Genomic DNA, 68,671 nt, shown 5'->3' with positions numbered 1-68,671 from the left:
TCTCTTGTGGGAACAGCAGACTGGGGCTCAGGAAGGTCAGTGCATGGCCTCCTCTGGGAGGTCGCCATCAACAAAGTGTCCCAGTTTGAGGTCGCCATCCTGCTCGGCTGGATTTGGAGACATGAGGGAGCCCTGAGCACGTGGTGCTGTGACCTCCATCCCAAGACCTTTTCCTGGATGAGTTCAGTTTGTGGTAGGCAGAAGAGAAGTAGGCAGGGCTCCTCTCCCCATTTCTCCTGTCTTCAGACACCCACAGCTCTAGACCCATTGGAAGGGTAACAAGGAGCCCTGGGTGAGGAGGCTTAGTGGAACATGTGCCTGAAAGTAGGTGGTTGTGAGTTCAAGTTTCTGTGTTCCTTGTGAGTGTGACACATGGCATCTGTAGAAATCCCCCTTAACTAAACCCATAGTTCCCTGGTTCTTCACCTTCTAATCTGCTCAGACTGGCTCAAATTTATGCCCCCCCCATCCTTACCTGAACCAACCTGAGAAAACAGAGGTAGAGAGAATCCAGGTACATTCTTGAGGTCCCACAGCCTAATCAGGGGTGCTTCTCTGTCAGTCATGCCATATTGGTTCAGTTCCCTGAATACCCCATGTTTCTTCTTGCCAGAATACCTTGGCACATGCTGTTTCATAGACCAGTCTTTCCCCCACACTGCACCTGACCTCATGTACAACTTCCTGATGGTCCTTAATAACTGTCACATACATTAGGACCCAGTTGGACTCATTTCTAATCAGATGGCACTTGGAGGCAGATGGTGATGCCTGGTAGGTAGAGATGTACTCAGTTTAGTGCCTCTTTCCTGACCTCCTACTTGGAGGCTGATTCATCACTCTTCTTTCTCAACATGGCTCATTCCCTCATAGTGCCCATCACAGCTTTTCATTCTAGATGAGCTCCTTCATGGGTTGTTTAAAGTCTTCCTCCCTCTGAATAAATATTTAAGATCTTCCAGGATAGGGGCCATGGTGTACTCACAACTAGACCACCGTGCCCTGTGTCAGGTGTATTATGGGTTCATGATGGACATTTTTGGGGGTGGAAGGAGATTCAGGGTTGAACAAGGCAATGAGAAGTAATGAGTAGAGGGAAAGGAGAAAAGCGGAGGCACTTGGTGATAGAGGCAATGAATGAGGCACTTGGATTGCCTGTGAGCTGTGTGTCTTGGCCATTCTATGACCACAGGTTCCTAAGGTGCTGCTGGGGCCACTGAGGGGGTCTTGGATGGCCTCCCTACAGTGAGAAGCCTCCCTGCTATGTGCAGCTGTCATGGGGCTGGAGCCCAGCCAGAGTTTTCTTGTGTGGAAGATGGCAGCTCTGACTTCAAAGCTATGACCTTTGGCACAATTTTCCCCGTCCCTGCCCTCTCACCAAACAGCGGGGAGAAAGCATGGGCAACTCCCTTGCATGGGCTCTGGCTGTCTGGAGGGAGGTTTGCTCTTGATTCAGAGATGGGAGAATGGGAAAGGAGGGCCAGAGGCAGCTGGAAACCTGCCCCCACCGAAACTGGACCATGGCATCTTGGCAAACTGTGTGGCAGCTTGTGAGACTCTCTCTCCTCAGACTCTGGCTCTGGGTGGGCCCTGCCATTGAAGGGTGCCTGCTTGGCCTTTGGAAACATTGGATTGGGAACATTTCTAACCTACCAGTCATCACTGTGTGCCTCCCATGTGCCATCCAATTAAACATGAGTACAACTGGATCCTGGGGTAGCTGACGGTTATTAAGGGCTCCCTGTGCCTCAGTGTTGCCATCTGTGAAATGGAGATAATTACAGAGACTCCCCAGGACCAGCATGAGGACTGGAGTCAATAGATATAAAGTTCCTAAATGCAGAGCAGCAGACCATCAAGAAACACTCACCACTGCCACCATCAAGGTGATTGTAATGCCACGAGCTTGCCTTACCTTGCATCACCTCTTTTATCCTCATGGACTGGCATGACCACTTCTTAGCAAAGGAAACTGAGGCTAGGAAGCTATCAGATGATGGAACCACAGTCACATGGTTAATGCATGTTAGAATACAGCGTACAGATCCCGGTCTATCTTGTTCCATCTTGGGGCTTTTTCTATGTCTCTTTCTTTTTTCTGCCTTGGCCACCACCTTGAGAGATGGAAATAGGACATAGTTTATGTTGTTGGCAGCTATAGGAGGTTATGATGCTCACTGTCACCAACCACCAGCCTGGTGAGGACTTGCCAGTTGACGGTACTTTCACCCCCATGGTTGTGTTTGTTCTTCAGTCCTATTTTTGGAGATGAAAATATCGAGAAAGTATTGAGACAGTGACTCTATGGTGCTACTTCCCTCTGAGGTGAGGTCACATTTGCCCAAGTTGGGGAGCAAGTCACTCACTCCTGGGACATGCCCTTGTGTAGACTTTCTTAATCTCAATTCTTCCATTTATGAGCTTTGTGACATTGGTCAGTCTGTATCCATTTCTTGATCTATGAAATGTGGATAATTATAACAATGTGAGGTGATATTCAACAACTGCTTATCACAGCGTCCAGCACATATAAGAGCCTGTAAATTGTATATGAGCATCATTATCAGATTGAAAAAAGTAAAACCATGTTCTGTTGTTAGCATTATATTTTTTTTTTCAGTAAAAATTTGGGAAATAAAAATGTTATGTTAGAGATACCAAGAAATCTATGGATGCTGGAGGGACTGGGCAGAATCCCACTGTCAGATGATGTGCCATTTTTCATTCAGGTTGAAGGACAGTGCTCAACCTGTGCCCCTGTCCCCTCACTGGGGCCTACAGAGAGAGTGAGAAGCCCTCCACCTCAGGGCGTCCTGGTCTGCACGTGCACCACACATCTCCTGACCTCTGCATCTGCACTCTCCACACATCCCACCAAAAATGCTTCTCCTATCTCTTATCATAAAACATCTCCAACATGGCAAGATGACAGGGAATAAACTAGTTCCCTTTGCACCTACCACTCAGATGGAACAGATGTTGACATTGGCCACAACCGCTTCTGGCCAATGTCAGCATCTGTTATTTATTTTATTTGTTTATTTATTTTTATTATAAAGATGTGGAGTATAATTCAGGGTTAGGTATACAAACGTTGGTTATGCATGTACCCTTGTTGATGAGGTATGCCCTCCCTCCCCTAGCAGTTTCCCTAAACTGCCAAACCCACACCCCTCCCTGACAGTTTCCCACTACTGCCAATCCCTTTCTTATAGTATTACAATTGTTCAAGGTCCACTTATAGGTGAGAACATATGGTACTCCGTTCTTTTTTTCTGTGATAGATCACTGAGTATGACTGACTCCAAATCCATCCAAGCTGCTGCAAAGTCCATATGCTTGTCTTTCTTTATGGCTGTATAATATTCCATTGTGTATATGTATCACATTTTTTAATCCAGTCCAGCTTCGATGAGCAACATGGTCAGTTCCATGGCTTTTCTATTGTGAACAAAGCTGTAACAAACATACGTGTGCAGGTATATTTTTTGTAGAATGATTTGAGTTCCTCTGGCTATATGTTCCCATTAGGAGAATTGCTGGCTCATATGGAAGATCAATTTCAAGTTTTTTCAGAAATCTCCACAGTTTCCCAGAGAGCTTGTACTAGTTTTCATTCCCACCAGTGTAGATGCATTCTTTTTCTCTGCATCCTCGCCAGCGTCTGTTGTTGTTTGTTTTATTAATGATGGCCACTCTTACTGGGGTTAGGTGGTATTTCAATGTGGTTTTGATTTGCATTTCTCTGATAATGAGATGGAGCACTTTTTCATGTGTCTTTTGACTGCCCTATGTTTTACTTTTTTGAGTTGGAGTCTCACTCTGTCACCCAGGCTGAAGTGCAGTGGCATGATCACAGTTCAATGCAGCCTCGACCTCCAGAACTCAGGCAATGTTCCCGCCTCAGCCTCCTGAGTACCTGGGACAACAGGTGCTCACCACAACATCTGGCTTTTTGCTTTTTAAAAAAATGAAACCTGGCAGAGGCCATTGTAACTCCCCTTGTGCCCACCCTCCATCAATATCTGCTCTTCTCCCTGGGTTACCATGGCCCTTCACTGTCCTCCTTCCTCCTCTCCAGTCCCCTTCCACACATTCAAGACCTTCATGTTGCTAAGAGTCAGGTCAGGGCCCCTGTCCTCTAGCCTGTGATGTCCTTTCTTGCTTAGCACAGTTGCACTTGGTGTTGGAAGGCTCACCTTGAGTTGTTCATCATCTTAATCACTCATCCAGCCTGGGCTGGGCAGTCCCTGCTTTGAGAAAACACTTGCTGGAGCTGTGGACTGAGTCCCATGTGGTGGCTGCCTCCACAAGTTGGTGTGGAGTGGAGGACAATGTCCTGGAGGGAAATGCCCTTTGGGAACCAGCTGTCTGCAGGACTCAGCCACAGCCTTCCTGAGGCATTCAGTCATGGACAAACACTTGGAGCCTTGTGATCTGAAGACTAAAAACAGGGTGAGTGTGGGAAGCAAGGTAGGTATGTCTGTAACACGTCAGACTTTGTATGAGACCCTTCTTAATTAATTTATTTATTTTAGTGAGAAAGCAGGATTTATTGAGAGGACAGAAAAGCTCCCACAGTGAGAGGGGTCTTGAAGGGGTTGCCTGTATGAGATCCTTTAGATGTATCATCATTTCATGTTCCACAAAGTAACAAGACAGATGCCACTGCCTGTCTTTAGCAGATGTGAAGTCAAGGCTTGGAAAACGCCAGCCTGGTCAGCACAGTTCAACTTTGATTTGAGATTTTCTAATATTGATGTCTATATTTATCTGCTTCTTTCTTTACCCTATGAACAACCTGAGAAAGAAATGGAGCCTGATTCTTCTCTGTGTCTCAGGCCCAGCCCTGTGCCCTGATGTTTGATGCCTGCATGCTGGATGGGCCCTGACCTCAGAAGCTGATCTTGGGTGGTGGGCAGATTTGGCAGTGACTGTAGGAAAGTGGTGCAGAGATGCCTTGATGGCATGAGAGCACCTTTCTGGATTGGGAATGGAGGCTTGCTCTCTCTGCTGGCCTCATCCCTTAGTCCCATCAGGCCAGACCCACAGGGTCTCTTCTCAGTCCCTGGCTCCTCAATTTGCCTCGTAACTCTGTCTCCCTTCAGATTTGAGACCCCAACCCATCCCATGGGCCCTCAGCTCACTCCTTCCCTCTGGTGCCACTTGCTGTCTGGATGAGAGTCTACTGCTGTGATCTCAGAGCCCCTGCCAGCTGCACCAAGCTCCATGTTACCACCTCAGCATTCAGAAGATGTGGCCTTGTTCCCAGGTGATACGGACCTCCAGGTGGACAGGCAAAGCCTGTGACCCATTCTCAGAGCAATTATTGCTATAGGCTTGAAATAAAACATGGGATTTCAAAGCAAATGAGTATTTGGAGAAACAGGTATGGAGCACTCTACACACATGTGCTTGTATACACACATGTACACATATACTTACACATGTGCATGCATATACACACATACACACATGCATACCCACACATATGTCTATACACACAAGTACACATACATATAGCTATATACATACATTTATGCACATATATACATACATGTACATATATGCAAACATAAACACACATACATATATATACATCTAAGCACATAATATACACAAACACAAATACACACATGTACATATATACATGTATCACTACATACATGTACAAACACACATGCATATACACATATACGCTGACCTATGCCCACACATATATATGCACACATGCACACATGCATGCACATACACTATACACACATATACACATACATATATGTATATGTGCACACATACACATACATACATGAAAGCATGAATATACATATATTCACATAAACACACTCATACATTTTATACATATATACACAAAAACATGTACACATATGCATATACACATGTATAACTACATGAATATACGAACACTCACATATACATATATATACATACAAATATTTTCTGGCCTTTGCCCACGCATACATATATATGCACACATGCACACATATGCACATACAATTATACACATATATACATACACACACACACAAACATACATATACACACATATATCCACATGCATATATATCTATATACATTCATTTATATACATATATACATACATATACATATATACGCACATATATGCATAAACAATGCATATACATATATCCATACATACATGTATAATTACATGCGTATACATACACATATACATCCATATACATATATATTCATATGTATATATACACATGCATATATACATGTACATATACACATAAATACACAAGAAACACATGCATATGCATATACACATTTGCATATACACCCGTGCACACACATACATGCATATGCGCATACACACACACACACCTATATTAGTCATCCATTGCGGAGCAGCTTCTTTAGCACAACAGGGTAACAGACATTTGCCATCTCCCAGGAGTGTGTGCGTGACTGAGCTGAGTCTCTGCTCCAGGCCTCATTGAGGTGGAATGACAGTCAGAGCTATGGTTGCCTAAGTCTGAATGGGCCGGGCCTGCTTCTGAGCTTGCCCACAGGTTGTTGGTAGGTTGGTTTGCTCGAAAGGTTGGACCAAGGGACTCAGTCTCGCTGGCTGTTTCCTGAAGCTGCCTTAGCTCCTTGCCACTGGGCCTCCCATGAGATGGCTTGTGATGCAGAGACTAGCCTTGTCATGTGAGTGGGAGAGAGGGATGTGGATGTGAGGGGAGCAGAGATCACACTTGCCTGCAAACTCACTTCACACGATACCCCTCACTGTCATCCTGTTGCATTCATGAGATGCAAATCACGAGGTTCAGCTCACGCTGAAATGAGAGCCCCACACGGGTGGTAAATGCCAGGTGGGGGTCAAGTGCTGTGCTACTTCAGAAGGTGTCAGAGAGAACCTGGCCATGGCCCAACAACTGGTGGAACTTTGGCCTAGACACAAGCATATGCAATGTTCCATGGTCCCCCAATAGCTGACAGGTGACCAGAAATCACCTGGGATGAGACACTGTCAGGTACTGCTGAGACATTCACAAGTGATAGAAATACCACTTTCCAGGTAGGGGTAGAAAGGAGCACCAAGAAAGCTGTGTTTTTTCCTTATCCAAATTCACAAATCCCCAGAAGTTCATCTGCTGACCTCTGCCCATGGGTCATGGACTCAAGTTAAGAAGCCCTTTTCAGGGGATGGAAGGGGGATAGAGATGGCTTATGGGCTGATCACAGATGATGTGAACTTGCACTCTAAGGCATCCAGCTTGCTAGGAACCAAGAGGTGTCCCAAGAGGGCTCACAGCATGATCACAAGTTCATGGAGTCCCTGCAGTCCTGGTTCTGGTTCTCATTATTTCATGTTTGTAAAATCTATTTTTCCTTCTCTACCTTCGGGTAATCAGACTCTAAGAGCAAACTCACATTAACTAGATTCATAAGAGGTGAATGTATAGTGCTTATTTTATTCACTCAGTTGCAAACCCATTCACACATTCATGAAGTCTTTCATTCTTCCAGAACACATTGTGAAGCACATATTAGTTGACCATCACTGTGTCACTGTGTGCCTGGCACAGAGACATGTGCCAGGACCAGTGGCTGAAAACATGTTCCTGATTTCCATGACTTCACAGTTGTTCACAGTGGCCCTTGACTTCCCTTTCCACCAATGATACATGAGTGACTATGCCATTCACCTTGGGAGAACCAGTCATCCTCTAGTCATTCCTGCACCAGCACACACCATCTAGAAATTCCTATGGTCTCAGAGGACTCAGAAGGAGACTTTCACCCTGGCTAGCTCTTCCACATGAGAGAACCCCTTTGAGTCGCAGGTGTGCTCTCAGCCCTTATCTGGGCCATAAGATCAGCCCCTAGAATGTCTTGTTTTGAGTCAGGGTAATGGGTGGGTGATGGAGAGAAGGGAGGGAAGGGAGGAGGGAGGCTGTGGCAGGTGAGGACATTCCACCATAAGAGATGACACCCATTGTGGACTCACGTATAAGCCATGTCCTCTGATCCATGTTCACCTGCACAGGGCAAATAGCTCACCCCTACCTAAGCTGCAGGTCTGAGGTCCACTGGAGGGGAGAGGGTGTGATGATCAACAAAAATTTTCCATCTCATGATCACTTCCAGGCTGACACACAATCCTCATGCCCTAGCCACCGCTTCAGGCTTTTTTTTTTGTCCCATGTAAGAATGACATTATTAAGACCACAATTCACTTCAATGGTTCTTAATCCAATAAATATGTATGAGTGTCTGTGACCTGGGAACAGAGGGTTGAATGCTGGAGACAGAGGCAAGATTAGGGTGAGGTAGAGTCCTGACTCTCGTGACACTGACATCTTGGAGGAGACAGACATGCAACACACGTGTAAGCTGAGGCAGGAATGAGATCCTGAAAAGATGTTTAGAAAATACAGACCATGCTGGGGATGGAGGCTCAAGTTTGTAATCCCAGCACTTTAGGAGGCAGAGGTGGGAGGATTGCCTGAGCCCAGGGGTTGGGGACTACCCTGGGCAACTTGGGGAGATTTCATCTCTACAATAAACCAAAACATTAGCCAGATGTGTTGGTGCGCACCTGTAGTTCCAGCTGCTTGGAAGGCTGACACAGAAGGACTGCCTGAGCCCAGCAGATCTAGACTAAAGTGGCCATAAGTGTGCCATTGCACTCCAACCTGGGTTACAGAGTGAGATACCGAATCAAAAAAGTAAAATAAAATAAAAAATAAGAAGACAGACTGCAGGCTGGTGAGAGGGTCACCTGGTGACACTCATGTCTGACATTGTGGTCAGGAAGGGCTTCTCGGAGAAGAAGACCTTTGACCTTAGACCTGTGAGACAAGAAGAATAAGGTTGGTGAAGGTTGAGCATGGGATGTTTCAGACAGAGAACAAGGCTTGAGCCCCAGGACTTGGCCTGTCTGGAGAAAGAAAAGTCTGGATATTTTTACTTAATTGAGCTTAAAGAACATGACACATGCTGACCGAAGTTTGGTGTGCAAGTGGTATGAATGTGCACTTGACTACTGGGAGCGTTTTTCTTCCTGGGTCTAAATCTGAACCATCTCCTGTTACCCTTTGGGAAAACCAACCATGTTCAGGTCCCCAGCAGGGAACTCGGTCATTCTAGAACCTTGAGTGACTCCCAGCCTCAGTGTCTGTCTCTCCAGAACAGAACTGGGTAACTCCTGTCCTGTCTTCCTTGTGTCCCGGAGTCCGTGATGCCTTTATGCTGGCATGCCTCATCTCCAGTTCGACGGATGTTCAGCTTTCAAGCAATCCATTCACATACAGCCTTTATGCAGCCTCATCCAGGAAGGCTTCTGAAGTCTGTACAGCACTGGACCCCCTTCCTGTCTCAAACGCCTGGTCTTCCACCTCGGCCTCCCAATGGTGAGTGTCTCTGGCCCCTGAAGACCTCTGCCTTGTTCTCCATCTTCACCATTTATGACAAACTTTCTCCTCCAACCACTTCCAGGTTCCCAGTCAGGGTGCCAGCTGGGCCTAGCACTTCCTCCTTGGCCACCCTTCCTCCCTTGCCCTTAGTTCAGTCACACTCAGTCCTTTTGCCCTCTTTAAGTCGCCTTTGGCCTCAAGGAGTGATGAAGAACCCAGAAAAAGGACCCAAGAAGGTGGCTTCCCAGTGGGCACCATGAGACACCATTCAGATAGGCCTCAATGGACCCTCCTCACCATCTGAGTCACCATAGTACAGGAACAGGTGGTCATGCAGACAGATAATGTGGCACTCCCTGTCCCCAGCCTGACTGGAGACATCAAAATCACCAGTGGCTTCTACATCCCAGCCTGCTGCAGGGGAAATTAAAGCCAACCACGGGGCTCATAAACTCTCCTTTCTAGGTGGTGGCATTGATGTTTAAATATTGTGACAGAGATGTCTGAGACAGCCCTGCTGGCTTGGTTGGTGACCACCTAAGCAGGGTCTCGTGGGCTTGGCCACCCACCCCACACTCACACATGTTTCCATCGATCTGACAATGCCCTCATCGTGAAGGTATCATTTTGTGCCACAATGAGCAGGGTGGGACAGGTGAGCACTGCTTTCCACAGGTAAGAACAGCAGCAGCTTCTGAGAGTTGGGTGCTGGCAGTTCCTGGCACTCATTGAATGGGTTGGTGCCCCCTTTGGACTAATCATTGGGTACAGGCAACCCATGTGGGATGCAGACAGGAAGCCCAGGCTTAGGGTGCCACAGTCATTATCCCACATTCTCATGGGTGTGAAGGGTAAAACTGACTGTAGAATAATTGGACCGTGTAATTTATCATCAGAACAGGTGACTTCTGATTGATTATTTCACCAGGCAATGGGTGTCATGACAAAAATGCCTATGAACCAGAAGGTATGGATGCCCTAGTTTTGACCCACAGTCTCTTTGGCTCCAAAGCCCACATTTTCTCTATCTACCCAGCTAGCTCCAGGAAGGTCATGGGCAGAACTTGAATCTAGCCCCAGTTCTCTTGTGACATCTCTTTTTTTTTTTTTTTGAGTTGGGATCTCACTCTGTGGCCCAGGCTGAAGTGTAGTGGCATGATCATGGCAACTCATCTTTGATCTGAGTTTAGGCAATCCTCCAACCTCAGTCCACCACAGACCTGGGACTACAGGCATGTGCCACCCTGCCCAGATAATTTTTAAAATATTTTGTAGATACCAGGTCCCACCATGTTGCTCAAGCCTGTCTTGAACTCCTGGTCTCCCACCTCAGCCTCTCAATGTACTGGGATTACAGGGCAGGAGCCACACGCACCTGACTAATTTTTTTATATTTTGTAGGACAAGATCCTGCTTTGTTGCCCAGGCTGGTCTCCAACTCTGAGCTCAGGTAGTCCTCCCACCTCGGCCCCCCACTGTGCTGGGATTACAGGCAGAAACCACTGTGCCTAGCCCTTTATAACACCTTTGCTTGCCATCCTGGGACATTGGGGTGAAGCTCAGGCCTCTATCAAAAAGCCCCATTGGCAACTCTGAGATGCGGCCAGCTGTGGGCACTCCTGACAGTAGGATCTTTGAAAAAAGGCAGTCATTCTTGTTCACAGTTGTATATTAGTAATTGACACAGGGCATACAGTAGGTGCCTAATAAATGTTCATTCAATGAATGAGTGATTCATTGAAAGAGTGCAATTATGGACAAAGGCAAGCAGGGGCGAGTCTCCCATGTGTTTGTGAAATGGTAGTGTGCTTACGATTTCTGGCAGAGAAGGAGATATGAGAAAGAGGGAACAGAGACACATCTGTCCAACTGAGCTTCAGGCTCACCACGGGAACAGAGCTGCCACCATCTCCAACCAGGAAGGTGCCATGGTCCTATTTGCATTCTTGTGGCTGTGTTCTGGGATAATAAGCCTGCAAGACACTGGACACTGAAGTAATTTAAAACACGTTTCCCAAAGGGCTACAGAGTGCCCAGCATCATATAACATTTTACATATTTGAAGAGTATCCAAGCTGGGGTGGGTGCCCGGGAGATGTCCTATCACAGTAACCGCCCCTCATGGGACACCTATGAGCCCCTCCTTCAGGGGACTTTCCACCCTGTTTGTTTCCTGGCTTCTCTCCCTCATCTCAGCAGTTCTGCCATGTGAGTGGTTGCATGGGCTGGAGTGATGCCTGGATTGGGAGAGTGAGAGTGGTCGCCATGATCACAGCATGTCACCCACTGGGACTTCTGGTACCTTTCCACGACTACCGCTGCCCTTCAGCTGGGACATGGTATGGGAGGAGTCTCAGATGTGGGTATCCCCAGGTGACTGTAGTGACAATTGCCACAGCAGATAGCCCGGGGAGCCTGCTGTTTACGGCCCTGTGTCTTGGGATGTCCCACAAAGCTGTGCCCTGTCTGGTGAGGATGTCACAGGATGGTGTGAGATGAAAGATCCTGCTCACATTGATGGCAGCCAGAGTCCTTCTCATGCAAACCAGGTGACATGGAGAGACCAATTCATGCATATGCCACAGTCCAATGATGAATGGTGGGTTCCTTGTGTGAAAGCTTTAATTTGCTCCACTTGGCAGGTAGGCAGCTTCTGAGATGATCTTGAAGCAGCATAAGGCCTGCCCAGACCCTGTCCTCTCTTCCAGTGCCACCCACCTCCCTAAAACCTTCTTATACCACATGGTCCTTCTCTCTAATCTCTTACTGAATTCTGACTCCTTCCCAGTCTCTATGTTTTTGTTTACTTATTTGTTTGTAGGGATGAGGTCTTGCTATGTTGCCCAGGCTGGAGTGCAGTGGTACAATCATAGTTTACTGTAGCCTCAAACTCCTGGGCCCAAGTGATCATCCTGCCTTAGCCTCCTGAGTATCTATGACTACAGGCATATACCACCATGCCTGGCTATTTCTTTTTTATTTTTATTATTTGTAGAGATAGAGTCTTGCTATGTTGTCCAGGCTGGACTGTAGTAGCAAGATCATAACTCATTGCAGCCTCAAACTCCTAGGCTCAGGCTATCCTCTGGCCTCAGTTTTCTGAATAGCTGAAGCTATAGGTGTGTACCACCATGCCTGGTTAATTATTATTAAATTTTGTACTTTTTGTAGAGATGGGGTCTTATGATGTTACCTAGGCTGGTCTGGAATTCCTGGGCTCAAGATATCCTCCTGCCTTGGCTGCCCAAAGTGCTGAGATTACAGTATTCCACCAGGTCAAGTCTCTACCTTATTGTGTATTTCAGAAGACTCTGTGCACTTTTGGCTGGCCTTTCCCTGAGTCTCTATGGATGTTATCACTTCAGTTTAGACCCTTGCCAGCACTTACCAGCAGACTTCTGCTTCTGTCTTGGACTGGAATGAGTCACAGCACGGCCCCTGCTACAGAGAAGGTGGGGAACTCCCATGCTTGGCTTGCCAGTTTCTGTTTGGACAGTGGCAACAGGGAAGGGAGTTGGGAGAGGGCTTTAGCAGCCAATTAACAGCTCCACAGCTGCCATTGCCATCCGTATTTCACAAGCTGGGAAACTGAGTCACGTTGAAGATCAATGGTTCACTCAGCCCCACGTGGCCAAGACAGTTCACAAGTCTTCACTGGTCACAACTCACCTTCCTTTGGTGGTTCTTGTGGTAAGAGGAAGACACAGGTGGGCTCCTGCCAGATCCAGAGGGAGGAGGTGGCCTGTCGCGAGCCAGAGGGAGGCCATGCCCAGGATTCTGAGATGTGACCCATAAGAGTGTGACTTGGGAATGTAAACAGTGGCATCAAATTCTAAAAAAGTGAAAAAAAGTGGGAATTAAATGACCACAAAGATGGAAATGATAGATACCAGGGACACCAGTAAGCGGGGAGGAAGGCTCAGAAGTTGCCTGCGGGGCACAGTGTTCACTAACATGCATGCATGTGCACCTCCTGAATCTAAAATAAAAGTGGAAAAAGAAAATGCCAAGCCTTACAACTGTTCCTGCCATGGCAGGCTGGGCAGACAGTCAACGTGTTGTCACAAAGAAAGTGAGGAAGTTGGAAGCTTTCCAGAGACGGGATGTATTCAGAGTCACAAAGATGGTATACACAGGTGACAGGTGGGCCTCCCTGGCTCTGAGTGGCTTCCAAAGTTGGTGACAGCACGGCTGTTCCATATCGCCTTCTGCAGGGCAAGGTGAACAGCGGCCATCGGGAGCCTGAAAATCATGTGTTGTTAGGATTTCTGTACCTCCATGACCTGGCTTTCTAAACAGAGGCTCTGGGAGACAAGGTACATGTGGGCCAGTGTAGACAAGCAGTTGATGGGGAGGGAGTTGTGTGTACCTATGGTGGACAGTCCCCAAGGATGCCACCATCTGCATGGCCAGCCACCTCAGGTCTGGCAGTCTGCAGATGGCCACAGTGTGTCTCGCCACAGCCTGGGTGGTCTGATGGGGGTCATGGGGGACGGGCCCAGAGGGGCTGGATGGCCCAGACAGAGCTGCCTTCTCGTCCTTCGAGGCTCACCTTTGAAAGGGGAGAGGGAAGATGAGAAAAATGTCACCATGACCTGGAACTAGAACAGCTTACTTTAAAATAGACACCATTTATGCACTTGTTCAAGAAGCACTGGCTGAGCCTCTATGGTGCCACAGGCCTGTCCTCACTCATGGGGACACAGCAGGAAGAAACATGGGTGCCTGCCTACAGGATGCTTACAGCTTATGGGATGGAGACAATCCATAATGAGACATACAACTGTATACAATTGCTCCACAGGATCAAGGTGAAAGGTCAGGGAGGACTGTCAAAGTGACTTTTTTTTTAAATTGGGGTCTCTGTCATCCAGACTGGAGTGCAGCGGCACAGTCACAGCTCACCACAGCCTCAACCTCCTGAGTTCAGGTGATCCTTCTATCTCAGTCTCCTGAGTAGTTGGGATTACAGACATGTGTTACCATATCTGACCAATTTTTGTAGAGATGAGGTCTTGCTATGTTGCACAGGCTGGTCTTGAAATCCTGGGCTCAAGCAATCCTTCCATCTCAGTGTCTCAAAGTACTGGAAATATGTGTGAGCCACATCACCTGACCCTAAGTGACATTTGAGCAGAGATCTTGACAAAAGAGCAAGTCGGGCAGATATCTGGGGCTGGGGCAGTCTCTGGCAAAAAGAACAGCATGTTCAGGCCCTGAGTGAGCCTTGGTGTTGTCCGCTTTCTTCTGGTGCACAGAGAGCTTGATGCTTGGGATGACCCAGGAGCCTTAACCCAGAGACAAGTGAGAGAGGTGAAGTGTTTAGAGCAGAAGAGGAAAGACTTACAGGGAGCAGCACAGCTCCCCCCATCAAGGGCTGAAATATAGAGGAAAGAACAGACTTTCTCTTGGTGATACCAGAAATTGGAACCAAGAATGAGCTGATGAAAGTTGTTGGAGGCTGTTGAAGGATGTTGGATAATGTTCAAAGCCTCGGTTCTGAAGGGAAGGATGCATATTATGTAACTCATTTAAATCTTTATTGACAGCCTATTTAATGTGCTCAACAAATACATGTGTGTGTTTTTTTGTGTGATGCATTATTTAAATGAAATGTATACATTTTAAATTGTTTGATGTCTCTCTTGGGTTTTTCCTTTAAAAAAAATAAAGTTGGAATCTCACTCTGTCACTTAGGCTGGAGTAGAGTGATACAATCACAGCTCACTGCAGCCTCAACCCTATGGACTCAGGTGATTCTCCCACCTCAGCCTCCTGGGTAGCTGAGAATACTGTGCACAGCATTGCTAATTTTTAATTTTTTTTTATATACATGAGGTCTCACTAGGTTACCCAGGCTGGACTTGAACACCTTGGCTCAAGCAATCCTCCCACCTTGGCTTCCCAAAGTGCTGGGATTTCAGACGTGAGCCACTGCACCTTTCCTCTTCATCATGGCTTCCCTTCCCTGACCCCATATTAATTTTCTAGGGCTGCCATAATAAAGACTACAGACTGGTGGCTTAAATGACAGAAATATATTTTCTCACAATTCTGGAGGCTGGAAGTCTGAGATCAAGGTATTGGCAGGGTTACTTTTTCTAGGGCCTCTCTCCTTCCTTGTGGGCTACCATCTTCTCCTTCTGTCTTGACATAGTCCTTCCTCTCTGCATACCAGTGCCCTAATCTCCTCATTTTATAAGGACACCAGTCACAGAACATTAAGGCCACCCCATGAACGTAGTTTTTACTTGGTTACCTCTGTCTCCAAAGATAGTCACATTCTGAGGTGCCAGGGGTTAGGGCTTCAACATATGAATTTGGGAGGACACAGTTTAGCATATGATAACTCTTTTACTCACAATTCTTTTATTGATGAAACTGAGCTGTTTGTACTGCATGGAGTGGTCCATCCTGTCCGGATTTCTCAGATTGACTTTCAGTGATTGATTCCTTTCCTGAAAATGGTACTTAGATGCTTGATTGAATTTAGGCTTGATTTCTAGGCACAAGACTTGCATTGGGTGGTGCTGTATTCTTGCACCAGGAAACAAATGATTTCTCTCTCTCTCTCTCTGTGATGTACAAAACTTTTTGTTGGCAGAGTCTCACTCTGTTGCCCAGGCTAGAGTGCAGTGACTCAGATGAACCTTCTGCCTCAGCCTCCCGAGTTGCTGGGGCTATAAGCATGCACCACCATGCCCAGCTGATTTTTTTATAGATTAGAGCTTTCGTTACATTATCTAGGCTAATCTCAAGCTCCTCAGCTCAAGTAATCCTCCCACCTCAGTCTCCCAAAATGCTGGGATTGCAGACATGAGCTACCACATCTGGTCACAAAAAGAATTTGCAACCAGAATATTAGATAAGTGAGGACTGCAATGTACCTCGTTGATTCTGGCATCTCTTGCTTGCATGGATGACCTTGGGACACTAGAAGACCTTGATGTTCCTTCTGAACAAAACCAAGATTCGATGAGATCTAGCATCATTTCAGCAACCACTCTTTGAGGAAGCCTGTATTTCACAACAATCATTAAGTTTGTGCATAGGATGAGACTGGGATCTCGACCAGACTCCCACACTGATGTGCCTGCCTTGCAGAGGGTCAGAAATGTGATGAATTGGCCTCTTGGGAGGGGGAAGTGTATATTCCAAGGCACTCAGATCTGGGTTTGGGTCCCACACCTGGCCTGCGCCTACTAGAATGTGCTCCAGCCAAGTGACTTAAAACTCTGAGTCCGCTCCCTTATTGGTGACATGTGCATTCAAGTTTCTTTTTCAGGCTGGTGTCAGTTGTCACCTCCTTCAGGGAACCCATCCCCCCTTGCCCTCTCTGCTTTGATCTGCAACTCTTTTCTGAGGGGTCCCCTTCACCTGATGCTCAATGTAACCTCCAACGTGCATGTAACTGACTTTCTCCTGTTTGTGTGTGTGTCCTTCAAATCTGGTGCTTTACTAATCACTGTTGTCAGGATGCTTACTTGGTTATAGTAGCTGCCCAGCAAACACTTCCATGGCTCCCTTTTAGTATTCCAAATCTGGACCACACACCCAAAATACCAGAGAGCTTTTAACCGTTGCTACTATACTGGTGCTCCACACGGGAGTTCTCTGGGTAATGCTGATACCTGGCCTGAGTCAGAATCATCATTCTAGTGTAGTCCTCAGATCAGCAAACACTGGCATCTACCCAGGAATCTGTCAGAAAGGCAAATTATTGAGTCCTATACAGATCTATGCAATAGGAAATGTGGGCTCATGTCTGTCCTCCAGGTGATTTTCGTGCAGGCTAAAGATTTAGAAACCTAGGGTGGGGGTACACTCTTTTTCTGTAGAAGACCAGAGAATAAATATTTTAGACTTTGAAATCACATGGTCCTTGTTATAACTGCTCAGTGCTGCTGTGGAAGCATAAAAGCTGTCATAGACAATATGTAAATGTGTGGGTGTTGCTGTGTTCCAGTAAAACTACCATTTACTCCCCCCTCTCTCTTTCTCTCTCTCTCTTCCTCTCTTTTGCTGATGGAGTCTTCCTTTGTTGCTCAGGCTGGACTGCAGTGACATGATCATAGCTCACTACAACCGTAAACTCCTGGGCTCAAGCAATTCTCCTAACCCACCCTACTGAGTGACTGGAACTACAGGCACAGGCCACCACGCCTGGCTATTGTGTTTTTGTTGTTATTGATGTTGTTGTTCAATTGTTTTTGAAGAAGCAGAGTCTTGCTATGTTGTCCAGACTGGTCTTGAACTTCTGAACTCAAGTGATCCTCTTGCCTTGGCCTCCCAAAGCTCTTATATTATTAGTATAAACCACCATGCCCAGCCTCAATAAAACTTTCCAAAAACAGGATGTAGCTTAGGCCTTAGTATGCCAGTCTCTGTTCTCAGGGGTATGAATCAGTCCTTTTTGAGTAACAAATCACTCCATGAATGGCTTCCAATCATGACTGCAGTCTTACTCATCCGTGGCTGACTAATGGAGAGAGGGATGAGAAAACACACCTCATCTCTTGAGACAAAGCCAGTCACATGGCAGAGGCAGGAAGAAAGGTGAAGAGAGGGAAGAATCAGAGGCAACATTTCAGTCTACAAGAGGGTCTGAGGGAAATGACATATACAAAATGCTCTGGCACACCTGGTGTGGACTGGTGCCTGGTGAGTGCCAGCCATTATGTGAACTGGTACCTAGTGAGTGCTGGTCATTTTGATGACTGTGATCATCTATCAAGATCCTTTACTCTGTGAAAATTAAGGCTGGACATTGATGCAGTGGTCCATTCTTTGGGGAAGTCTGTTGCAGCCATCCTCAGGGGTTTGTGTCACTTTCCCTTAGCTCTTGTGACAGCAGGTGTCGGGCCATCATGTGAGCAGCCTGCAAGGTGAGAGAACACTTTGTTCTAGGTGCTGCGGGTTGTTTCTTCAGAGTAGACCTCAGGACAGGCCTCTTATGTCATGATTGGTCACTGCTGAAAAGCAGATCAGGGTTCCAGAGCCCATGCTCAGTGGGGATGGGGACTTAAATCTGGTTTCAAAGAAGAAATGTCTTGTTCGATTGGAGCTCAAATAACTGGACTTTCTGAATTTATGAGAGCATGTTTTTGGTACTTTTTGCATTTGTTTTTAGAGAAAAGTTTATATTCTGTCACCCAGACTTGAGTGCAGTGGTATGAACATAGCTCACTGTAGCCTTGAACTCCTGGGTTTAAGTGATCTTTCTGCCTCAACCTTCTGAGTAGCTGGGACTGCAGGTGCACATTACCTTACCTACTGATTTTTTTTGTCGTAGAGACAGGATCTAACTCTGCTACCCAGGTTGGTCTCAAATTTCTGACCTCAAGCGATCCTCCAAATTCAGCCTCCCAAAGTGTTGGAATTACAGGCATGAACCCCATGCCTGGTTTGTTTGTGGTACATCATAAGGGACAGAGATAAATAAAGAGGAAACCAGCTGGTTTTAGAGATATATTTTTAAAAGTAATGGCCACCTTGCAATGTATGTCCTGGACTCATAACAGCTATACCAACCCTTCGCTAGTGGTTCCCATGAGTTCTCTGTGGACTGCTGACATCAGAGTCACCTGGACAATTCACAGCACAAATATATTTCTGGGTTTTGATGCCCAGAGATTCTGACTTTGGAGGGTGAGGTGAGATGCTGTTTTATAAGCTATTTGGTGCCTGTGGTGATAATTCCAGGAAGATGGCATTGGTCTCCCCATTTGCACACCTATGTATATTTATACACAATTGCACAGAGACTGAGGTTTACACTAACAGCTGGTCAGGACTGGAGAGCTCTGAGTTCTGAAGTCTTGAAGTATGAGGGCTATGTCTTACTCATCCTTGTGTCCCTGGCAAGGTGTCCTGAAGAAACATGACATTGCACCCAGCACTTATGGGCCCTGCATTTCATGGAACTGGATTCAGAACCAGGAAGGCTGAGTGACTCACCCATGGGAATGCCACTGGTGCTAGGCAGGATCCTGAGTCCCCCACCCCATCTCCCTTGCCCCAAAGGGTCTGACTTTTCTAAATTTTTTCTTGACAAGGGAACGCCTGCGAAAGAAACAGGCATTTCTTTCATGTTAGACCTCTGACATGTTAGACCTCCTGCTAGGTAACTTACACATGTTCTTTCATCTCTTTCTTTAACAAATAAAACTGTTGGCTGAGTGTGGTGGCTCACACCACCCTTTGTGGGAGGCTGAGGAGGGAGGATTTCTTACGCCCAAAAGTTCTAGACCAGCCTCAACAGCATAGGAAGATCTCATCTCTACAAAAAGTCCCAAAATTAGCCAGGTAGGGTGGCACTCCCTTGTATTCTCAGGTCCTTGGGACATTGAGGCAGGAGGATCGCCTGAGTCAAGGAGGTCAAGGCTATGGTGAGTCATGATCATGCCACTGCACTCCAGCCTGGGTGATGGAATGAGACCTCAACTCAGTTTGGTTAAGATTTGACATATGATACATCTGCAAGATCAAGATCATGATCTTATCAATTAGTCCAGAAGTTTTCTTGTGCTCTTTCTAATCCCTTCCTCCAGCCTCTCCCATCCCAAGGCACCAGTCATCTGCTTCCTGTTGTTGTATGTTAGTTTGCACTTCCTAGAACTCTACATAGGAAGCTGATCATGATACACTCTCCGGTACATGTGACTTCTTTTACTTTGCACCACAGTTTTGGGATTTGTCCATGTCATAGCATATGTCAATCATCTATCCCTTTTTCCTGTTTCATAGTATTCCATTGTATAGGATGAACTGAAGTGGCCTTCTGTAGTGACTGTTGCTAGCTAAATCCCCAGAGGGCCTAGATTGGTCCTTGCCAGCCCCCAGTCATAGTCTCCAGGCTTACCATATTACCCTGTTGCATTCTCAAAGACAGTCCAGTGAATTCTCTCCATTTTCTCATCTACTTCCACTGCCTTTTTGTTTCTGGCCCTAGAATGCTGTCACCAACAACACTGTTAATGAAAGCTTGGTCCCTGCACTGTTTGGTTCTTTATCTTCATGGAAAACTTGTCCCTCCAAGGTCAACTCTGATGCTGCTGCCTTTTGGTGCCCTCCCGGGAACTCCTGTAGACATAGTGCACTGATGTATCTCATGGTGACTTAGACATAGCCCTGTTGTGATTCTCACCACTTGTCCTTGAGGGGTTTATTTATGTGCCTGCTCCCCCAGTGAGACTGTGACCATGCCACTTTCATCAGGAACTCCTAGAAAGAGCTGGCCATGCAAAGAGCAAGGAAGGGAGAGTGTAGCAGGTGGTTGAGGTGGAAGGGACCCCCATGGCTCATGTATTCATGCACAAGGCACTGAGTGCTCATGAAAGATGTCTCTGGAGTGAGCTCATGGCACCTGGAAACAAGAGGGAGTGGACCAGAGTTCCCCACCCCATGCTTGGTCACTGTCAGGCCCTGTTGCCCTGATCACTCCCCCAACACACAGCCCCTCCTCTCACTTCTTCCCCACTGCACTGCTCTTGTGCAATTTCATCCACACCTTCTCACTCCTCTGCCGATTCTTATCCCCAATAGCCACAGGGAGTCTTTTTGCAAGTATACATAAGTTATTTCTTGCATGAACCCCCCCCCCAAAGCCCACATAGCCTTCTTGCCCATGTGTCTTTCCAGTTTTTACAACACTGAGCACCATCTGACTCTCTGCCTTGTCCAGCCACGGGGCCCCTTCCACCTCAGCCACCTGCCACACTCCATTGCGCTTTCCATGGCCAACTCTGTCCTGTCATTCAAGACTTAACTCAGATGTCACCTTTTAAGAGGTCCCCAACTGCCTCATCTGAAGTCACATCACACTTTCTCTATCACTGTACTCCTGTTTTTCAGCATTTGACATTAAGTGGCTTTTTCTGGTTCACTTTCCTGTTGACTTGGATATCGCCTATCTCCCCCGCTTGAATCAAAGTATGCTATGGAAGACCTTATTTTAACCACTTGTGTTTGACCATCAGTGTCTAGAACAGTGTCTGGCAGTTGCTAGTCAGTGTATATTGAATGAGCATAGGCATGTCTCTAAAGGTTTTTTCATCCTGTACTCTTTGCATTGGGTGCCCAGACAGAGCTGTACATCTTGGGGCTGAAAGGCTGAGTGGATGCTAGACTTTTAGAACAAAAAGCAGAGTCTTGAATTCCACTAACACAAAAAGAGTTACTTTTTGATTAATCGAAGTTTTCCAAGGTATGAATGAACAAACCATAATCACATCAGTCAAATTGTCTAATCTTGTAAGCCTTTCATCTGAGCAGAAGGCAGCTGCTCAAATGTGCTGAGAATAAATCCCTTCCTGGGCATGGATCTTCAAGAAGCATGTGCAGAAGGCCAAACAGGGAAAAGACAAAGTGGGTGTGGCAGCTTATCTCTGTGGTTAGCTGTCCACAGAGGGAGAGGTGAGGCTCACAGGTGCGCTAATGGACTCATTGGTTCATAAGCTGACCACACTCATGCTCTCCCACCTTCTTATGTAGGGACTTGAAATGGACATGACAACAGTCTTTACACTTGGGAAATTGACAAGGCTACACATCAGCACTTTTAGAAAAAAATATTTAATTTTACTTTTCATTTTTAAAGCTATTTTACTAGCATACAGTCTTCACTGTGTGTTTTGGGATCTGGGGAATGGGAGAAAGAGAGGAGGACTGTGGATGTTCAGGAAGGACTCGGGATTTCTAGGTAGTGTGGTGACACGCTGGCCATACTACCTAAAGTGCTTTACACACCTACATGGAAATGCGTGCACCTATCATCCAAGAACCATTGCAGCATTTTTTCTGGAGCAAATGCTTGACTGTCAGCCTGATTAAGCCACTAAGAGGACATTTCTGTAGAGACAGAGGTAATGACAACTCCCCAGGGCTTATGAATAAAGGAATCTTAGAGTGTCTGAGGGTTGGTAATCCCTCTGCCCCCCAGATGGATTTTTTTTTCATTTTGATCTCAGAATAAGGAGGTTTGACAATGTTTATCACAATAAATTGATCATGACAGACTGTAGTAGAAAGAGCATTGGAGGGAAGCCAGACACCCCACAAAATGGCTGTGTGACATTGGGCAAGTCTCCTACACTTTTTTTTTTCTGTGCAATAATGTTTTCTGGGCAATGATGTTTCTGGCCAGTAGAAGATTCTTGAAACAGAGGTGGGGGCAGAGTTGGGGACTGCAGAACTCACCTCTCATTGTCATTCAGGTGGCCTAAGAGCATTATGTAGCTGAGCAAACTGGCAGAGGAAGTCTGTGAGATATGCCTATAGGTCAATCTGATAGAGAGGATCCTTCAGGGTATCAGGATCATCTTCTTCATCATCCTTGTAGTAATCGTCCTCATATTTACTTGTTGCAAGTATGTCAGATAAATGTTGGCCAGCTAAACCATCCTCCTTCTGGTCCTCACACATACTGGAATCATCTTAACTCCACTCTGCAGGAGTGGCCTGGCAAGCGGCATTGACCTCCATGGCGTTGGAGAGCTCGTTGATGATCAGCTTTAGGATTTTGACCAACAAAGGAATGTTTGTCCCGTTTTCTGGGTTTTTGGCTGACTTAGAGTGGGTGTGGATGCCCTCATCCATGCTATAGGTCTCCTATCCCTTCACACGGATATTCTGTAGTCATTTGTCATCTACATTGATGCCATGTTACAACAGTTTACATAGTGCCACAGAGCTGACTTTGCCTTCACATTGTCCATAGAACAGATGTCGGCTTGTCCACTCAGCCATCACAAACTCCAGACCAGGTTTGCCAGTAGGTCCCGGTAGACTACATAGGAACTCCAAGAGAGGTTCCAGCTGAGTGCGTACCAGATGAGCAAACACCATGATCAGAGACTGTATGGCACTGAGAGTCTCTGCCTGTTGCATCTTACTGAGAATGGCATAAAGAATCTGGTCTAGATTCTCCCCAGCTCCCACCCTGCCTTATAGATGAGGGTGGAGACAAGGCAACCTATAACGGTCACTGTGAATTCTGAGATGTGGGGATCCAGGAGCTGGCTTACCACTTGCATCACATACCACAGCCCTACTCGTCATGCCACTGGGCTACCTGTTCCAGCATTACTGACACAAGTCCCACAAGCACTCTCCACCATTCTTCATGATGGCATTGACATCACTGGGAAGGGTGCATTGTGCCACGGCAGGGAAATCTTGGTAGATGAGAAGCTGGGAAAGGGGAGGCTTTGTATTTTGTACTACTGTGGTCAGTATATCAATGGCTGTTGCACAGAGCCCTGCAGGGGTCTTGTCTGCTGGGGCCTGCATTATGCTGACCAGAGTGGGAATCAGCCTCATCTGCATTGGACCCTGACAGGCTTCAATCTGGGGCAGTTCCTTGAAGATGTCCTGAGACAACGAGGTGACAACAGGATCATTACTGTACTTTAGGAAAATGGCAATGGTGAAGGGGCAGATTTTGCTTTCCATGCTTGCTGTGAATTCTGGGTCTACTGTATAAATGGTGCATAGGGTTGTGGACCTCTGAGATGAACTGGGCTTCAAGGTGAATTAAGCCATCAAGGATACTGGGGAGGAAGGGTTGGAGCATGTGGGTACTCTCTGAGACTTTCAGTTGGTCACAATAACCCCAGATGGTTCTCACAGCAGAAATTCAAACTGCTGGGAGTTTTGTTTCATGAAGACCACTAACTGCTGCCTGTAGGAACTGCTGGATCAGTTCAGGGAACATAGCAACAGTGAACCAACTGGCAACCCAAAATGCCCGGTTCAAGAGGAAAGGAGACACTGAGAGGTTGAGGTCTGCAAGAATGATGTTGGTCAGGAAGCCATGCATGTCATAATGAATCCTGCCATTTTTCACACTGTCAGTGATGATGTCCTTCACTGAGCCCAGGGCAAGCATATATGCCTCATAGATCTTCCACTAGTGCTCAGTGCCACTGTTTTTGGTTTGCTTAGCTTCTTGTAAATGCCAAGTAGCTGCAGCAGCCAGGGCTTCTGTGCTTTCATCCTGGAAATCTGTGGCCACTGCCAGCAACAAGTCTTGAGCTGCAATTCTAACAGTATAGGGAAAAGTATCATCATCTTCATCTTCTACAAATTGTTGGGGATTGGTTGTCCGTACTTTAATCTGCTCCTCAGTGATTTGCATGTACAGGATAATATAGTAAATCAATTCAGACAAGGCTTTTTTAAGAGTGCTTTTGAATTTACTATTTTCTAGTAGAGCATGGACAAATTCAAAAATGCTAAAGACAAAATTTTCAAATCCCAGGACTTCACCATCAGAATTCAAAGGATCTTCAACTTTTTCCATGAAATTTACTTCTGTCTTCATGTAAAAAGCTGCACTCTCAGATTGTTCAAAACTATATGCCTAATCTGCTGCATGTAGGACACCATGTGCTTTGGGAGGTTTTCTCTAGGGCTGTCCATATTAAACCCGCTGTCTGATGTGGAGTCATCTGATATTTGGAGGGCCTCTGTGAACTGCTGTACCATGGTAAAGATCAGGACTTTGGCTGCACTCTTTACAAGCTCCTCCATGTTACAGATCATATGAGCACAAGTGGTAAAAATGTCTAGGCTCAGGAACAGGTTCTATTATCATAAACCTCAGCCATGGTGAAGATCTTATACATCTTTGTAAGAATGACAGAAGCAACAAGTGACATCTGTGTGTCTGTCACTTCTCGAGTGAATTCTGTCAGCACACGTATGGCTCCATGGGTAGCATTCAAGTCTCCACTCACCAGCATGCCCATGAGTAGGTTGAAGAGGTGGGGCCAGGCTTTGGGCCAGTCCCAGTGGGCAATAACTGACATTACATAGACACTGGAACATACTTTGCTTATTGTTCCTCTCAACCCATTGTTCAATAGCTCCCAGATCACAATTTTTGCCCTTTCTATGGTTTCTGGAGGCCTAAAATTCTCTGATTGGGCACACCAGTGAGTCTCCACATATTGTTTCAAGATGAATGATACCAGTTGATGGATTTCTAGTGACCCCAGGGCATCTAAAGTCAGCTCTGCTAAGTGAACATCAAATTCTTCTGTCACCTCCAGCACCTTAATCTGTTCTTTGGCAGCCACCCACACCTCCTGCACTGGGGACAGGATCCCGGTGAGCGTATCCACTAATGCCTCCTTCAGTCCTTGTGCTACTGGACCCAACCATCCTGAGGCTGCACCAGCTGCCACCACTGCCACTGTTTCACCCCCTTCAGTCTACCAGTCCCACCTCTGCTTTGGTGTTTGTAAAAGAGAGATCTCATTGACCCAAGAACTCACTGAAAAATGGTGAGAGTTTTGAGATCAGGCATAAGGCTCATTGGAATGCCCAACAAACATGAAGAGGTGAAATAGTGGGGGTGTGACTCTGTTTCTCTTACAAAGTCATGGGAAAAAACTAAGGAGTTACTTGAGGAAGTTGGAACATGGACATACATCACACTGGAGGTTTCTTTAAACCTTGGAGAAACCTCTGAGATATTATGGGCTTACCATACAAGCTAATCTCTGCCATTTATTGCTTCAAAACAAACCACTCCAACTTTCAGTTTATGGACAACAGTTAGTGTCATGCTCACAGAATTTTCAGGTCCTGAATGTGGACAAAACAGCAGGGCTAGCTTGTCTCTGCTGTGTGATGTTTGTGGCCTCAGCCAGACAGACTTGAATGGCTGGGGCTGGATCAAAAGCTGAGGGCTGGAATGTTCTCAGCTAAGGGGATGGAAACGCTGGGGTCCATTGGGACAGCCTACAAGAGTGCCTATGGAATGGACATTATGCTTGGCTTGAGTTTCCTTTCATCATGGAGTATTCAAGATAGTCAAAGTTTTAATTTTATTTTTGAGTCAGAGTCTCACTCTGTTGCCCAGGCTAGAGTGCAGTGGCACAATCATGGCTACCACACCTCTATTTTCTGGGCTTAGGTGATCCTCCCACCTCAGCTCCCTGAGGATCTGGAACTACAGGTGTACGCCACCATGCCTGGGTATTTTAAAAAAATGTTTTTGTAAAGATGAAGTCTCACTATGTTGTCCAGGTTGGTCTTTAACTCCTAGGTTCAAGCAATCCTCCTGCCTCAGTCTCCCAAAGTACTGGGCTTACAGGTTTGCACCACCCCACCAAGACAAGAAGATCAGACTTCCTACATGACTGTATAATGCTCTGGAAGGAAGTATTTCAGCAAACAAGGCAGGAGAACATGACCTCTTATTACCCAGATTTAAATGTCACATTGCACCACTGATTTGTACTGTGTTGGCTGAAGCCATCACAAGGTTGTCCTGATTCAAGGAAAGGGAACATAGACTCAACTTCTTGGTGGGAGAAGAGTTTAAGAATTTGCAGTCTTATGTTAAAATCACCACATAGCTTTAGAACATCTTGAATTTATAGGAATATAAAAGTAAGATGTGCAGAAAAATAATAAAAAGAATGGCAGCAAACACTGTAGTACTTATGTATGTTGGACCCTATCCTGTATGCTTAACATACTTTAATCCACTCAATCCTCATCACAGCCCTATGAGAACAGTATCATTATTACACCTATTTTGTAACTAAGAAAGCAGAAGCTCAGAGAGGTGGAGTCATTTTGCCCAAACTCACACTGCAAGTGACCAACAGAATAGAAAAGGCAGTGGCTGACATGTACAGGCACTTATCATGTGTGGACACTGCCAAGCATGTTCCTATGAATTATCATACTTTAATCTCAAAAGAATCCTATCATGTAGGTACCTTATTTCCACAACCTTATAGATGAGAGAAAGAAGGCCCTGTGGAGTTACAGTACCTATTCAAAGACACGAAGGTGGGAAGGTTTTAGTCTCAACTCTGCCATCCTCAATGTCAGGAGCCCAGAAAGTATGCACCCGAGAGCCCCAAAAGGAGAGTGAGCAGGAATTCTGGGGGGGATACTGCTGTGATCCCAGGGAAGTGAGGTTTGGACAGAGGAACTCAGAGCTTTGATGGGAACGAAGGATGAGAACATTCTGAGATGGAGTCATGAGAGAGAGATAGTGTTTGTGTAAGAGAAAAGAAAGTGCAACTCAACCAAGTGTTCACGGAGTCTACATGATGTATTCATCCTTGTCCTTGTTCTCTGCCCACAAAGATGGCAGAGAAACATCCTCTAGAGGAGATGGACCTGAAACCACTCAGGCCCTTCCCAGTGCTCAGCACATTCATGTTTCCAAAGCACTTTCCCATACATTGTCCCATTGCATCTTCTAGATTTGGTTGTTTGAGCGTCCATTTTACAGACAAGGAAGTTGCAACCTGCAGATGAAAGAGGGGTGATAGGTGGTCAGTCAGGATGAGGACCAGAGCTCAGGCAAGGGTGGCTATGGCCACTGGAATCCCCATCCGACACCCTCCTGAGGACCAGAGAGTTGGCATGACTTGCCCCAGACAGAGGTTGTGCTGAGATGGACCCCTGGCTCCTTGACTCAGAGTCCATGGCATGTCATTCATCTCAGACAACGACCACATCCACCAGATGTCTGTGTGTCCAGATCATGACCTCCTTCCAGAAGTCTTCCCCATCACTCCAGAGACAGGGAGCAATTCTGTACCAGGAAGTGTGCTACAAGCCTCATACTTCCTCCTGCAGCCATCTAGTGCTATGTGTGTCTTCCTCCTCCCTTGGAAGTGAGGATAGGGATCGTCTTACCCCTGCCTCCCAATTCCTTTCCCAGAGCCAGGGAATATCAAGTGCTTAACAAATGTAGGCTAAGTGAATGCATCACTGACTCCACAAGTGAACAGACTAGGTCAGACAGGTCTGGTGCAACAGGAGGGATTGGGAAGGAAGCAGCTTGGACATGTGTGTTGAGTTGGAGAGGCAGAAAAGGGAGCAGAAACATTCCCAACAGAACCCACATTGGGCTCAAAGACTACAGACCGGATGGGGCTCCTGATATAGGCGGTCCGGAATGGGGCTTGACTGCAGTGGTTGCACCATAAAAGGCAATTTGAAAGGCTGGAGGTGGAAGCAGGGAGCCATTATACAGCCCCTGTGGGTCCCAGAGCCATCAATGGCACAGGCACCACTCTTCCCATATCTGGTCTGCTATTGATCAAGTCTTCCTCTCTGACCTGGAAGTCACCTGGCTGATTCTTTCCTCAGTCACCGCAGTCTGGATTCCTCTCACAGAGCTGTTCTAGAAAGCCCAGCTGCCCCAAGACAGGCACTTCAGTTTCCATTCCATGCTTATTAAGGAGAGTGAGTCAGGGCAGTGGCTTAGGACATGGTTTCCACCCTGATCCATACTCCCTTCCCCTTCCCTCCCCACTGGGCTATTTCAATTGCACAAGCTCAAAAGGTTTTGCAGGGAGTGGGGGAAAGGGGGATTTTGAGCCAACCTCAGCTCTGCAGTGCACTTGCTGTGTGACCTTGAGCAGAAAGCATTGCTGCTCTGGGCCTCGGTTTCCTCAGCACAATGCAGGTTTGTGGTGAACATCGAATGGTGTTAAGTCCAAAGGACATTGCATAAGGCTTGGGGTACAGTGGGGTGCAGGAAGTAGCAAGAATGCCTTTGCTTTGGTTTGGTCCATATTCCCTCATGCTCCCCCTTTGGGATATAGATGGGAGGGCCATTTTGATAGGCAGCTCCAGCAGGATATTGGGAAGGCTTCCTGGTGGGCTGTTGTCGGTGGTCCTTGCAGACCTACTTTCTGTGACTCTTAGGGCTGAAGGGCACATCTCTCCTGCTTCTGGAACATGAGTTTTTACTCTCTCCTTAGCAGCTGCCAGGCTTGTGCAGACAGGGCCACAAAGGCTGTTTTCTGTTTTGTGGGTTCACTCAGTCATCCAGATATGGAATCTCGGGTCTTTCTTCTTATCTGCTTTTAGGTGATAGAAACAGGCACCAGAGCGAAAACCCTTTCCATGATGCTCCAGCGCAGAGTGGGTGAGGCTGTGGGTGGAATTTGCTTTTACCTTCAGATGTTTTGGTAGACTTTCGTGCTCTGGTGTGGAGTGCTCAGTCTTTTACCCCTGCTCCTTTCCTCCCCCGATGGGACTCCCTGATGATTATAGACAAGTGCTAGCATGTTCCTGCCTTGGTGCCTGCAGCCCACAATGGCCCAGGCACACACAATGGCCCAGGCTTGTCCTCTTTTTAACCCCATCCTCTGCCCATGCCAGTCAGAACTGTCCTTTATTGTGTCTGTCTGCTGCAGGATCCTCATCCAGCCTTGGCACTCCCATTCTCGGGCATTACTGGCTACTGCCTATCTCAGGAAGCCTCTGGAGACACACTCACTCCCCCAAAAGAGTTTGATGCCAGGAGTTGAGATGTTGGTGTGAGTCGTGACAGTTGCATTCTCAGCCCCATGACTTACCCATTTTACAGTTATGGGCAAGTCACTGAGCATCTCGGAACCACAAGTCCTCATATTTGAAAGAGTGGGGCTAAGACTAATTGCCTTGTTTCTCTCCACCCCCCCAACCACATTCACTGTGAGAATCAAAGGAGGTAATGTTTGTGAAAGTGCTCTGTAAACCAGAAGTGCTTATTATCCAGAGGTGGCCTATTATTAATAAGAACGGGTATTCCTGACTCTTCCAGTTCTCCCTTCCCATGTGCCTCCTGAGTCAATTTGAAGCTGAGGCTTGCTGGAGACTCACTTTTGGGGCCAGAAACTAAAAATACTTCTGTTTTGCTCTTCTGAGAAAGTCTTCTTAGTTTTGCTGATTTAAGCATGTGGAATGAAAGAAGAAGGGTTGACCCAAAATCTTTATTGACTTGGCTTTTAAAAATCCTGCTGGAAGCTACCACATTAAGCTCCAAACAGAAATGACAAAGAAACCCTGTGCATACAGGTGCTCTGGGGTTGCTTCCAGGACAACATGTTTGGTTGATAGGCGCTACAGATCCTCCCAGTCTGGCCTCTTTTTGGTCCCATCACCATGCTGTTGCTGGGCCACCACCATCTCCTAGAAGGCTCTGACTCTAGGCTCATGGCCCCCAATCTATCCTTGTATCCATATAAGTTCTTGAAATGCCAATTTTCATATTTATCCTTTGCTTTTATCCCCACATTATTTGTCCTTGTGGCCCTCATGGTCAAGTCTGTAATAAGGACTGCTGAACTTTCCAGCCTTAACTCATGACCTTTCACCCTTTGTGTTCAATCCTGAAGTAATTATATTCACCCACCACCTTGCTCTCTGTTACACTCTCTTCTTCCTGCCTAGCTCAGCTTAGACATCACCCACTGATGAAGCTCACCCAGATTCCCCTGACAAAATGAGGTGTCCTGCAGTGTGCTCATGGCACCCTTCTTTCCCCACAGAGTAGCCTTTCCACCCTGGGTTATGACCCTGTATTAGGATCTGTTTTCTCTGGGAAGTTGAGTGTTCATCAGGGTGGGCATCATCACTGTCTTGCTCATTTGTTAGAGTCATGACACCCAGCCCATCTCCAGCAACAAACAAACAAGCAAACAAATGGCATGGCCCATGTTCAAGACTTGGTGTCTGAAGGCTGTAGCTCTCAAGATCTTAATGGAAACAGGCTCATTTGGAGAAGGTTTAATACATTATTGAACAAATATGCAGTCCTTCATTTTTTTCTTAGGCCTTTCTTTCAGCACACGCCCCACTAGCTAACATTGCCTAGCGTATATGGAGTGCCCTGTTTGTGCTGAGTACCATGCTGAGCATTTTGCAAGAGTCAACATTTTCTGTCTTCATAGTCATGCTCAGAAGCAGGTGCTCTTATTATTCTGCCATGACCAAAGAGACACTGTGGTCCAGGGAGCTTTAATCACTTGCCCCAAATCTCCAGGCAAGCAAGTGAAGGATTATGCCTGAGCCTGTCTGTCCCTTTAAAATCTGTGCTTTTAATCACTGTACTAGACTTCATGGTCTTTGTCATCAAAAAGACATCTGCTTAAATGCCCAGGACTTACCAGCTGTGTTAATTGAAGTGAATTTACCTCCTTGTGTCCATTTTTATTAGAATGTTCTGCGAGTTCAACAAGAGGAAGTTCATAAAGTTCTTGGTTTTTAGTATGTTCCCAACTTTGCTTGCAAGTCAGTCAGGTAGAGCTAGAGCTTGACTTCTAAATCCAGGCAACCCTAAGCATCAGAACCAAGCGCATTCTTCCTCAACACCCCTGCTTTGTGAGGAGGTCAGCGTACAATTGAGCTGTTTTTTTTTCTTTCTTTTTCTTTTTTTAAATTAATTAATTTATTTATTATAAAGATGTGGGGTACAATTCAGGGCTAGGTATATAAACATTGATCATGCAGCTACCCTTGTTGATGAGGCATGACCCTCTCTCCCCTAGCAGCTTCTCCCAACTGTCAGTTCCACCCCCTTTCCCCTGACAATTTTCCACTACTGCCAATCACCTTCCCACAGCAGTATAATTGTTCCAGGTCACATTATGAGTGAGAACATATGGAACTCAGTTCTTTGATTCTGTGATAAATCACTGAGTATGATCAACTCCAAATACATCCAATGTTGGAAGTCCTAGCTCAGGCAATTAGACAAGAGAAGGAAATCAGGGGTATCCAAATAGGAAAAGAGGAAGTCAAGTTATTTCTCTTTGCTGATGATATGATCCTATACCTTGAAAATCAAAGAGAATCTGTCAAAACCCTGCTTGAACTGATAAAGGACTTTGGAAAGGTCTCAGGGTACAAAATAAGTGTGCAAAACACAGTTGCATTTCTCTACACCAACAACAAGCAGGCAGAGATAAAAAAAAAGCACAATCCCATTCACAGTAGCCACCAAAAAAATGAAATACCTTGGCATCTTCCTAACCAGAGAAGTGAAAGACCTTTACAATGAGCTTCTTACTCTTCCTTGAGTAACTTACTCTTCCTTGAGTCAGCTGACCTGTCCTTTGATAATTGAGTCTGTGGTAGGCACTTCTGAACCTTTATCATACCATGCTGTCCTGCAGTTCTATTTGCTCAAGGCCTTTGGGACAGCCCTGTCACTGTGCCATTGGCATCTCCCTGGCCATCTGAGGGTAGTCATTTTGTCACCACTCCTGCCTCCTGACTCTCACTTCTCTGAACAAGAGGGTGTCTGTTCCTCCACTCTTTTCTCATGGGACAAGTCTTCAGCTGTCTTCATCCACACAGCCACTAGAGCCTAGAACCAGCTCCAATGTGACTGTGTCTCCTTAACATTTAAGAGCCAAGAAACAGACTTAACATCAAGGATGTTCACTGCAGTGTTGACTGCATTTGTGGGAAAAAAAAGTTCAGCAATAGAGGGCTGGCTGAACAGGTCACAGCACATCCATCTAGAATATTCTAGATGCCTCAAATGACCATGTGGAATAACTATGGAAATGAAATTTATTGAACTAAAAAGATGGCTAGGATGTATTGGCAAATGGAGAAAACAGGTTGTAAAATGGAATGCAATGTATGATCCCTGATTGTGAACAATAGTATTCATTTATATATGAAATAAAAATCTGAAAGTGTGCTTAAAGGGATAAAAGTGTTTATCTCTGGGTCACAAGATGATGGGGATATTTATTGTTTAAATTTTGTATTAGGGGAAGAAGTAGTATCTTAGTGGTCGTGAAAATGGACTTCAGAATAGGCAGACTCGATTGTGGTCTATTTTCTGCTACTTTGTCACCTGAATTTCATAATTTGTAGAGCAAGGAGTATGATGGCACTTGCTTGGTGTCATCGTTGAGATAAACCTGGCTTTGTTTAGAGTGCTTGCTACTCCGCTAACAGTTTATATGTGCTATGTTATCTCCTTTCTACAAATGAGAAAATGAGGCTTTGAGACCAATAACTGCCCTGGTCCTCCATGGAAGGGGATGACGACATGCTCTTTTCTTGGCACCTGAGTTCTTTTGAAGTTTCCAGAGTGTACATCTGTCCTTTGCCCTCCGCCATCTCCCTGCTGACTCATTCTGAACCCACTTTGACTAATACGTCCCAAACATTTCCATACTGACCAATGTCCTCTGTCCCCTGGTGGTGCTAGGTTTGATCTTATTCTTTTTTGAACTTGAGTGAACTTAATATAGAGCAGACAGGTAGATGAGAAACCTGAGCATTCAAATCATGCTGTTGACTCTGAGGAAGTTCCAGGATGAGGCTAGCATTTTGCCAGCAAGAAGTTGCTGATTACAAACTTCTGTAATTTGACAGTGAGACATTACTGATTGTACTGTGGCAGCCCAAGGGTAGTCACGTGCTGGGTTGTGCATTTTTCATTTTCTGCTCATCTGGAAAGTGTGGCTGCTTCTGCTGGATGAGCAGGTCAGAGGAGAGGCCAGGGCTGGTCCAGTGTGATATACCTGGTGAGATCTCCCCAAAGGAGCAGAAGGACAGGGGTCCTCAAAACGGAATGTAGAGCCTGATGCCCGGCAGACCTAAGTTCCAATCTTTGCTCTCACTCCCCCACTGTTTGGCTTGAGCCCCTCCCTCAGTTTTCTGAACTCCATTTTCTCATCCTCAAAGTACGATGTGGCTGGGTGGAATAGGTTTCGGCATGTGCATGTGAACAAGAACTAGGCAGCCATTAAGAATGACTGTGGGTATGAACACATATTGACTTGAGATGGTTAGGACATACTGGTGGATGTGAAAAGCAGCTTGTAAGATGGATGCAGCATGTAGTATTCACACATCTGAGGAAGAAAGTCTGAAAGTCAGTGGTGTGATTTAGATGCTAAGGCATCCATAGTCGATTTTACTTATGTTGTGGGTTTTTTAGGAGAAGTACAATGGAGCCATGCAAGAAAAAGTCTCAGTCCAGTGCTGGGGAGAGCTTTAGTCAGCATCTCCTAGTTCCTGTGAACCCCCCACTGGGGGACCTGGGAAATCTGTGTGTCCAGAGGCTCCAGCCTAGGGGTGGGAAAATCACAGTCCTGAATGCTGGTGACGTCAGGGAGTTGGTCCCGACTCATCCTATCTACTTACTTGGGCAAATCTATTGTTTTAAAATTTCAAAATCAATATGTACTTGTGTTGAAAAAAATTGAACTGTACGGGAGCCTACAGAGAAAACACTATAAATTTCTCCTTATGGCTCCTCAAATCTCTTGAATCTCTCCAGAGATAACCCAGCAAAGTGTTCTGTGTGCCTTTCTAGATATTTTGCTAAGAATCTGAAACATGCATAGGCTACCCTGCAGACTTCCCCACTGACACAATGGATCATCAATGGCTTACATATCCATAAAACTTCCCAGAGGAAAATAAAGTGTTGCTGAGACAGAAGAATGGGCTGGGATCCATAGCCTTGGCTGTTTCTCCATGACTTTGCTGCCCGGGTTGGATGGCAGCAGACCTAGGTCCCCACTGAATCTAGAAGTGGTTGAGAAGCCTCTTGATACTCTGATGGTTCCAGATAGCCAAACCTTACAGCTCTTGTTCCTTTTTTTCATTTTTTAAAATTATAAGGATGTGGGTTACAATTCAGGGTTAGGTATACAAATGTTGATTATGCAGGTGCCCTTGTTGATGAGGTATGCCCCTCTCTCCCCTAGAAGTTTCCCTCAACTCCCAATCCTATCCCCCCTCCACTGACAATTTCCCACTACTGCCAGTCCCTTTCTGATAGTAGTATAATTGTTCAAGTTTCGTTTATGAATGAAAACATATGGTACTCTGTTTTTTGTTTCTGTAGTAGATCACTGAGTATGATTGACTTCAAATCCATCCAAGTTGCTGCAAATTCCATATGTTTGTCTTTCTTTATGGCTACATAATATTCCCTTGTGTATATGTACCACATTTTAAAAAACCAATCCAGCTCCAATGGGCAACATGGTTCGTTCCATGTTTTTGCTATTGTGAATAGAGCTGCAACAAACATACATGTGCAGGTATCTATTTGTAGGATGATTTGAGTTCCTCTGGGTATATTTGCAATAGGGGAATTGCTGGGTCATATGGAATGTCTATTTCTAGTTCTTTCAGAAATCGCCACAATGTCTTCCAAAGAGGTTGCACTAGTTTGCATTCCCACTAGCAGTGTAGAAGCATTCCTTTTTCTCAGCATCCTCACCAGCATCTGTTGTTGTTTGTTTTATTAATGATGGCCATTCTTACTGGGGTTAGGTGGTATCTCAGCCTACAGAATGGAAAAAAATATTTGCCAACTGTATATCTGACGAAGGCCTAACATCTAGGATCTACAAGTAGCTCAAATGTGCTGAAAGGAAAAAAACAAAAAGCCCCATTAAAAAGTGGGGAAAACACATGAATAGACATTTCTCAAAACAAGATATACAGACAGCCAACAGACACATGAAAAAGTGTTCAGTCTCACTCATCATCAGAGAAATGCAAATCAGCTCTTGTTTCAAGCTTCTGCTTCAAAAGACATTGCCCTCAACTCCTGGAGAACTTGGGTTCTCTGGCTAGAACCATCCTTCCCCATTCATGGAGAAAGAGGACAGATCCCAGTGGAAATGTGTGTCTGAATGATGAATTACATGAGTCAGAGACACTTGTGAACATGACAAATGTTATTTCAGAGAAAGAAGGCAGTAGCTTCTGCTTTTTCTTTTGAAAATGAGTGGAAAACCCTTCGAAATGCCATTGGACACTGCACTTTGCAATAATTAACACTTAAGAAGAGGTGATACTGGCATTACTGCTTCTTTTGTCTTCTATGTTTTGGAGAATGTTCATAATTGGGGCCAGTTTGAGTGCTATGGGAGATACTGAGGCACAACAAAAACTACAGTGATTTTATTATATAGATCCCCCCCTCTGCAACCCCAACACACCTAAGGTGTTTGCGAAGACAATTCTAACAGAAGGCAGTGACATGATGACTTATACTTAGTAGGCACCTGATTATGTTGATGGATGGATCTCGATTATCAGTATGCTTACAGACTCTTCATTCACTCATCTGCTCTTTAATCAAAATGTATTAAGGCGGATGCCATTTGCCAGGCATTGTCTTCCATGCATCCATGTGGCCACAAAACAGCAAGTGATCAGTTATCCTTAAGACTGGGGCAAAGACAGGGTTTTGAGGGAGGACATATTTGAGAATGTTTTCAAAATAAGAATAGGAGTTTGCTAGGCCAGTGTGAGAAGAAGGCACTTTGTAAAGAGGAGAGGCAAACTTGCAAAGTAGGAGACGGTCACGGCCCTGACTGACTTACTCATGTTGTCCTATGTGTACCAACATCTCAAATATCACTAAAGGAAGATTTTTATTTCAACTCAAAATTAAGTTGCAGTGAGATGCCAATTCACTCAATGAACATTTATTCAACAACTTTGCACTGTGCTGGACACGGATGAATATTAAGTGACAATTCTCCTAATGGCTCAGCTCACACAGTGAGACTTTAACTTGATGGTGACTGCCATCATCCTAGATATAGCAGAGGACACCCCTAAGTACACCCCTAATTAAGGGGCATCTCCTGTGAGGATGACATTCTGTATGTCCAATACAACAAAAAGAAGAATCCAGCACACTCTTACTACCTTCTCAAAACACAAATCTATATATTTCTATGACTTATTATTTTAACTCTTGCCATATACTCTGATTAAATCCCATGACACAGACACCTTGTAAACATCTCTACAGAAAGCACAACCATGGTTTTGAGCTTGGTTTTTTGGTTCAGCCCTTCTGTCCCATGAGGAAGAAGTGACCTGCCCGAGGTTACAGAATGAGTCTTATCAGACTGCTAGAGAGACCAAGGCTACTGATCAGTGCCACTACATTCTGATATCTTCATAAATAAAATGTTGAGATCATGCAATCAGTTCACAACCAACATCCTCCTGGGATCTGTCCTGATGTTGTGGTCCATGTTGTGGTCGTCCTAGTCTCTGTCTCCTCCCAACTCTGTCCTCTCCTACTCTGGAGTTCAAAGGATAGTTGGCTCAATATTGGACTTGCTGCCTGTGGTCTCCCTCAGCTTGGCTGTCTGACCTCTTGTGCATCTGTCAGTTTCTCCAAAAGGACACATGTAACCTCATTCTAGAATCTTCATTGAACAATTCCTTCACGTGCTGCTCAATGTGTCTTTTTGGTAGACAAAGCCACAAACCCAGATGGGCCATTAGGGATGAAGGGCAGCAGTAGTTTGGGTTTGTTTTGGCTAATTGCCGTCCTATGTGAAAGATTACATCATCTCTGACAGCTGACCTGAGTAGTCATCATAGTTTTAGCAGAAAGTTTTCATCTTCCGTGTGATAGGGACTGCCAGGCTATCATTCTTCTGAATCTGTGAAGTTGTTGCACGTACCCAGTTGGTTGTTGTGGAAATTAAGTAGGACAAGCTCACCAAGTTTTTACCATCTGCCTGTTCATAGTATGCGTTTGATTTGGTCTGGCTGTTTTTATTCATCAGAGCCTGTGTATCCCAGACTCTCGGGGACATGGCACTCCACACTCAACTCTACCATTTCCTGCTGTCAGTGGCACATCTGTTGTGATGCCTTCCCTTCTTCTGATCTGGTTTTGGAGGTGGGAGGAGGGAGTGTGGTGATTTGCATGTGGTTAGCAAAAATGCTCCACCAGTGATCAATTCTCTGCTGGCTGGGACATGCTTTTGGGTACAATGAGTTATGCTCTCATTTAAACTAGTGTGACAATGATTGCTACCCTGATTACCTTAGGAGGGATAGGAGGGGGGCCTTAAAAGGATAGAATGGGGAATTTGATGTCTATATACAAAATACTCACATTTGGAATTTTAGAGCTCTTCAGAAATAAGGAAGTTTACCCTAGGGTTTTTTTTTTTTTCTCAGACTGGCAAGTAAAAATCCTGAGATGAAGGAAGTTAATTCACATTCTTGCTTTCTTCTAAGGGCAAAAAAATGTTCTGGTCATTCCCAAAGGCTCATTTTCCATCTCTGCTGGGCTCATCAGTGTGAATTATGTGCCTGCACAAAGCCTGTGGAATGGGTTTTGTGTCACCTGCCCATTGACCCAGCTCTGGCTCGACCTCTGTCCTCCTGATGGTGTGTTTCAGGTAAGTGCAGTGTGTAGACCACCCAGGGACACCACAGGGGTTGTCTGAGTTCAGGAGCCCTGCATTCCAAGTGGATGCTTCTGACATTCCAGGTGGATGCTTCTGACATTCCAGGTGGATGCTTCTGACATTCCAGGTGGATGCTTCTGACGTTAAGCTGTGCCAGTTTCTGTCTTTCTGATTGGAATGTAACTGAAGAGGAAAGTCCTGGAGAGACTCAAAAACTCACCTCCTCACAACCCCTGCTTGTTTTTTAAATTTCTTTTTAATTCTCCAATGACAAACTCAGCCCAGTACTCTCGCTGACCCCATGGTACTTGTTGGTGCTGATAAGTGTAGTTTTCCAAAAGACAGGAATGCAAATTATCATGCTTTGTTGAGTCATATGTACCCTGCTGCTCTTTCCCATACATTGCATCAAATCCATCATTGCTAGGTTCTTGGGGCTCTGCTGGATGACACTGAATGTCCAGAAAACTCAGTCCATTTCTTGAAAAGATGTAGCCTCATCCTCTCCATCCACCTCACTTAATATCCTGTTCTTAAGGGAGCTGAACCCCTGGAGGGAGCAAAGACAATCTGATTTTGCAGATAAGTTTGAAAAATATGGCTGTTGGCCTTTCTCACCTACTCTGGTCTCCTAGCAACAGAACAGCTGACAGTCTCCATCAGGAACAGAACATGTGGGGGAGCCTGTCTGAATTTCTGCCTGTAGTCTGATTTTTTTAAAGCCTCTCCTGCATTTTTTGGTGTGGAGATCCAAGAGTCATGAGAGCTTTCCTCTGCCCTCATCTTGACCTTCATGAATGAACAGATAGAAAAAACCCTCAGAAGGAGATGTACTTTCTTCCTCCACAATTCTGCCTTATCTGGGACAGCCTTTTCTTTTGACTTTGGGAGTAACAATTTGAACACTTGGGTTCACTGCTGGAAGACATAGGCTCCTGGGGTAGAGTGCCACTCAAAGCACTTGACTGGTGTCTGGAGCCTGGGCACCTGAGGGTGACAGTCATTTATCCTTTGTGGGAACACAGGCAGTGAATGCCTTGTACCCACAACCCCACAGCGGCAAAGCAAGGAGATGGAATGTGATGTTCTATTAAGGTACCTCTCTGCACTGAGTCCAGAGTGTGTGTGTGTGTATTTACATACATTTTCTATGAGATCATGTATTCATCCAATCCTTTCTATTTTCTCTTCATAGAGCTATTAAGTGGTACAGCAAGAATCAAGAATTTCCACCCAGATCTGGCCAAGTTTGAAGTCCACGTTCTTTTATCATTGTTGCTTTTTTAAAAAAGTCTATTCTGACTGTTGCCCAGGCTGGAGTTCAGTGGCATGATCATGGCTCACTGTAGTCTCAACCTCCTGGGCTCAGGCAATTCTTCCACTTCAGCCTCTCAAGGTGCTGGGACGACAGGTGCATGCCACCATGCCTGAATAATTTTTTTTATTTTTACCTTTTTGTAGAGACAAGGTCTTACTATGATGCCCAGGCTGGTCTTGAACTCATGGGCTCAAGCGATCGTCCTGCCTCAGCCTCCCAAAGTACTGGGATTAGAGACATGAGCCACCACGCCTGGTAAAGTCCATGTTCTTAACTTCTACCCTGTGCTATTATGATATACACAGGCTAGTACCACTAAACTTGTATTTTGTGTTTTATCTGGAGATCTTTTATCTACTTTATCAACCTATGGAAGTAGAATTGGCATGTTGAGACTCAGAGCATGGCATCCGATTATGCCACCTTGGCATACTGAGCACTTTGAACTGAAGAAGTTTCCAAAGTGAGGTTGTCTTCCTGACCTTCTCTGCCCTCCATCCTCCTACTCTCCTTTTGGTCCAGGCCAGTCATGGAAATGAGAAATGTCACTCTACCTTTCCCTATCTTTCTGTAGAAGAGCTGGCCTTAAAGATATTCTCTGACCTATCTTGTCTGATAGCCATAAGATCATCATTCTGAAGGGTTCTGCCCCATTTCCGTGAGGAAGGAATGCCACACAGAAAGGCCCAAAAGACCCTAGACAGACAGGCCTTGCTGAGCATCCCCACGAGGCCTATTGCCACTAGATGGCACCCCCCTGTTCAATCACATTTCTTCATTTACTTCTTCATGGCTGTTCTTCATCTACTCAATACATAACAATGGATCATTTTCCCATAGCATTGGGTCCATGACAAGTACAACTTTGATAAAAAAACAATTTGTCATGCTTTTCTCTTACTAACCTGCCATTTTTTGTAGAAGTATCAGCCTTATAATGGGTGAGGAAAGGGGCACACCTTTCTGCCCCCACAGGAGATTATAGAGGATTTGGGGATTAGTAATCAGAGAGATCTGAGTTCACATTCTTGCTCTGCCTCCAAACAATTATGTGACTTCGGGATTCTCAACTGTGAAATTGCAGTCATGAAGCCTATCTGATAGGGTTGCTATGAAGATTAGGTGGTGTGGTATATGTAAAGCACTTGACCCTGTGCCTGCAGTATAGTGAGTGTTCAATAAAAAGAGAGAGAGCTTGAGAGAGACAGAGGGAACCTGAGATATTGATGGGTATTAGGTCTCCTGAGGGTAGAGACATGCCTTAATTATTATCCTGTAATCTTAGCACATTGTATGGCACACTGAAGACAGTTGTGTTTGCAGAGCCAAACAGATGCAACACACACACACACACACACACACACACAGACACACACACACAGACACACACACAAGATAGTGATGGATTTCATGATTTCATGTTGCTGGAACTTTTTAACAGGGCTCTGTATTGTAGAGCAATGCACCACACCTGAGATAACAAGTAAGATCTGACTATGTCTTGAAAAATTTAATGCCCTTTAATTATTTTAAAAAGATGAAAAGATGATTTTCAAAGCAATTCAACTTTTTTTTCCTGGCCAGATATTTCTAGGGTGTTTTTCGTTCTCTGCCTCCTCCTTTTTTATTGAGCATTTACTATGTGGCAGGTGCTGTTTCAGATGTGTCGTGCATTCATTATTTCAAAATTAATTTGACTATCCTCCCAGCAGCCCTATCAGATGACTTAATGCTGTAAGCAACCCTGTGGGGTAAGTATCAATTATTAGTCCTACATTTCAGAGGAGGTGATTACTGACAGACTGATTTGGCAATAAGTTCAAGTAACCCAGGCTATAATCAACAGAACTGGGACTTAAAATTAGGGAGTCGAACTCCAGAGTAAACTCTTCTCACAGGTATAACCTACTGATTTTACCTGTGTCCATAAGGTCATGTAATCCCCATTCTCCTGGAAAGTGCTGTTATCTGGAATGCAACTTCTGCTCTTTTTCATGGTGTCTATCACCTTCTCAGCCCTGAGAATAAACATGAAAACCAGGAATACAGACACCATAGAAGCATAGACCAATAAAGTTTAAAATTTGAAAGACCTCTTCAAGATCATCTTGTCTAGTGGTTTCTAACTGTGGGCCAGGGCTAGTTTAATCAGTTGTAAAATCAACTGAATATTTCATGGCCAATATTTAAAAATGAAATGAATAGAAAACATGAAATTGTGTTGCACTTAGGGTAAAGCAGTGTCGAGAAGCCGTTGTTTTGGTTATCTCTGTGTATGTGTTGTTCTAGGTCATATTGTGATGTGCATTTCTTACTGAGGGTTATATCTGCCAAATTTTGAAGAATGTTGACATCATCTGGTGATTTTCAAGTTTTATTCCACGACATCTGAGGAGGCCTCAGACCTCAGATACCTTAGGGGAGATGGGAATGAAAAAAAGTGGATAAGAAGAACTTCGGGAATGTTCTTTCTTCCAGCTAAAGTAGTCTCCTGTTAATCTGTCTTTCATGTTGGATTTTCATATATTTCATCTTTAAAATAGGTCTTCCTGGGAAAAAATGATTCAAGAGTCACTTAGTCACCCCATTGTAATTATGTGGTATTGGGTATTGATTCAGTCTTATATGACTTCATGTGGTGACCAAGGACAAGCTAGGTGCTACCACAGGATGTGCAGGAAGATTAAACAATGTGGTCATCCTTGTCCTTAAACTGTTGTTAGAGCCAGTCTAATAGCAATGTATTTCTCATACCAGTTACAGTAACAAAATGCATAAAGATGTTCAGAATTTAGCAACTTATTTAAAAAGAGAGATGAAGGATTGATATAAGAAAGAATATGGGTTAAAGCTGGCTGAGGCAATAGGGATAACATTGTGGATGAAGGTTACACTTTGGTCCTGGTTCACAGCATAAATACAGTTCATGATTCAATGTCTAAGGTTGTTCATTGGCTTCTCTGTGAGTCAGCAGTGTGGCCAAAATCCAAGGGAAGCTTGGCTACATTCAGTTCATTCATAAACATATAGTACAAAGTTATCTCTGTGGGGGAGATTGCAAAAATGACCACTGTATCTTGCAACTTCTCCCATATAAGGTGGAGTCTGTGTCCCTAATTGTTCATTCTGTCTTGACCCCATGACTTGTGATGGCAATTAGAATGTGGCAGGAGTGATGTTGTGTCATTTGAGACAATTCTTTAAATGTGCATCCTCCACTCTTGAACTCATGACACCCTGATGGAGTCATATGAAACAGTCCTAGTTACCCTTTTGGAAAAAGGCAGACAATGTTGAGAGAGACCCCACCTGGCCCAGCTCAGGTCATCTTAGACCAGCCAACCTCTAGCTGACCTGCTGGTTGATTGCAGACACATGAGTGAGCCCAGTGGGGATCAACTAAGCCCAACCTAGACCAGAACAATTGCTTTGCTGACTTCCAAGCTAACTTTTGGAATGTTTTGGTAGGCATTGAATCCTAACAAATGTATCTGCTGCCCTGCACTAACAGATCCACTTGGGAAGACAATACCATGCACACAGTAGATTGCAAGAATCATTCACAAGCAGTAGCTAGAAATGTTTACAAACTGGAATGTGTTCAGGTCAAGGTGGGAAGAAAGACTCTGAAAACATGTTGGACAAGGAGGTTAGGAAGCTTATCTTGAAAAGAAAAGGATGTTTGTGAATGAGCATAGTTCTACCTTCTGAAATTTAACATTAGAAGGAGAAGTGTGATGAATAATTTATAAATTTTATTGTTTATTGAATAACTGGTTACAATTCTTACCACTAATGTATCCCTTCTTGCCATAGTCTTGCAGGGGCAGCATGTACTTTCCCTTGACTTTGAGCTTGGGATATGTGTCTCACTTTGGCTAATGAAGTAAGGTAAATGTCATGGAGTGCCAAGTATTCTGGCACCATAGAGACATCTCATGTTTTTGCTAATTCTCCTGTATTTCTGCTCTCACGATGATGACACATCCCAGTTAACCCTTTGGTCCCAGACAAGATGAGACACATGTGAAACAGAGCCACCTTCCTACCAGGCAAGACATAGCAGAACTTCCCAGTGAGCCCAGACTTCCACAAGTGTGACATGAATGCTTCTTATTAAATGCCTCTGAGGTGGTGATAATAATTCTCACCCAGAAATAGCTGATCAACACACTTCTGAGGCTAAAGTGAGCTGTACCAAGGAAGCCAACTTCTATTGCATTGAAGGATGGATCTCTTTGCCAAGGAAGAGGAACTGGTGAAATTAGGGTTCTGCCTCTCTTTGGATGTTCAACAATCAGGAGGATGCAAGTCATCTCCCTAGTTGAAATGAAAGTCAGATCTTCATTTCCGAATGACTAGCACACTAAGTAATTTGGGGTTGTGCTAGCTGGTAATTTCAGGTGTGTTTCAGTAGAGGGGAAATGAACATGGGGGCTGATATGTGTGTGTGCTGGAAAGGTGTTGGTTGGAAGGAGCTATGGGGAGCTTTGAATATTCACCAAAATGTTGGCCTTTAATTCAAACCTGTGTGCATTTGTTATTCAGCCTGGTGCCCTTCCTTCTTACTTTTAAGCTCTACAGATCCAGCTCAAGTCCAGTTTTCTCTGTGAGAATTTTCCCTGACCTTTCTAGTCCAGAGGGACCAACACACCTCTGAATGCTTTTTTCTTGACTGTAGTTTCTGTGCTGTCTTCACTTTTTCCTTGACTTTTTCCAGGCTGAGTTTGATGTTTCCCATGTGCTCACATAGCATTTCTGCAAATTAAAGAACCCGTTGCTCTGTCCTGTGGTCTCGTTTCTCTCCCTGGCAGTGGTCCCGCAGAAGGCCAAGAACATGACTCATTTACTCTGTCTACTCTATCTGCAGTGCCCAGCACACCATAGTGCCCCAGGAAATAGTTCTTGAGTTAATGGCTGTGGATTTCACTTGTCTTTCTGATGCATGTATGAATTCCTGAAAGACTATTGGCACTTCCATTTTCATAGTGCTCAAAGGCCTATGCATTTATTCATTTAACAAATATTTGATGAATGAGCCTTGCCCTGACCTACAAAGCCTTGTGTCACTTGGCTCCTACCCATCTCTTTCACATCATGTTGTATGCCTCTCCCTGGGTTCACTGCCCTGCTCTAGTCATATTGATGTTTTCTCAGATGTTTAAGCCCTTAAAACTCCTTCTTTTTTCAGGGACTTTGCAATCTCTTCCCCCTACCCTTCTATGGCTTCCTCTTTCTTGCCACTTAGGTTTAAGTTTAACGGTCTTCTCCTTTGAGAAGCCCATCCTGAATGCCCAATTTGAGGGCCGTGTGACGTCTCTTCATCCTTTTCTATCAATATCAATTCTCTGTAAGGTACTCCTCACCTTCTGATAATTTAATTTCTCCCTCTCCCTTCTTTCTTTCCTTCTTTCTTTCCTTCCAACTTATTGATTGATTGATTTTCTCTCTCTGCTAAAATCTAAGTTTCATGATAGCAGGCACCTCTTTGGTTTTGTTCACTGTTATATCCCTAATGTCTGATAAATATGCTTTGAATGAATAAATGAATGACTAGGAGTCTAACACTCAGCTGTCTGTTGGGAATACAGTGGGAAGGAGAAAATACTTACCTTTAAGTAATTTAAAGTTTTTTGACTGAATGATCAATGTAGGACAAAAACATAAAACCAAGCAACCAACCAACCAAACAAAAAAACAGATATTGGATTGTGTGTAGCCCACCTGTGTACTCAAGGCTTAGCTTCCTCTGTGATATGATGATATTATATAATATTACTCAGTTGGAAGGCTTGCCATGAGCAGCAAGTGAGATGATGAACAGACAACAGCACCCAGGACTATGCTGAAACACAGCAGGCACTCTGGGAAAGGTATCCTTCACTCCCCAGTATTACCTCCCCTCTGAAATAAAGTGCATTCAGAAGCTCCTATTGCCCTCCTATCTGGGCCCCTCCAGAGAATTGAACTCTGATTTCAAGTATAATTCCTACTTTAAAATCCAGTTATAAAACTCTCTTGAGAGAGATTCAAGGTTCTTGAGAGAGGTAATGGTTGAGGTGGATCTAATTATAGTTCATTTGTGCTGCAGCACACACATTCTTTTGATTCTTTCAAAGCCTTTTGTGACATGGGAGGTCTTGATAGTTTCTATTCCAGCACAGTATGATGGGGGAACCAGTGATAATTGGCCAAAAGCTATTAAAACAGCATAAAGAGTCTGGACATGTCATAGCCAGGGCTGGTCTTCTGCAGAGGTGCAGTTTAAACTTGCTGGTGTTTCCAGAAACACCACCATTGAAGAGTCAGGCTTTTAGGTTACATTAGTGCTGGATTTAAAAAAATTAAAAAACAAAAACAAAGCAACTTTGATAATCATTGTCTGTTAATAAGAGTTTGCTGAATAGCAGTGTTTTATTCTAGACCCTTAAACAGATCGTGTTCAACCTTACCATTCGCAACAATTGTGGTATTCTGCAAGCAGGACACTGACCAGGGCTATGATAAGGTCAAGTCTGTGTCTTAGGACAATTCTCTCTGAGGCTGGGTAGCTAAGTGTCTAGTGAGCCAGGTCTCACAGAAGCCCTGGAAAGGGGCAAGTTTGGTCCATGGAAGGAGCAAGGTCACAGACAATTACACAACAGAGCTCCCAGAGTTAACTCATATTTGTTCCTAATCTCTCTTCCTCTCCCCCCTCCACCTATGTGGATGTGTCCTTTAAACATTTATTTGTCCACATTTGCTTTGTGCAGCAGACAGATTTTGCTTCAGAAGTCAGTTTATCCATTTGAAGGTGTTTACTAATTAGATCTGGCTGGGAAGTTAGACAACTTCAGCTTCATTTATCCTGCATAAGTAGTTCCTGGACCCAGGACCCCTTGACAGTCCCAGGGAGGTCGATAGCTTCCTTTCTTGATTGGAAGAAATCCTAAGGACTGCCCAATGGCATGGAACAACATTGCTGCTTTTCCTACCATTAGCTCTTCACATCAAGGAGGCCAGAGTCAGAAAGCAAAATGCTCTTAGCAAGTATGATTAGGGACCGGTTGTCCACACAGTAGTGTGAAATTCCTACCCAGTGATGTGGCATCCAGACTCAGATATTGACACAAATACAATTTTGACTTGGAAGAAAAATTACTGCTGCTGCAGTAATTCAAGTTCAATGAGCTAACAAGTCACTGCCCTCAGATATTTCCAAACAGTATTTGCTTCAGGAGACCCGTGCATGTGCATGGGTGTGTGTGTTTGAGTGTACCAGATGGGGGCCTGTGTGCTTACAAAGAGGGACCCAAAAAACTTTGGAATTTATTTATAAAAAATTGTGTACTTATTCTGACACGTTTAAGCATCAGTCACCTCCAAAGTACTCACAGTTTGATGCAGTACACCTATCAAGATGCTTTTTTCACTGCTCAAAATAATTTTTCAGCTCATCCATTTTGATGTGCTTTAGTGCTTCTGCTACTTTTGGTTTCACCTCTTCCACACTGGCAAACATTTCTTTTGAGGACTTTTTTCATCTGTGAGGGAAATAAAGTCACTTGGGGCAAGGTGAGGTGAATAGGGAGTATGAGGCATGGGGATCATGCCATTTGGGGTCAAAAACTGCTGAACACTCAGAGCAGTGGGTGTGTAAATGTGTTCATAAATCACACATCATGACATGGGCAAATGCATTGAAAAACTCTCCAAGAAAAAAAAAGTCACTGGAACCAAACGTAGCCTCTCCCAACAATGCTAGCTAGTACACTGATGCCAATGCACCCCTAGAACATGTACATAGTGGAGGAAGTCTGTAGTACAGGGAGCCTGTAATCCAAAAAATAATTTCAACTTTTTGTAGTCCTTCCACATATGTTTGTGAATGTATCTTTAGATGAAAGAGCTTTCAGAAGTGGTGAGCACAAAATAGGGGTATAATTCTATTGTGCAGGGTCTGAGTGCAGTTTCCATCCTTGGTGCAGGCTCATTTGATTCTCTTCAGCCACATTGGTCATTGTCACTGATGTGGTAGACAGGGAGGGGAAAATGACTGATCCTGATGGTAGGGAATGTCTGAGTTTGGCCTCAGGGGTTCCCTCAGAGACTGCAGTCTTAAAGGTCTTATCTTGCTCCAACAGCAAGGTTAAGTATTCCCACCTCTGGGGCAGTGGCATGAAGCCTAAAAGCATGTTGGGAATGATGCTGTCATCCCCATGACAAAGGTGTGCCTGACTCAGCAATGTGTCTCAAATAGTCGTATGGACATATCTCACTAGGAGAGTGTCATTTTCTCTTGATGTTTTTAGAATGCAATTTCTCTCAATAACTGCAGAGCAGGCTGTCCAAAGTCAGCACCCAACAGGGATGGAGAGACTTGGGGGTGGCAGGGTGGAGAAGGAGAGGATGACCTCACAGTGGCAGATCCCTTAGTCCCTGGAAGAGGGACATGTGGGGACGATCTGGCTTTCCATGGGATAATCAATTTTCCTTTCATCCTTCTGCCACTGTCCTGTTGGTTTCTGGCATTCTGCTTCCTGATTTAACACTTTGGCTTCAATGTGGACAAACCCCTTCTCTTACTCAGGAGGAACATGAGTCTTTAAATGTTTAATTTCTAAGAGATATAACTTTTTCCTGGTGAACCAGTCACTAGAAGGACCTCCCATTTCAGAGAAGGTTTGTTCCTTTCACTCAGGATTTGACTTTACCTAACTTAACAGATGATCAAATCCCAGGGCAACCTCATCACCATAGCAGGAATTACATGTCAGTCTCTTTCTATTCCTGTGAAAGTATGTCACAACACAGATTTCCATCATATTCTTAATATATACATCTATGAATATATGACTACTTTAATGCATTATAATTTTGAACAGTAATAAGATACTACTCCAACTATTATTTTTTAATCTTTCCCCCCTCCACTTAGTAATATTTCACTGACTTCCTGCTAAATCAATGAAAAGATTTTTACACTCTTTTGAGAGTACCAAATTTTAGCTATTGAACAACCAGGAAGTGTCTACACCATTTTAGATGGCTGTTGAATATTACATAGTATAAATATGTGATAATGTTCTTAACCAAAGACCAATGTATAGATACATAGGTTGTTTATCATGTTTCTTTATTATTAACACCACTGTCATAAACATCCTTACACTTTTTTCTTATACCTAATTGTTAGATTCGATTACATTTCTGGCAGTGGTGTTTCTGGCTTAAACAGCATGCATTTTTTTTAGGTTTTGATAAATACTACCTAATTGTTTTTCAAAAAGTCTCAAGTTTAATTTCCTTCTTCAATAATCTGTGACAATGATTCCCCTCACTGTCATTTGTTAAGAACTTCTTGGCACACATAAAAAAAGAAAACTTTTGTACAGTGAACCTGGCAAAAGAGAAGAATGGTATTCCTGAGAACTTGGGCTGCTTCTGGGACTGAGGGGAGCAAAGTCTTGGCGTGACCATAATCCTTCAATGTGCTGCTCCATACTGTCGGTCTAGTCTGGGTTACAACAATTTTCACAAATCCCATTAGCTCTGGGTTCTGGTTTCAGAAAGAAGCAGAGACAAAGACTGCCTGGTATATTAGCAGGAGATTGGAGAAAAGGCAGACAGTAGCGGAGGTGAAGAGAGGTCAACCTCGTGAGTGTCCAGCAGGATGTGACCAGCTGTCATTACTTATTACTCAAGCTCATTTCTTGGTTGATGCTATCCAAGAAGTGTCGAGTTTTGATTCATGCTGACAGGATCATTCCCAATTTGTCAGTGGAACTCAGAGAAGCTGACTGAATCACAGAGGAGAAGCATTACTTGTGGTTTCCAGAGACCTAGTAGATGCAGATGAGGACATGACCAACCCTTCTGCTCCATCTTTATTGGAGAGCTGATGGCATTAGCTGTACTTTACAAAGATGGCTGTGGCTCAGAGCCTTTGTGCTCCACTGTGTCTCATTAAGTTGTTATAAAATCTCAGTCATCTCCCTGGTAGACCCTGTGTCATGAAGAGGATATGGAAGCACAATGAACACCCACCCATGATGTGGCCCACATTCTGATCCCTCCAGGGATGGAAACTCAGTGTTTTTCACTCATTCTGAGAATCCAAACTGTTGAAGCTATAGGACTTGTTTTCTACTGTAAGGTCTTGTTTGATGGGAAGGATTGTATCCTGATGCAATTCTGGGGCATAGTGCCTTGGTGACAGCTCCCTCACATCTGCTGAAATTTGATGACTGAATGGTGCAGGTAGGAGGAATGAAAAAAGTTGGTGCTTATTGACCAACAGAGCTTTGGAAAAAAAAAAAACACTGGTTATATATGTGGGGGACCCAATACCCCAAAGTTTATAGAAAATTGTGCATTTCTTCTTACATGTTAAAACTTCAGTCATCTCCAGAGTATTTTCCATTTGATATAATATACCTGTTGAGATGAATTTTTTCACTGCTCAGAATAGTTTTTGAACTTGTCCATTTTGATGCCTTTCCGTGCTTCTGCCATTTTTGTTTTCACCTCTTTCACACTGGCAAAATGTTTCCCTTGGAGGATTTGTTTTCATCTGGGGAAATGAAAAAGAACGTCACTCAGGGTGAGTTTGGGTGAATAGTAGAGAGGGGGAGACCACGGGGTCATGTCATTTTTTATCAAAAACTGCTGAACCTTTAGCACTGGTGTGGGCGGGTGTGCTCATAAATCACCCATCATGAAGTGGGCAAACACATTGAAAGAATCTCCAAAAAAATATTCACCAAAGCTGGACACAGCATCTCACAATGCTAGTTGGTCCACTGATGTCGATGGATTCCTAGAACCTAGCAGGGGAAGCCTGTACTATAAGGGGTCTGCCCTCCAAAAGATAATTCTGTTTTGTTTTGTTTTCCCCTCTCGTATATGCAGTCTGTGCATGTCAGAAGAAACAAACAAACAGAACCAATTTACTCTTGTCTCTCAGGAATGAAAATAAATTATTGTTGACTGCAGATTCTCCTAGGTGAGTAGGAGAGTTCTACACCAGAGAGAAAGTTCAGCAGCCACTCAACTTTGGGCCCTCACATGGGATAGTCCCACCTTGTGCCTCCTGGGGCATCTACGAATGAGATTCCTAGGTGTGCCTCTCTCTCTTCATCTTTCTCTTTTCTTCTTTTCATCTTCTTCTGCCACATGGAATAAGGACAAAAAGTACAGGATTTAGAATCAGTTTACCTGGAGTCAAGTCACTGTGAGCTATTGGGTTTGAGTGAGCCTCAGTTTTCCCATCTGCAGGCTGGGCATGACAAAATCTGCATTTCTTCATTCACCACAAGTAAACTGAACTTCTGTTACCCAGTTAGAAAAGGTGAAATGTCACCTCTGAGGCTTTATACACATTATGATTTTATATTTTTACTTTCCAATTTGAAAAATCTGCTTTGTATTGTCTTTCCCTGACTAGATATTTGTCCTGCTAGAGACGTGTATAGCATCACAGTGGGAATTATGGCTTTTTGAATTTAGGGGTTATTAGAGGAATGTCTCCCCTCTGTGTTGGTGTAAGTTACCACTCAGAATGTGAAGGTGCATTAAGAACAATCATTTTGTTGACTTTTTAAAAAATAACTTTTTCATTGATCCCAAACTTTCCATAACTTTGCCACATCAACCACGATCATCGTCTGTCATTCAGACTGCCATTGCTATAGGCTCTTCACTCTTTCCATGCCATCACATCCTACACATAGCATTCATTCATTCATTCCCTCACTTAGCAAACATGAGTCAGATATCTGAGGTAGGTGCTGAATGGTCAATACTTGGTTCAAATACCTTTGTCAGCTTACCACTACTTTTAATATAGATGTCAAGGCCCATTCTCTTGGATTAAAAAAATCTCTTGATATACTTGCTTCAACCTACTTTCATATCCATTACTTTTCTTTTTCTTTTTTTAAGGTGGAGTGTTGCTATGTTGACCAGGTTGGATTAGAACTTCTGGGCTCAAGGGATTCTCCCACCTCAGCTGCAGAGTAGCTTGGAGTGCCTGTATGAGCCACTAGACTTGGCTCAACCTGCCTTTTAAGTCTGTCTCTCACTACATGGCGGTATCTACTCTCACATCTCACTAGACCAGTCTGCTCATATGTCTGTGCTCTGCCTCGACCAGCCTCCTTCCAGGTACACCCACCTCTCTCTGTTTCACTTGTTCAGACCTGAAGTTCCGTGAGGAGTTCAGGTGTTTGTACCTTTGTGAAACGCTTCTGACTATGTGCAGAAGCTTTGTTACTTAGTATCTGAATCACTATAATTCAAATTGCTAGTTACTTTTCCAAGCAATAGGAAAACAATGAGATGCCAAGATGTTTGCATGAAAACAGAAATACATTGTCTTTCATGTTCTTGCATCTCCCACAGTATCAAATACAGTGTCTTGCTCAACAAACGCTTGCCTATTTATTGCTTAAGTCATATGAAAAGAGATAAAAATGGAAAGTGATGCAACTGGTGGGATTATTCTAGCAGTTTGTTGCTTCTTCTCATTTTTTGTTGATGACTTTAGACACCAACTTGGTTTAAACCCTTATCAATAGTAACCTCTTCAACTTGTCTGCCATGGTGCTTCATTCCTCCTCTGTCTGCTATGGCAATATGGGGGTGCCTAATCTGTCCTGGAGAACAAAGTACCAGGTAGTGGAAAGAGCTGCAGCTTTGCCCAGATATCTAGATCAGAGTGCTAATTCTGCCTGCAAATTGTGTGACCCCAGAAAGGTTACCTTGCCTCTCTGAGCCTCAAGTCCCTCTTCTGTGAAGTATAGTTAATAAAATGTCTTGCAGGACTATTGTGAAAATAACCTGTGCTAATATATGGATTTGACTCTTACCGCCATGCTTAATTCATAGTAGGTGCTTATAAATTATAGCTACAGTAAATCCTCTACATATGAACCTTCAAGTTGTGAACTTTCAAAGGTGCTGAAGTGTGTTTGCATGTCTAATCACAAAAGTTAGTTCACATGTCTGGCATCCATGGTTACTTGTGTGCATTCTTTATAGGAGGTTGTGCTTTTGTGTGCTTTACTGCACGGAACTATATAGAGTACAGTAGTAATATATCTTTATTACAAGCCCAGGATGTCCATCAAAGCAATGATATAACTGGTACAGTACTGTAGAGCCAGTTGTGTCAGTTGGATACCTAGACTGACTTTGTTGGACTTACAAATGAATTGGATTTATGGAGATGCTTCCAGAATGAAGCCTGTTCATGTTTAGAGGACTTGCTGTATTATTGCTAGAGTGCTCTGCATCTTCCATGACTCTTTGGAAGACTTACCTGACTTGCAGGGCTGCATGCTAGTCCACCATGTGGTGGTCTCTCACAGCTTTTATTTTGGGAGTTGTCCAGCACCCAATCTTCTTCCTTGTTGGCACAGAGGTTTCTCATCATTGTCTTGTTGGAGAATAATGACCTCCACTTACAGCAGATGCCTGAGAACTTCTGTCCTCTCTCAGTTCACCCCAAGGCTAACAGAGTTGAGCAAATGCCCAGGGCTTGGCCCATTAGATCCTACTGCCACTTCACTACTAGAATTTTGAATTCTGACTGTATGACTCTTGTGTCTGGGATTTTGAAGCCTGTGTGTTTCCCTCAAAGCTAAAGCATGTGGTCACTTGGAATTTATCCACAGCAAAGACAGCTGTGGTGGTAGCAATCTGCTGCATTTTTCCTTCAAGGTTATTTTTGAGCTTCCTCCTCCTTAACCATCTAGACTACCATGGTTCTAGTTTTCTGAGTCTCCTGTTGCCACGAGTTTCTGAAAAACTTCCAGCAATTCACTAATTACCCTTCCCTAGTTTTTCTCCATGTTTTACCTGAAACTAAGAACTCCAGTGACATACTGCATATCTCTGGCACAAAAAAGAACCATGGGGTGCATTGGGTGACTCTTTGGTTCCTTCTCCATGACTGGATATAGGACTTGCTGATATCTTCTGCTGCCACTGTTTGTTTTTACGGAATCTTGGGACCAGAAAGCATGGTGAGCTTCCCTTGAGCTAAATCATGGGTCTTCAAGTGCCCCCCACCCCGCCTCTGTCTGTTTTCATAGGATGACCCTTCTCACCTTGAATTGTTGCCATGTTCCCATCTTTCTTCTTACTTTGGAAGCTAGTGAAACCCTGGCACCTTTACTTTCAACACTTGAACTTGTTATCAGGAGACACGAGTTCTCATCCCACCAACACGAGTTCTCATCCCACCATCACTGTTGGTAATATTGGTACAAGCCATCTCTTCTTTTTGCCATCGTTTCTCCTATAAACTAGGTTAGGTAGTAGCAGCAGAGGTTAATTTTGAGGAGGAAATAAAATGATGGTTATTTGGAATCTTTGCAAAACAAGACTGAGGTAACGATAAGCAGATGGTGACCGGAACATCTTTCACAAAGCAAGGAAAATAATATGAATGGTAAGAACATGAGGAAAGGTTGGGTGACTTTCTGGGTTTGGGTATAAACCATGGAGAATGGGATGTCAGTGAGGGGCTGGGGGCTTGAGGGAAGCTACTGTTTTTCTTAATCAAGGAGTGATCTCTTCTGGGGAAAGAAAGAGACCAGCAGGGCCTTTATGTTAGGAAACACAGATGACATTTGCACCAGTGCAGCCAATGATAGAGTGGATGGTTCCCAGAGAGAGATACTGTCAGGGCAGATGTTTGCTTTGCACAGCCAGGTGGAAAACAAAAATAAATAAACTGAAACCAAAGATCATTTAACCAGGAGCCCTCCCCAGGAGCTCTTCTTCACTGAGAGAGCCAATGAGACATGGGTACCTCTCTATACATTGTGATGAGGCCACTGTCCATGCAAATTGGCTGGGTCCAAGAACCCAAGATTGGCCGTTAAGAAGAATGGTTCAAGCCAGGCTTGGTGGCTCAGCCTGTAATACCACACCTTGGTAGGCTGAGGTGAGTGGATTACCTGAGCCCACGGGTCCAAGACCCACCTGGGCAACTTGGTGAGATCTCATCTCTACAATAAATCAAAAATTAGCCATGCATCATGGTAGCTCATGCCTGTAGTTCCAGCTACTTGGAAGGCTGTGGTGGAAGGATCGCTGGAGCCCATCAGGTCGAGGCTGTGGTGGCTGGGAGCAGCCAGTGCACTCCAGTCTGGGTGACAGAGTAAGACTCCAACTCAAAAAAGAAGAAGAATAAGAAGAAGAATGGTTCAAATAAGGTCCAGAAGGGAACTGTATTTCTGTGTACTCTTAACCAGAAGGGAAAAGAAAGATTCTTTCAGAGGGACAAAAAAGCCTCAGAGGATGGGGAGGCCCAGAGGAGCAAGTGACTTTCACCCAGTGGTCCTTCTTTGGGGTTAGGAATGGGGCAAGCTCTTTCTGAAACCTTGCTATTTGAACTAGAGTAATAAAAATCTTAGAAGACGCTTTTTCTGTACCAAACACCATCATATGCATCTGCCACTTAAAACTTTTGGAAAGAGGATTAAGGAAAATCTCCAGAAAGTCTTCTTGGTGACTCCAACCACCATGGCGAGTCTCTTTTCTGTGTATCTAGGGGATGTAAATTGGGCTCAAGGATGGGAAATTGGATCAACCACGTCGTATGCTGTAGAGTGCTGCATGACATCCTTAAGGTCAAAGGCCACTGTCCAACCACTGGGACTCATGGGCAGCAAGGGGCAGGGCTGATGGGAATCATGCTGTCATATCCTCACTTCAATGGAGTGTGAAGAGCCAAACTCAGAGAGGGGAAGGAACTTCCCCAAGGGCAACTCAGAAACACAGAGACTGGGTTCAAATGATAACTGGACTTTTTTCTGCTGGTAGTCACTCCTCCTCCACTTCTCTTCAGCCCTCCACTGCATACTAAAGTGACTGGTAATATTTATGTTACCTGCATCCCTGCATCTTAGACTGGTTAATAGTATGGTAGCTATCATTTAAGCATACTGCACACAAGTCTCTGTCCACAAATATTTATTGAGTGTCCACAATGTGCTGTGCATTGAAGATACTATACTCAGCAAAAAATGAGAAACTCAGTCATTGTCTCATCAACAAACATAAAACTAAAGTGGTATGGTCTCTGAAGGCAAGAGATGTGATGCTGTAAGAGATTATGATGATGAGAGTTTGGTTGTTAGTGTAGGGAGAGATCCCCAGAGGAAGTGGCAATGGTTCTCACTTGTTGCTCAAATCTGAAACTTGAATCATTCTTGTCTCCCTTGGTTTCCTTACTCCCTATAACCTGTCTGCCAGCAAATCTGATTAGCTCTGCATTTGAAATATGTTCAGAATCAACCTCCTTCTTATCAATCTCTGCTACCTTTGCCCAGATACCTTCAATCTCTTGCCTATATTGTTGGGATGTGGTTTTCCTAATTTTATTCTTGTCTTGCCCTGCTCAAGTGAATTTGTACAATGCTGTATTCACAACATTCCTAAGTCTTGCCCTGCAGGACTTCTCAGAGGAGTTCATAGGCTAATTGACATAGTGACTCTTCAAGAAAGGAGTACAGTATACAGCACATTGCATACTTTTTTTGAGACTGTCGCCCAGGCTGGAGTGCAGTGGTACAATCATAGCTCACTGCAGCCTTTAACTCCTGAGCTCAAGTGATCCTCTTGCCTCAGTCTTCTGAGTGTTAGGACTACAGACATACACCACCAAGTCTGGCCAACTTTTAAACATTTTAGTAGAAACAGGATCTTGCTGGTTTCCCAAGCTAATCTTAAACTCCTGGTCTCAAGTGATTCTCTTGTCTTTACCTCCCAAAGTGTTGGGATTGCAGGTGTGAGACACTGCACCCAGGTGAAAGACATATACAACCACAGAATTTTTTTATAGTGTATTTCATGCTATATGTTCTGGAAAATCCAGAAAATGCTTATAAAAATACATCATATAAAGGATTATTATTAGTCCAGGAGAACATGATGGGGAATGAGCCACTTGCAACGATTTCACTGAGCAGCAAGTCAGGTTGACTGAATTCTAGCCACAATTACCTTCTTTTGAGTTGTGTGACCTTAGGCAATTAATTTAATGTCTCTGAGCTTGGTTTTCTCATGAGTGGAATACAGATAATAATTCCTGTACTGACAACTATACCAGGATGTTGGGAGAATCAAATAAGATAAAGGTTGTAAAAGAAAGAACATCCCATGCCCCCTGCTAAGCCAAACCCAATACTTTTACTGTGCTAGGGTAGACACCTAGAAAAGCATTAGTATTTCCAATCACACCTTCTCTGCACTTAATCAGTGAAAAACAAATTAACATTTAGCTTATTTAGGCAACCAGGGAGAAAACCCAGGAAGTTGTTGGCTGCTGGCTAGAAGTCAAAGAAAACAAAAAATTAATAGGCGCTAGGGCTGTGGAGAGTGCTAATCTGTGACATGCTCAGCACTGAGCAAGAAGAACCGGTGATCTGGGCAGCATAGCAGAAAAGAAAAACTTGCAGGGATGGTGTGAAAAGGGTAGAGAGGTCAGAGAACCTGGAAATCCAGCTTTGTGGGGAGAATCCTTCAAGACTAGAATTATATTGATAACAAATGTATTATGACTTAGCCAACAGCGGTGACATAGTGCCCCACAGAGAATCACTGGAAAGTACTGGGTGACAGGCTTGGGGGGAGGGTCAGTGGGACAGGGTGGGCATGTTAAACTGGCAAAGTTCTGTGGATTTTTGTCAAGTGTCTCTGGAGGTCATAGGGTTCATGCCAGGTCAACTCTGCTGAAGTGATGATGGTTCCCATTTTGGGTCTTAACTCTTGAGTTCTCTTCTCTACAGGGGTTTTGGCTATGACTGACCAGGTACCATTGGGTTCAAGATTCTGATGCCCCAGACTAATTTACACTCAACAAATGCATACTGATGTATTTGTGGACCAAAACCTCCAATGGGAATAGAGGCATGTCATGATGACAATGACAATGATAGTATTGATAATGATAACAAAAAAATGTAGCTTCCACCTAGCAGGTTAAACAACACATTCATTTTGAACTCCCTTAGAATATGGCCTGAGGTTTATTGAAATACCCATGAACTTAAAAGGGGGATCTGAAGTTTAGCAGTATACCGGAGGTCACATGACTGAGAGAGACAGAGAGGGGGCAGGAACCAGATCTCCTGTCCTTCCATCATATTACTTTTGCTTTCTCTGATGTTGTTTCTTGGGCCACCACCCAATGTGATCAATAACCCTTCCAGGTACACAATTCTGGAAAAAACTCTTCCTGGACCTTTCCATATTTGAAATGAGTTTTATTTGATGAGAAGTTTTATGTTTTGGGGTCAGGATAATCTAGACTGACAGCAAAGTTAAGCTGTCAACAAGCCTCTAAGAAAATGTTCAGAGTTTTACTTCAAAAAGCAACCTACAGTCATTAAAATCCACACAGTTTCCCTCCTTGAACACAGCACTTATATACTGTGTGACCTGTGTGCCTTGGTTCAAATTTCCTTCTGCAAAGTGGGGTTCAGAATATCACACACCTTGGCAACGTTGATGGGAGGCTTACACAGACATGTGTAAAATACTTGGGATTATACCCATATATGAGAGTCATATTGTTAGGCACACATAGGCTTTATGCTTCTTGTTTCCCTGTAAATTATTTTCACATTCCTGTAATTCATTCTTTATGGTAATTATCCATCCATACTAGACTGAGAAGTTGTGGAGAGCAGGGAGCCTATCTCAGCATTGCTCTCTTTTTAGTACCTGGCACATAGGAAAACCCCTAAAGCAGTTGTTGATTGAACAAGTGAATAAATACACAAATAACTGTTTAGTGTAGCCAATTTTACAAAATTAGACAACACATTTTACTTTACTTGTTTCCTGATCTGTGAAAAGAGTTATAATTTCTTCTGACACAGTAAAAAATGAAAGCAAAATGTAGGTGTCTTACTAAAGTCTTGCCCAGCCAAGCTTGGTGGCTCAGCCTGTAAGGCTCAGTACTTTGGGAGGTTTAGGTGAGTGGGTTTCATGAGCCTGCAGGTTGGAGACCAGCCCGGATGACTTGGCGAGTCCTCCTCTCTACAATAAATAAAAAATTAGCCAGGTGTGGTAGCGTGTGCCTATGGTTCTGGCTACTTAGAAGACTGAGGCAGAAGCCTCACCGGAGCCCAGCAGACTGACACTGGGGTGACTGTGAGCATGCCATTGCATTCCAGCCTGGGCAGTAAAGTGAGACTCAAATAAAAAAAAAAAGTATTGTCCTTCCCGCCCTCATACTTTGAACAATATGTCTTAAACTACTGAGGGAGACAGAACTAGTGCTCATCTGACAAAAACTCTGTAGTCAACTATTTGTGTCATCTAGAAGTTTCCCTGGTTAGGTATTAGTGTATGAGGACAGACTGCTGTGCTTTGTTCTCTGTTATATCCTCAACACCCAAGAACTGTGTATGCCACCCAGTGAGCAGAAATCAAAATTTGTTAAATGAATAAAGAAATGGCTACCAGGTCTTCAGCTTAAGAGTATATCTTAAGAATTCAATATAATTAAAAGGCTTTTGTTTGCCCAAAGCTCTTTACCAGGGTTATTATGCAATAGAACAAAGAAATAGAACAAAGTGATAATAGTAATTCATGGTGCTTTTCTGTTGGATTTTTGGGAGTCTTTCAGGCATAACCAGTGACTAATGAAACTGACTTCCTGGAGGAGGGAGAAGAGAAAGGCAGATGGTCACACTGTCATGGACTTTGCTTGTTGTAGCCGACTGGAGCATTACTCAGTCTTTGTGAAGGCTTTTTGGAGTCACCTGTGGTTGGGTACACAGGCCAGCAGTGTTCACTGGAAACACAGGTAGACTGAGGCCAGGATATTTGATCAATAGAAATTAACTGACCTTTCTCAGAAAAGAAGGTTCATTGTGTGAAAGAATCCAGGTGGTGGCATGGCCAAAGGACAGGGTGCACTAGGTGAACTCAGGTTACTGGTAGCAGCACTGAATAGCCTGGATCAGTGAAGGACACAAATATTTAGGTAGCTGCTGGGTTTCTCACAACTAGAAGGATCACAGCTCACAAAACAGTCTGGCAACTCATTCAGTTGGTAATGATGCATACCTCATAAAGTTATCCCAAGGAATGTGAGAGGCCATTTTTCAGTCACTGAATATGACCTTGGCAAAGTTGTCCTACCTGACCTTCTGCATTCTCCCTGGGAAATAACATTATTGTCTCCATTGAACAGATGAGGAAACTGAGTCCTGGGGAATACACTAAACTTACTTATCCAGGAATTGGAAGAGCCTGGATCCAAATTTTGAGTTGCTGATGCCATGTCCTAAGCTTTTTTCTTGTAGCAAAATTCTAAATAGCCTCACCTTTGCCCAGCCACCAGACCAGAGACTAGCAGTGTTTGACTTATTGGCATTTTCTAATTATTGTTTGGCTCTGAAGCTCACCTTCATCTCTGGGAAACTACTGAGAAAGAGATGTGTTCAATAATGACGAAAGTTGTTCTTGCTGGGTGTTGGGCTTTGCAGCCTGGTGAGGAGATGCAGGATAGATGATCCCAGGGAATTTAGAACCCCCTGAAAGTTTAACAACTCAGAAATAGTGAGCACTTGATAAGTCCCAGGGAGAATGCTGAAGGTCAGGTAGAACAACTTTGCCAAGGTCGTATTCAGTGACTAAAAAATGGCCTCTCACATTCCTTGGGATAACTTTATGAGGTGTGCATCATTACCATCTCCATTGCACAGTGAGGAGACTGAAGTTCAGAGAGATGAACTCACTCAAGCTGGCTCCACTGGAAAGTAGAAGAGCTGAACATAGACTTGAAGCAGCTTGATGGACACATCTTGGCCATTCAGTTGCTTGCTAAAAATTATGGACTACACCAAAATGGTCCCGGCAGTGTTGGTGTCAACTAGCAACTCATTAGAGTTGCAAATTCTTGGCCCCACCTCAAACCTGGGATAAAGCCCTGAAATCGGGTTTTGTCAACTTTCCAGTGGGTTCTGACACACACACAAGTTTGACAACCTTTGGACTCTACCATACTGATGTGCTCTCAGGGAAGAAAAGACTGAGAGCACTGAGGGCCCTGGAGGAGTTCAGAGTCTCGGGAAGATGTTTTTTCAAGAGGTGCCCTCAGATATGGGTGTGTGGTCCATATCTGTGGAAACAGAGTGGAAGAAGAATCTCTTTAGAAAGAGGATACAATGGGAGGAGAAGGTAGGAAAAAGTGACATCACATTCACTTCTGATAATATAATGTGTTTGGTGAACAGGTATCAATTATGCACTAAGGCTCAAATGTCAAGTGACTTGGCCAAGGTGGTACAATCAGTGACAAAAAGGACTCAAACCCAGCTCTCTGCCTCTCTAGAGAGTATATTAAGCCTTCATTTACTTCTAGAGAAAGGTGAGTCATGGAGATTCAGAGATACCCTCAACCATGAGAAACTCACCTCAGTAATCATCACACCTTCTGCTGACAAGATGACCACGAATCAGAAAAAAATAAAAAGGACAGTGGTTTCATGGACCCCGGAGGGGGGTGGGAAACTGAAGGGAGAGATTCAGAGAGAGGCCAGAGGGAGACCGAGCTGTCTTCAAGGTACTCTCTAGAACCCATGACTGTCTCATCTTAATGGTCACTGTCACCATTTGATATGCTCTGGCATATCAAAAGCCAAAAAATGTAGCACAGGTGACCTTGAGTTTGATTCTTAGCTTTTCCAATAACCCATTGCAAGTTACTCAACTCCTCTGAGATTGGTTATTCATCTAAAAAATGAGGATTATCAGAGTTCCGACTCTACAAATTTGAAGAAAGTTTTTTTTTTTTCTGTTTTTTGAGTTGGAGTCTCACTTTGTCACCTAGGCTGGAGTGCAGTGACATGTTCATGGCCACCACAGCCTAGACCTGCTGGGCTCAGGCAGTTCTTCCACCTCAGCCTTCCAAGTGCTCAACAAACATGCATGTTTATTCGACAGTCTGAATAAACTTGTGTGGAGGTTTGGTCTTCTGAGAAGCATACAGGAAGACAAGATCAGCTGTGCATGAGATTTATTGGAGGAGATGCTTTTAAAGAAAAGACAGAGGAAGGAGAAGGCAGGAAGAGGCTTTAGACCTGACACAGGTTCCACACCTGTGACAGGAGAGGAGGAAGGAAGAACAGGTATAAAGAGTCTTGGACTATAGTGCAGTTCCATGTTCTAGTATTTGGCTCAGTCAGTGGGAGATCTTGAGTCAAAATTGCCCCTCATAGCAGTTTTGTGCCTGCAGAGATGGACCTGGATTAGCCTCTTTGCAGTGCTTAGTCATTGGTTGGGAGCCGCCCACAGAGATGTGACTGCGGCGTGAACATACAGAGACAGGAGCTGGGGTATTAACCAACTCCTTGCCATGGCAGGAGACCTGAGTAGTCCATTTGCATAGTCAACCACTTAGTTAAATTGCCTGAAATTCTGGGCTTGAAATACAGATCTAATGAGCTTGAAAAAAACCCAGAACATTTATGATAATACAAATTTTTCACCCCAAGTCAAAGTTCCATTCCTTCCTCTGACTTTCATTTCCTTTTCTGTTTCAGCAAAGCCAATCATTTTGAAAGGTCCACCCAGGTTTTTTACATCTGTTTATGATTAAGGCGCATGAACTTTGTTTTACCTGCTCATGAGTCATGATTTACTTTCTTGAGTTTCACAGGTTTATTTCTCTTTGCCCATTTATCATTCCTTTGAATGCAAAATGTGGTTCATGTATAGTTGCTCCCCTGCCTTTCAGTCTATTCATAATGAACCCAAAGGGCTTGGGCAGGAAACAGAACATCCAAAAAGATTTATGATGGAGGGAAAATTATAAGGCAGTAGTTCACAGAGGATAAGAGGGTATCATAAGAGTTGTTTCTAGGACTTGCTGAACATATAACACTCTTGCAAATTGATGGTCCAGGTTCAAAGTCTCTTGGGTGTTTATTGCACTAGGATTTGGCATTTGAGAAATGGCTGTTTATAAGATGTTTGAAAAGTGGCTGGAGAATTTCAACAGAAAATAAGTTGTTGTTCCCCTTGAAAAACAAGTTGTCTTGATGGGAAATGTGGCTGAGACTATCAAGATGCTCACCAAATCTCTTCCTCTTCTGAGTGTATGCCTTGATGAAATTTCCCCACTATTTGTGTGGTTGTGAGACTGTTTCATCCTGTAGCAAGTGGATCGAAGTGGCAGGTGTCACTTCCAGACCTGCCCCATCCCTGCCAGGAAACCCCATGTTCCCACCTATTCTTTGTCTGCCAGTCAGATTCAGAGCATCTAGTGGAGAAGTCCAAGTCCCCAGAAGATGGTGGGTCCACTGAATGGCAACCAAGTTCCCTACATAACTGTGTGGAACAGAATGTTCTGCTGGTTCTCACGGGGCTGGGAATTGAGTGAGGAGTAAGCATTTATTGAGTTTTTAAGTAGGTTGTAGCAGTTGTTGGGGAAGAAAACTCACACCATGGGAAAGGACACCTGACTGGAAGGTTGGTGAATTCAATCTGGCAAACACTTTATCAGTTATGTTTGGAATCAAGCACTGAGCTGGCTCTAGAGAATATTGGGATACATGAGAGATGTTGGCCAGCCTCCTCACAGCTAGTGAGTGCAAGAGGCATGTGGACATAGGCTTGTGACACGCCTTGACAAGGGTGGTGGAGAGGTGCAATGTACAGCGGAGGTGGAGAGGTGGGATGACTGGTTCCCCCTGGGAATGCAGAGCAAGGGACGTTTAAAGGCTGCTTCTCAGAGACTGGGCTTTGAGAAATGCAGGAGATGAACAGGGCAGATAAATACCCAAGCAGCTATGCAGGGAGCATTTCCAGAAGACAGAGAGAGGAGGAAACAAGAAGGGATGGGACTGATCCCAGTTCACGTCCCTCCTCTGTAATCTTGAAGTCCAATAAACTACAAAAGGTAAATTTCACAAATCATTTGGGTGAAACCAGAGCTGACAAACTAATGTGGCTGCAACACCTACCCTGAGCTCTCACGGATTTACCAACACCCTTCATTCATTCCACTTAGTATGGATATTCACACATCTCATGGCAGAAATATTCATGTGTTTGCTGGGTGTGGTGGATCACGCTTGTAATTTCAGAAATTTGGGAGGCAGAGGTGGGAAGAACTCTTGAGGCCAGGAGTTTAAGAGCAGCCTGGGCTCTTGCAAGTCTTGCCCATCTCTTTAAAAAATACAAAAATTAGCTGAGTAAAGAGCCCTAGTCACTTGGGAAGCTAAGGTGGAAGGATTGCTTGAGCCCATGTGTTTGAGGCTGCAGTGAGGTATGATCACACCACTGCACTCCAGCCTGGGTGACAGAGTGAGACCCTGTCTCTAAGTAAATAAATAAGCAAACAAACAAATAAAGTGATTGTAGGCTGTTTTCCAGTCCCTGATGGGACATTTCATAAATTCTGTATGTGTGTTATTGTACTTTTCTAAAATTTACACTGATGAATAATGGAACACATCAGAAAACCCATCTGCAGAACTGTACTGATCAGTGACTTTGTAGGGTGTGTGGAGTTCATCATCCACTTAAACTTGGGTGAGGTAGATCACTGTTTTGGGCAGGGTAAGCTGGAGTCATGTGGTGGTTTCCAGGTCTCTAACCTCCCCTCTCCTCACTCCCATGGTTCAGATTCAAGCAAGGATACTGGGTTCCTGTCTCTTCCATATGTTCCCCAGGAGACCAGGAATATAGGACAGGTCCTACTCTGCCACCCCACTGGGGCTCCAACACCAGAACCTGCCCAGCGTACTGGAAACACAGAGGCAGATCCAGAGTCATCCCTCCCCCATATGGTGGTGCCTGCATCTGACCTTCTTTGGGGGCCATTAACCCACATGGCCCTAAAGGAGCCAGGGAAGCACCCAGCAAGTTGCCCTGAAGCCCCAGAGAACTCCTCAGTTATATGAAATAAGGGTTAACAAGGAAGCTGAAAATTTGGAGGCCAGTGAAGGGAAAGGTGAGTATGGCATCCTCAAAGCCCCAGCCAGCAGCATACTTTGGTCCTCATGCTAGCCAAACTGTGACAGAGCCCCCTCCTGGGGTACAAGTGCCACACCCAGTGGGACCCAACATGGCTTCAACCTGAGTTCTAGAAGGAGATGGACACTAGGGATGCCCAGGATGACCATGCAGGGGACCAAGCCCCCTGTAGCCCTTGTTCCAAGGGTAAGAGCCCTTGGAACAATGTGTGGGTATCTGGGGCCCGCTTATGCCCAGCAGGGTCAAACCTGTGATTTTATCAAGCTTGAAGAACAACCAGAAACCTCAATGAGGGAGGGGCAGAAACAGGCAGACCAGTCACCAAATTCATGTACTCAAGGAGGCAGGCAGGGATAGCCAGGCTCCCATGCCCTGAGTGGCCACCACCTGATCACCATGGAGCAGAGGCTTGAGGCCAAGCATATGGCACTGGGGCTCTGCTTCCAGAATATAAAACCTGGCCCAGATCTTAGGATGAGGGACCAGCAGACCAGCTTCCTAGGTCTGTTATCCTTGACAGGTTCATATCATGGTCAGAAATAGGAAATGTGGCCCCACTCTGTGAAATGACACTCCAGGGTGAAGACCAGAGCTGCACAGGAAAGAAGAGATCCTGGTAGTGCTGGAATAGACCCTAGCTGGATCCCAGAGTCTGTCATCTCTTTTTCTTTTTCTTTTGCTCCTTGGGACTCTCTATTTTTGTTTACAGCCATTGATAATCAGTTTGTTAAGAGACTTCTCAGCAGCCCCTCTTGCAGCCTGCCCTGTGGAAACCTGCAGGAAAGCACACTGCTGTCTGCAAAACAGTAACATAAAGTGTCCAGATCTCTCCAAAGTTATAGAGTTCTTAAGTTTGTCTCAGTAATAGTATTTCCCAGACCACCAATTTCTAGTGTATGGATAATCTAGTCCTCTGGGGGGATCCAGATAGGTGTGGTTGAAGCCTGCTTTAGAAATTTATTTGCTCCAAGGTCAATGATTGTATTATATAATGTATGTCTTTAATATTCTGATCAAATAGCCAGGCATGGTGGGGTGCAGCTGTAGTTCCAGATACTTGGAAGGCTGAGGCAGAAAATTCACCTGAGCCCAGCAGGTGAAGGCTGCAGTATTCATAAGTGTGCCACTGCACTCCAGTCTGGGTGACAAGAGTGAGACTCCAACTCAAAAAAATTCTGATCATCAAGAGGATCATCTGGATCTCTGGGCCTTTCATGTCTGTGTATACTCATCTCCTCTGTTACTCTTCCCTTTTATCCAGGAGCACATGATACTCGAGAGTGGTACAGGACAGTTGGTGCAACATGTCACTGGTGTTTGTAGCTTTCCCCAGCATGCCAACTGGCCATAACCTTCAGAGTGAGAACCCTCTCTCCAAATTCTGCATGTAATACTCTTTTTTGATATCTGACTTTGGCATGTCATCTTTGAAAGACAATTCTACATCATGAACTTAAGTGAGCAGGTGATACTCTAGACCTAAATTGCAAGTATGACAGTCATTCTTCAATTCCTTGAAGTCTTGGCATCCTTCAGTCTCCTTGAAACTCATGTGGAGGCCATTCATGATCCCAGCGGGTCGAGGCTGCAGTGGGCATGAGTGTGCCACTGCACTCCAGTCTGGGTGACAAGAGTGAAACTCCAACTCAAAAAAAATTCTGAGTAATACATTCAGTATTATTAAATACTTAATGGCCTGGCATAGATTTTGAATTTTTTTTCCACACATATTTCTTTGGCAATTCAGGTATATAGGTTTTCTCCAAGACATGTCTGGTACAAAATGGAGAAGTCTACATCTTCCCAGTTGTGCCTATTTTAAGTATTGGAATTATGAGGTTGCAATCTTGAGAGTATCTGGTGGCAGCAGTACCTTTTGGGTGGAAAAGACCATAATTCTGTGAAGCCTATCTCGTCTACATGTCCTTGTACTTAAGACTCTGGGAAACTGCCTTTGATGGTATGTGATTCTCTTTCTTGACACAAGTTGAAACTCACTTCCAAGGAAATACCATTCTTGCTGAATTTCCTGGTCTTTTCAAGGATTGTCCTGGGAAAGAGAGAAAAATGTGGATGCACCTTGAAAACTATTCACATGGTATATTTCAGTGTTTTTCAGAGCCTCCTTCAAGCCTGACATGACCTAAGCATGACCTTAATAACATCGAGAAATAAGACTGATAGAACAAAAATAAACTGTCAGACTAAGTCTTAACAACAATTTCCTTAAACGTAAATAGCCTAAAATAATCAGAGGCAAAGATTAAGTGGATTAATAAATATGACTATGTATATGCTTTCTAAAAAGCTTGGGAAAATGCCAGTATTAATCAAGAAAAGCACTAGTAGTTACATTAATATCAGATAATGTGAATTTGAGAGAAAAGAAAAATATTTGAGAGAAAATTAAATATTGATTTTAAAAAAAGGGCTGGGCATGGTGGTCCATGCTTTTAATCCCAGTACTATGGGAGGCTGAGGAAGGAAAATAATTTGAGCCCAGAAGTTTGAGACCAGCCTAAGCAACATAGTGGAACCTCATCACTACAAAAAAAAAAATTAAAAATTAGCCAGTGTGGGTTGTGTAACTATAGTCTTAGCTACTAGGGAGGCTGAAATGGTAGGATCACTTGAGCCCAGGAGGCCAAGGCTGCAATGAGCTGGGATGACAGAGTGAGAGTCTCTCTTAACAACAGCAACAGAAATAATTTTTTTTAATTTAAAAAAAAAATTAAATGCTTAATCCATCCAGAAGGCACAGAAATTAAAAATGTGTATGCACCAACCAACAAAGCAGAAAATTTTGTAAGAGAAATTGGAAGAAGTTGAAAGGAGAAATAGACAATTTGACAAATACACAATTATAATTGGATAATAAAACTTCTCTCCAAAAAATAGAACCAAGAACATTTCGGCCACAAATATGCAAAATATTAGAACAATTAAACATCATCACCAACTAACAGGATCTAGCTGATATATGTAGAACAATTTATTCAATAATATCAGAATATTCATTCTTTTTAAGTTCCCATGAAACATAAGGCAAGATTAGCCATCTCCTGAGCTATAAAATAAACTTGAACACATTTAAAAATCAGATTAAATAGAGTGTGTTCTCTTACTATCATGGAATCAGACTAGAAACCAATAACATAAAGACAACATAAACATCTCCAACTCTTAGAAACTTAAAAGGGAAGTCACTAGAAAAACCAAAAATACATTGAACTGAAAAACAATGAAAACAACATACCAACATTTGTGAGACACAGCAAAAGCAGTACATTAGAAATGTACAGGACTAAAAGTAATATATTAGAAAAAAATAGTCTCCAAAGTAGGTGAACTCACATGGAATAAGCGGGAAATATGTCTTCTGAAGAAATGGCAGCAAAGCATGTGTGACTCACTGGATTTTGTTTCAGAAAGAAGTCTTTCTAACACAAATAGAGTTTTTCATACTCTTTAGAATTCTTAAATGTACATCACTTAAGTTATGTGCATAGAAATAAAATTAGAAAATGTATCTAAAAAGAATTTTCAAAAAGGTGCAAGTAAAATGAAAAGTAGCTGATAATTTATATGAGAAATCACTGGACTCGTAATTAAAACTCATAGAGTCACATTGCTAGGCAAACAGTAAAATTATGTTCTGTGCAAATTTAATTAATGTCTTAGGTGTATTAAAAATGAAAATATGCCTATCAGTATTTGTGGGATGTAGCAAAATCAGTGCTACAAATTCACAGCACTGGATGTATACACTAAAAACAATAAAAATATGAAATCAATGATATAATCTTCTACTTTCAGACCAGAGAGAAAGAAGTGCAACATAAATCAGTTAGAAGAAATAAAATACAAATTAGACCAAAAACCAATAAAATTGAAAACAAGAAATCAGCAGAAAAAAAAAATTTTTAAATAGGCTGTTTCTTTGAAAAGATCAATAGAAATGGTAAACAAGCCAGGCTAGGCAAGAGACAGAT

At 44.0% G+C, this 68,671-nt stretch overlaps 1 pseudogene; it reads right to left on the bottom strand.

Moving 5' to 3' along the window:
• Window positions 1-22,402: 22,402 nt before the first annotated feature.
• LOC103261659 lies at window positions 22,403-37,771 on the bottom strand (annotated as a pseudogene).
• Window positions 37,772-68,671: the final 30,900 nt, after the last annotated feature.

Source organism: Carlito syrichta, unplaced genomic scaffold (assembly GCF_000164805.1).
Source record: "Carlito syrichta isolate Samal-C Ts95f unplaced genomic scaffold, Tarsius_syrichta-2.0.1 Scaffold303977, whole genome shotgun sequence".
Taxonomy (NCBI): domain Eukaryota; kingdom Metazoa; phylum Chordata; class Mammalia; order Primates; family Tarsiidae; genus Carlito; species Carlito syrichta.
The sequence above is the reverse complement of the archived record's forward strand: the minus strand, read 5'-3'. Positions and strand labels throughout refer to the sequence as shown.